Here is a 58519-nt window from a genome sequence, read left to right on the forward strand (position 1 = left end):
CAAATCACACACACACACACACACACACAGATGGGTAGACTCTGATGTGGCGGCTGAGTGCAATCAGCGGAGAGACGAAGAATCACAGCAGAGATGATGCGCTCGCCGTCCACCTGAAGGCTCTGACGCCTGCAGGTTAACATCCATCAAACCAACGCATCAGCCTGATATCACGCAATCCCATTTTAGCGAGTGATATTTCATCTGGACACACACACATTCACACACACAGAGGAGATACATCGACTCTGCCTGACAGATATGAAACTTTAGACGCAGCAGCATCAGTTTGTGATTTTCGTTTTCCAGGAGTGTGTGAGGAGTGTGTGTCTGAGTTCAGCTTCTCCGAGCAAAAAGCGAATGAAGAAGAAGAAGAAGAAGGAGCACAGTGGAGCTCATGCTGATGTTCACACACACACACATACACACTCCGGCCTGTGTGATGACTTATTCATCTCTGCACTATGACATCATTATTGTTGCTTGTCGCTGACTTAAAAATTCCACAAAGATGAAATAAAAGCTTATTCTAATAAAAGCAATGACATCATCTTTTCATGGACTTTGTGTTATTCAGGCATGGAATTATAAAAATTATCAAATGCTGTAAATGACGCATTCTACTGCAGTTTCACCACTATTTCCTGTCAAAAGCTCATTTCCAGTTGTAACTATCACACACGCACGCTCCTCTTCCTCACCTCGCTGACGTGCAAACCGGACGGCCGTGTTTGTAAAGCCTAACATCACATTTCTGTCCTGATTTGTTTGTACTTCTGTGTGCAGAGAGCCGGAGTCTGGGTTTTTCAAAGCGCCACATGTTCCTTGTGCTCTTCTGCCACCCGGTGGCCGCAGGGGAGAAGAGAACACAAAAATCCTCCAAAGAGGCCTTTTTCTTTTTTTTTTTATTCTTTTCCGCCTCAGAGAGGTTGATCACTTCTCATCCTGCATCAAAATACCCTGATTGCATCTTAGGAGATTCTTTGCCATCAGGCTTGGAAGGCAGAAAATAAACCTCTCTCGTCTTCTCATCCCTCTTCCTCCCCTCTCTCCTTTATGTCTTTGTCAGAGCCGTGACAGCTGATACCTCTTTAATGACTAAAACAATTAACTTTCTACGCCAGTGCAAAAGAAGGACCGGGTGGAGGAGGGGGAGGAGGAGGGTGAGGGGGGGGCGGTTAAAGACAGAAGAGGAAGAAGAGGAAGGTAAGTCTGTTTACACACGTCATCATTAAAGTGACGGCCAACACCAGCCAACGGCCTCATCTGCATAATTGAATAGAGTTAAGAGTTGTGGTGGTGTGTGTGTGTGTGTAGTGTGAGGACTCTGGAGACGCAGCTCCTTCCTCCCGCTACAAACGTCATCATTAGACCTCCTTAGCCTCGTGCATAACAAAGACGTAGGCTCATTACTGACAAAAATATCTTTAGCTAATGTCCCCTACGCCTCCTCCCCCCCCTGACGACGACGACGACTCCCCGACGACGACCGGCTTCTAATCTCTCTTGGCACAAATACCTTCAGAATTCGTGGCGATAAGAAGAAGAAGAAGAAGAAGAGGAGAGAGGGAGAAGCTGGAAGAGCAAAAGAGAAAGGAAGCAGCTCGGGTGACATGGCCACACGGTGAACACACACGCACGCACGCACGCACGCACGCACACACACACACACACACACACACACACACACACACAGTCACACAGACAGGCGTGCCAACATACAGGCGGAATAAAAAGGAATGGAAGCGCTTTCTTCCCGGCAATATCCCCGCCAACATCTGTCACAGCCGACGCTCCGTGTGTGTGTGTGTGTGTGTGTGTGTGTGTGTGTGTGTGTGTGAAGGTGCGCCTGTGTGTGCTATACACTCCGATGTATGAAGGGATACATATTCATGTTGTACGTCTGTGTACAAAACCCGGCATGTGTGTGTGTGTGTGTGTGTGTGTGTGAGTGTGTGGTTGGATGCCTCCATTTGTGTTAGAGTGTGAATTCACATGCATGAGTACTTATGTTTTTTATATGTGCATCCAAAGCCTCCTCTGCTCATTTCCTGCACATTTTGTGTATGTGTGAGTGTGTGTGTGTGTGTGTGTGTGTGTGTGTGCATGTATGAACTGGTGTGTGTGAAGGCAACCCAGGTGTTTTTATGCATACATCCAAAGCTTCCTCATTTACCCCCATATTTGTAGATTTGCGTGCATGCCTGTGTTTGTATGCATGCGTGTGTGTGTGTGTGTGTGTGTGTGTGTGTGTGTGTGTGTGTGTGTGTGTGTGTGTGTGTGCGTGCGTGTGTGTGTGTGTGTGTACTCCGGCGTGCCATTACGATGAGCAATGACAGCTGTAGCCTCTTCACCCTGCAGCCCTCCTTCCTCTCTGCCTGTAGAAATGAGCCTCTTGCTCGTCACAGAGACGCTCGGCCTCTCGCCGCCGCCGCCGCCATCGCTGAATAGACATGGAGGCAAGAAAATATTTGACTGGAGTACAATCGGCGAGAGCTCACTTTCCCAAACCGCGACGCCCAGCGAAAACATCAAGTCGGCGGCGGGAGGCAAAGGAGTTGAAGGAGGTTGGGGAGGGAAAAGTGCTTTGGAAATGAGTCAGGAAGGAGGTGCAGAGCTGCGTTACACTCCTGCTGCACAATAGCGCCAGAAGATGTAACTGCTTCATTTGCACCTTAGCTCTCTCTCTCTCTCTCTCTCTCTCTCTCTCTCTCTCTCTCTCTCTCTCTCGTGTGTGTTTCATTGGAGAGAGAAACAAACTCCCTCTCTTCTTCTTCTTCTCTCTGCAAAGGAAACGACGGTAACACCGCGGGAGGAAAGTAGGAAACATATGACAGAGAGAAACTAACATGTCGCAAATCTCCCCCGGATCTGCAGCGGGAGGAGCGGGAGCGAGCGTGGAAACGTAAACGTAAAGGTCAATTACAAAAAAAGGGACGCCAGACGCAGAAGCCATTAATAAAATAGCGCAAAAAAAAAATTCCTGCGCGGAGCTTTTAGGGGGAAGGAACGATGATTATCCGGCGAGGACGACGTCGTAAATCTGAGCGCAGTAAATCTCAGGCAGGGGAAATAAAAATCTTTATCGAAAAATGCGAGGGGAAGAGGAGGAGGAGGAAGAGGAGGAAAAGTAGCATAGCAGACGTCTGCAAAGGCCTCAAAACGAGAGACGGCGACGAGAGCAATCAAAGTGACAAGTTAATGATCCGGGATTGAATATTGATGGTAAAGTGGAGTCTTGTGATCGTCTGACACCGGAATGTCAAACTTCCTTGTTGGTTTTGCACGAATTGGACTCTACAGTACATCCACATCTTTACTGTCCACATGTAAACACTTCCATCGGCTCCTCCTCCTTCTCGCCCGCCGTGGTTTGATCCGACCCATCTCATACATCGCCTCCTCTTCCTCCCTGGCATTTCCTGGAGGACATTTCCGCGGCGCTCCTCCGTTCTCTCGCCTCCACGTGTCCCAGGTTTGCCTCTGCCGGGTTGATTGGTCCGGCTCAGGCCGAGGAACCCCGATAGGATCTTTCTATTTACCCAGCGGCGGGGGGGGGGGGGTTATCTATCCTGCTGATAACAATGTTTTCCTCCTCCTCTTCCTCTTCCTCCTCCTCCTCCTCCTCGGTTCGTCACGGCGAGGCTAGAAGCTATATTCGGTGAGCCTTATATCACAGGAGGAACATGACTCATTGGATGTGCGCATGTGTGTGTGTGTGTGTGTGTACAGCTTTAGGGAGCGTTTAACATGATATTTTATCGTCCCGTGCGGCATTCCGGCGAAGCTCCCTCCAGTGTTCCTGCTGCAGCGCTGCCAGTACATCTGCCACTGGAAAGTCGCCAGGATGAGAAATACGTGCCAGACAATGTGCATCCGAACGCAAGGAAGCAAAGTGTCTCTGTCAGATGAAACCCTGCGCCAGAGTGTGTGTGCGTGTGTGTGTGTGTGAGTGTGTGTGTCTGTGTGTGTGTGTGTGTAGGTAAGGAGTTGTAGATCATTCCGGAGCTTGGCTGGGGCCAAAGCGTCAGCGTGCTTTCCCATTCGTGTGGAGTTGGGAAAGGCCTCGGCGTTCTCGTCGTGGTTCGAAACATCTGTAAGCTGTTGCAGCGAGTGACTGAGCGGGCGAGCGAGTGAGCGAGCGAGCGAGTGAGCGAGGGAGTGAGCCCAGAGGAAAACATTTAGCAAACAGAATCCTAATTCTTTCAGGCCGGCATGTCAGCACCCAGTAAATAAGCTCACACATGTGGGATTGTTTTCTTAAGACGCCGTCTGACAGAACCATCCTGGCTGCTGAGGGAGGGGGGGGGGGGGGGGGGGGGGGTCGCCGCCACTCAAAATCTGGCTTTGGTTCTGTTTGCTTCACTGGCCACGCCCACTTTAGGCCTCTCATACCTGCTTATGTCTCTCGTCAACACAATATGAGGAAACAAACAAACAAACGTGACCCTCTCTCCTCACTCACTGTGTCCAGAATAAATGAGTTTGGCTGCTATAAAACAAACAAACACAGGAGGTGCAGCAGAAAGCTTCAGAGGCGACGCTGTAACCACTAATGGCCTCCATCTTTATCTCCATCTCCATCGCCCTCACAGCAGTTAAAACTCGGCTTTTATCTCCGCGCAATGAGTGTGTGCGTCCCTCTTTGGGATGCCTGTCCAAGATTTAAAGGCTTGTCAGACGCCACCAGGCCTTTATTTTCTGTAAACCCTTGTTTTTTTTTAATCTTTTGCGCGTTTTTCCATCAGGGAATTCTGGCTGCAGGAACGGCGCTGCAGTGGATGGTGTGTAAGATGTCCACAGCTGGGAGAAGAAATGGAAGAACAGACGCCTTTAGCTGGGAGTGGAGTCGTATTAAAAAGTGTTAAGATTCAGAGGATTACAGGTGTAATCTAAGATGTGAGCGTGGAGTCGCTTCAAGACAGGAAATGGAGATATTCGCCGCCGTGTCATCAGACGAGATGCATAATTCAGAGCTTTTAAACTGGACTCGTCTGCAGATGTTTGTTTCCTGTCGCGCATCTGTCTCCCCGTCACTCCGGCGGGGCTGACGTCTCTGTCGGCGCGGCGACACGCCGGTGCTCCTTCCCCGCGCCGTGTCGCCGCGGTAAACGCCACCGCCGAGACGCGAGGCCTCCCTCATGAATAAATGATGGCCACACGCGGCAATAATTTGCATCGGTGTAAAAAAAAGCGGCACATCAGCGCTTTTTCTTGTCTGGGGAGGGAGCGTAGAGGTGTGTTTTTATTTTATTATTTAACGGGAAGTGGCTTTCATTAAGAGCGGGCGAACCAAAAGGTGTCGGAAGCGGTGCAGCGGCTTGTCAAGCCGATCACAGCCGCGGCCTCCTGCGCTCTAATTAGGCCCGAGCCGCCGGCGTCAGAACAGAACAGCAGCTGAAGCCGCTCTGTCCTTGCCTAATCCGGGGGAGCTTCATTTTTGAGGTTATTATGCAAATCGATACTGTTTACAAGCATGAAAGCCAGAGTCCTATTTTTGATCAGCCGCATCGGTTTTCGATGGCTTAAAGCTCCCAGCTCGGCAGGCGTCGCGTCAATAACAAGCGCCGATCGATCGGGCGGGGCGGGGCCGTCCCTGAGGAGGGTCGGGACAGCGGGGGGCCTCGCTGCGTCAGGACCATCTGCAGCAGTCACATCGCAACACATCCTTCAGCTGAGCGAGCAGATACACACACACACACACACACACACACACACACACACACTCGTAGACACCCACGGCTACACTGAGACTAACTGGGTTCATCACACACACCGAGATGTGACATGCAGGGATGATTAGGATCAGATTGAATGTGTTTGGTTGATGATGAACTGCAGCTATTTGTGTGTTGCGCAACTGTATTCCTTCTTTAATATATAAGTTGTGAAATGGTTGAACTTGAGCAGCGACCTCATCATGATCACTAGATTTTGCTTCTAAATTGACTTTTGGACAGTTGCTACTTTTGTTCAACAACATTTTCCTTTGTTTGGCCTGCAGACGAGTGTATTCATTAAATCCATCGCAAAAAAAAAGCAAAAACAAACGCATTTTCTACTCTGAAATGTGAAACTTTGAGTTGCAGAGTTTCAGGTTCTTTTTTCTCTCTCTTTCTCCCCACAGCAGCAGAAACACGGCGGTCAAATTCAGATCTCCTTCTCCGTCTTCCCTCCTGTGATTTGAGCGGAGCCGTTCATCTATCAAGCTTTACTTATTCATACATTTATTTTGAAGCATCGATCAATAGCATCTGACCCCAGCCCCCCCCCTCTAACCCCCCTACTCCCACCATCCCAGCTCGCCCCCTTCGCGAGAAAAATCCTTCCAGAGCCGAGAGGATGAGGGTCAGAGGCAGAGTTTAGTCGGAGGAGGGGGGGGGGCGCAATTTTCCCAACGCGGCCCCCGGTCGGTGTTAAGCGGTTGACGGTTAGCGTGATCGGAGCTCAACTGCGCCGGGGTCACGCATGCTTATGAGTGTTTGGTAGGGCGGCGGTAGAATTAGCCCTGATAACAGACGATGACCTCGTGCTGAGCCTGGATCGCACTGCGCTGATTAGAATTACAATGTAGAGGAGCGTTTGCCAAATTCCACTTCTGGAACTCGACCGAAACTGAAACTGAAACTACGACGGCGTGAAACAGGAAACGTACGAAGTAAACGCGTTCCTACTCCTGTGAGCGATCGGGACTCTTTGCATCATAACGCCGACGTTAAAGAGTTAGAAGAACTTCAGTCTGTTACTGTCTGACACCTGGAATCAATAAAACTTCCCAATTATTCCCCGCGCATCTTTCAAGTCAACGCTCCACGGATGAACTTGGCATGTTTCCATGTTGCACTTGAAATTAACACACAAACAGACCTACAGATCTATTTATAATCTCCTTCTGCGTCAGTTTAGCTCTTCTTCTTTTCTTCAAAGGAAACTCGACTGGGGCTGGGAAGTTAGAGAACACCAGACTTCACCGGGCGGAAAAACTTTCCAGCTAACTGGAGGAGGCAAAAGATCCAAGAGGGCTCAGCTCTTATCAGAGAGGCAGATAATTGTTGAAACAGGTGTAACTACTGTCGGGAGCGTCGGAGCCTCGGCGCGCCTCCGTGTGTTCCGGTCCCCTCCCGATCCCAACCTCCCGCCTCTGACTCCGGCTCGGAAGTCTTTCAGACAACCTTGAGTGTGATTTCTTGACAAAAGCGCGTGTCGTCGGTTCGTTTCGCTCTCAAGGTGCACGCCGGCAAGAAACAGAGCCTGGGAGAAGATAGGACGAGACACGGATCCCTCCTCTAATTATGCAAGAAGAAGCGACTTTGTGAAGATAAAGTTGGGCGACACAAGGGCACGCTGAGGGACGCGCTCACTTTAGGAAGATGTTTCAAAGTGGGAGGCACAAATGGATGTTTGTGCTTTAAGCTATGGCTGCTAATTGGTACAAACTTAATGAATGCGGGGTTGCTGTGTGCAGACAGATGCTTTGTGCAATGTGGCAGATTTCAGTGGCTGCGTCTCTCTCTCTCTCTCTCTCTCTCTCTCTCTCTCTCTCTCCATCGCCGGGACATCAAGAGGAGGAAACATTTGGCAGGTCACGGAATTATGCCAGGAAAAGGGGGGAAGCCCGAGCGGGAAGAAGAATGTAAACAGTTGTTTGTCTATTTTTTTGCTCTCTCTCTCTCTCTCTCTCTCGCACTAATTTATGGGTGACTGTCTGTGTGTTTGTGTGTGTGTTTGTGTGTGTGTGTGTGTGTGTGCGGCGTGTGTGCGTGTGTGTGTGTGTGTTAGCAGCTCTCCAGCGCTCGTCTATTTGTCTGAGGCGTCTCTGTTGTTTGGGCTTTCTTGCCTCGCCAAAGCGCCGCAGCTCTCAATTAGCGCCCGAGCCTCAGGGACCTAATTAACCGCTTCAATTAATAAATAATTTTCTTAAACATCCCGTGCACGCCGTCCTGACATTTGTGTGTGTGTGTGTGTGTGTGTGTGACAGAGAGAGAGAAGGAGAGAGAGTGATTAGCCTGTTTGTGAGGGTTCTGCTTATCCCCAGGAGGCAGATGGAGGGGACACACACTCTCTCTGTGTGTGTGTGTGTGTGTGTGTGTGTGCTGGACCCCACAGCAGACGAGGGCCCCCGTGACCTTTTATTGAGTGTCCAATCAATAATGTGCGAGCGTCCGTCTCCTTTGAGTTGCAGCCCGAGCCGCAGCTTCTGAAGGCCCTCGATGGCCGGCAGCAAAGCGGGATGGGAACCGGCAACATGGTGGGGCGAACGAGTCCTCGGGGGAGGGGAGGGGGCGGAGGATGAGGGGAGGTGAGGGGGGGGAGGAGGAGGAGGAAGGTGGGGGGCGGGAGAGAGGAACACAAACCGACCGCCTCATGTCATTTACTCATAATGATGTCTTCCTTTAGTTTAAAGGGGAAGGGGGTGCAGGTCCCACCTCTCTCTCTCTCTCTGCCGGTGAGAGCTAAGTCTTTCTCACACACACACACACACACACACCACAAACATATTCCAATCCTCATTTTGTGTTGCTATCACATGTATCCGGTCTCATGATGGGACGGAGTGTGTTCCATTGTTGGTTGAACTGCAGCATATATGCAATGTATGTATGTGTGTGTGTGTGTGTGTGTGTGTGTGTGTGTGTGTGTGTGTGTGTGTGTGTGTGTGTGTGTGTGTGTGTGTGTGTGTTTGTGTGTGTGTGTATTCCCTGGTGGGCCCAATGGGACTTCTTGTTCCATTTGTTGTATTATCTGAAACATGGACGTTACAGACGTGCTTGTCAGCGGTAAAGCGTGGCCCTGATGGATCTGACTGTGGGCCGCCTTCATTAAACGCTCCCCAACCGCCTCCATTAGCGTCTGACGCTCCAACAAGAGGCGCCTCAACGCCGGTTTTGACCATGAAATGCTCTCTAAGCACATGAACGGGGACTTGAAACGAGTTGCCGTGTTTTTTCCTCTCTTTTCTCTCTGGAAAACGCCAGCGAGGAGTCAATCACTGCGAATCAAAGCGCTGAGGAAATCCAGCTATAAACACACACACACGCTCACACACGCTCACACACGTACGGCGAGATGGCCATCGCGAGTACGAGAGCAGACGTCGGGCCTTCTCGGGCGAGCGGCTAACTGTCGCTCTGCATTAGCTGGAGGCGTGCGGTGACAGCTCCGCTCGGAATTGAGATGTTGCTGCTCGAGCAGAAGGAGTCCAGGGGCCCAGCGGAGACACTTGGCTGACCCCCGCACTGCCTACAGGAGTCAACATATGGCTCCCTGGTCTGGATTCATTGTTTTCCTTCAGTACGAGCCGGCCCTGCTGAGAATACCCACACACACATGCACACACACACACACACACACAAGCACACACACAACGCAGCCGACTGAGGGTGAAATATGAAATGCATCCTGGCAGGAGGATTAAACGGGGCGGCGAGTTAAATTTACAAGTGTACGGCCGCATGTTTAAACGCTCTAAACGACTCTTTTGTCTGCCGTCTTCGTTTCGCATCAGGGGCGGCCGCGGCGGCTCCGATCGATCCGCGCCGGGGCGAGCGCAGTGAAAGCGAGAAAGAGAGGGAGCGCCGCCGCTGCTTTGAGGGCGGACAGACAGATGTGAGACGCAGGCACGACCCGGAGACGGAAGGGGTCGCGTTTGTTCCCTCGTCAGGTTGGACCGAGGCCTCAGAGGTGACTGTTGCTCTCTCTGGCGCCCTCTAACTCCCCCAGGGGACGACTACACTCTGCTCAAACGCCTCGGCTTTGAAGGCAACAACACAACAACAACACAAAAGGAAGGAGGAGGGGGAGGGGGGGGGGTTGATGCTGTTGTGTAAATATTTAGCTTGAGCATTTGAGCGTCTTAATCTTCCATAAGGTGATCTTTGGTGAGGAGCAACACGGGGCGCCGACGTTCAGAGGAGATCGGAAAGAGCGGCAAGAAAGAGGGAGCGGGAGAGGCAGAGAGAGAGAGAGAGAGAGGAGGGAGAGGGAGAGGGAGAGGAAGAAGAAGAGAGTGTGTGTGTGTGTGTGTGTGTGTGTGTGTGTGTGTGTGTGTGTGTACTTGTGTGGAGCGATGGGAGCTTAGAGTTCACTACGGGGGCGTAAGTGTGTCAAGAAGAGTGCTTTTCCCCCATCCGCAAGCCCCGGGCCCTCTACACAACATTAAAAAGCATAAACAGTCGATACCGAATGTAACTCGGAGAAAGAGCGAGAGAGAGAGAGAGAGAGAGAGAGAGAGAGAGAGAAAGGAACAAGTGCGAGAGAAACGCAAGGGGTGTTTCAAGCGTTACACAACACGGCTCAGATCAGAGGGATGGAGGCCGGGCGGCGTTGCACGGCTCGCCAAAGCTTTCCTGACGGAGGAAGGGAGCCGCTCGCCGGGTGAATCATTCATTGCGGGCGGCAGGGGTGTTAAAAAATGTGGAGGGAGAGAGGGCCGAGGGAGAGGAGGGATGAAGGAGAACGCACACCTGCTGCAAAGGCAGGGGTCAGATGGAAAGAAAGAAAGAAGGGAGGGAGGGGAGGAGGAGGAGGGAGGGAGGGGGGAGATGTGTGGCGTTGTTGTTGCCGCGTTTAGACGGCGGCCGGGCCTTCATCGCTCGCCGCGCGGGGCCGGGCCGGGGCGGGACGGAGGAGGGAGAGGAAGGTGCGTACGGTGGTAGGCTGAGGGATGAAGATGAGAGGGAGGTTTATTTCTATTAAAAAACCTTTTCAAAGGTTTCAGCAGCGTGGACTTCCAGTTAGAGATGTGAAGGCTTGTTTATCTGTGGCACATTGTTCTTTGTCATCATCGCTCAATGGCCCATCACTCATCTCTCTCTCTCTCTCCATCTCTCCCTCTCTCTCTCTCTCTCTCTCTCTCTCTCTCTCCGACTCCTTCTCAAGTCTTTCAAACAATCTCCCTCCCCAAACACTCGACACCTGGCTGGCTGACTTCAGAGCTGGAATCAGCGGCAAAGTCTGCTCGTCTCTCTTTTTTTTTAATCATCCGTTCAGGCGGCTCCTCACATGTCGCCGCTCTTCCTCCAGAGACGGATCAGAAAAATACGAAAGAAGAAGAAGAAGAAGAAGAAGAAGAAGAAGAAGAAGAAGAAGAAGAGCAGAGAGTCGCGTCGTCACGTGGAGCAGGTGTGGGACGGCTGTGTGACAACTTGATATTGGTTTTGTGAGGAAAGTGGCGTCGCCGCCGAGCGTTTAGTGATTAGAAACATCAGAGCTAATTCTTCATTTATGGGATGGAAATAGATGAATAAACGCTTTAAACCACGCAGGACGAATGCAAATCTGTACAAACAAGCATATGGTGCGTTTAAGGCTAGTCGTGATCCAGAGTTCTCTTCAACCGAGCAAGGCTGTCTGACCACACACACACAAACACACACTCACATCTCCACGACAGGATCCTCTGCTGACTGATGGCCAAACCAAAGTAACTGGAGTTTGAGAGCGGAGCTGCCGGAGCCAGACTCCATCTTTTAAACATTTGGAGGAGGGAACAATATCTGTGAAAAGTGTGAAATTTGATTTCCACCCTGTGGAATCGGCCGCTTCTTTCTGTTGTCAAACAGAATGACTAAACACGCTCATTCACACGCTCCCACGGTAGGATGTTATTAATTTATCAGTTATCCCTGCTTTCTATCACACACACACACACACACACACACACAGAGGCGTACTGTACATACATACACACGTTTGCTTGTAGATGACTGACAATGTGATAAATCTTATTTGAATATGGCTGACATGAATTATGTAACCCGAGTGTCTTTGTTGCGTCCCTGCAGCTCCTCACGTTTCCTCCAAGATAACACACACAGTTGATCATTTACAGTAGAACACATCCTGAAACTATAAAGGAGGAAACGGCGACGACGCGGCCCCTCGGAGGAGGAAACCAGTTCAGGCGGAGGAAAGCTGCAGGGACGAGTCACAGCGCCGCAGGGAGGGAAGGGCCGAGCGCCGCAGAGAGACCGGGTTAAGCCCGAATGAACGCCGTATCTGATGGCTGATAGCCGAGGACCGCCGCCACCGCCGCCGCCGTGTTTGTTTTGGGCGTTTGCCGAGGCGGCGGAGGTTGTGTCCGATTGGTCAGGAGGGACTGCCAAATGTCAAGCACTTATCAAACGGCAGACGTGTTTTCTTTTAACAAAACGCAGGGCGGGAGGGGGAGAGCGACCTTTCAGCGAGTCGGAGCGAGTCAGAGCGAGTCTCTCATCCCATCATGTGCACGACTCACACACAAGAAAGAGACCAGAAAGAAAGACAGAAGCCTTTTGCCCCTCGCCAGGCTCACACTTCCTCCCTCTGATTCCAGACTGCAGCTGCTGACTGGGGTTGCAGAGGTGGATGCTGGGAAAAAAAAATCCAAATGTGGCTACTGAGGCGAAACAAAACAGACGCTTAGATTCACTCAGAAACGTCTTAAAAGTGTTAAACCAACTCCACGCTTTCCTCGAATCAAAGGCCGCGACCGACCACGTCTGGAATCTACATATGCGCCCCCCCCACTCCACGCCGTGCTTCACGCCGCGTGTACAGTTGTATCCGGTTGTCATGACGCGTGTATCGGGCCGATGCCGTTTAATTTTCCATGCGCTGAGACTCTGCCTGTCCTCGTTTCAAATCTGTCACAACATCCACACGGATCTGCGTTTGTTATTCTCCACATTTTCAATTCCTTTAGATGGGGGAGGTCAGCAGTCTTTCCGCTGCTTTGCTCAGAGGCACGTCGGCAGGCCCCAGTCCTCAAGTCTCCTCATCAATGACACTTCATGAGTCAGAGAGTGATTTGTAGCATTAGGATGAACTGCTTTAGAATCATTCAATCAACCTGACGCAGCTTCAAACATGAGGATTTTGTTTTTATCTTTAGAGTCAAAGTGGTCAAACTGTATTTTTTTCCTCAAATCCCATCTGCACTTCCAAAGAAGATGAGAGCCGCAAAACACTCGGTATTTTGGAATTTCCGTGAATATAAGGAAGCCGATAATGAAGGTAACGAACTCTTTGTGCGACTCTCCGCCGCGTTCTCCGCCGCGCTCGCCTTTGGCACCGGCGACGGCGGCGACGCAAAGGCGGAGAACATATCAAGTCGGTTTCCACAACTGCCTGTCTGCCTCTCGCCTTAAGATTAATCTAATTTGGTCTTTATTGAGAAATGGGGTAAGAGCAGTTTTGTTTTATTTATGTATGTTTTTTTTTTTCCCTCCTCTGCTCCTTCTTCCCTTTGTTGCCTCGGCTCGGCTGCCGCTGACAAAAGACAGCCAAGCCTGCCAAGCCCGGTGTTGCTCTGGGACGGAGCTGTCAATCACTCCTGACGGCACCCTGACAACGTGTACGTTAAAATTTCAAACGGGACTCAAAGGCGGCGCGTGACAGCCGAGCCTTTGAAAGTGGCTGTAGCGCGGCGGCGGCGGCGGCGGCGGCAACGGCGGCGACAGCCAGAAGAGTGCGGCTGGAAAAACAAACTCGAAAACAACCGTGCGGAGGGAACAGAGAGGAAGAGAGAGAGAGAAAGAGAGAAAGAGAGAGAGAGAGAGAGAAAAACAAAAGTTAAAAGCAAAACTGTGAAGAATGTGGGGCTTGATGATGGGAACTGGCATTAGATTCTCCCTTGTTGTGTCATTGTTTTTTAATTTGGTTGAAACTCCCCCGAGTGGAGCTTTGGGTCTTCCAGGGGCCCCTCGCCTCTCTCTCTCTCTCTCCTCAGAGGCCTCGCTCGCGTCGCCTCTGAGGCCTCGCAAGCAGAACCGCGTGTGAATGTTAACGAAACTCTTAAATCCGTCTCAGCACAGCTTCGCGTGGACGCAGCGCAATTAATTCCCTGTAGAAATGGAAACCAGGCAGCAGCTCGGCACTCAGATGAAACTCTCTCTCTCTGTGGAATCCACGTACGCGTTTCCACACAGGCAGGGTAGCGGACGGCTCAATCTACCTCCCTGTGCTCTGCTGTCCTGAATGAGGCCGGAATTACTTTGAAAATGCAAACATTTGCCCGCACGGCGATGAAACAACATGGCATATGGCCTGTGTGTGTGTGTGTGTGTGTGTGTGTGTGTGTGTGTGTGTGTGTGTGTGTAGAGGCTGGAGGACGTACTTTCAAATGATAAGGCGACACGTCACCTCTCCACTAAATGACTGAATGGTGTAAACGGGGCGCAGCACAAAGGCCCTGACTGTGCCAGCGCCTATGGGACAAGTGCCATCTCTGCAGGCCCGCAGTGTGTGTGTGCGTGTGTGTGTGTGTGTGTGTGTGCGCACTGATCTCTTCACTCAGCATCCACATCTGCAGTTCAAACACACACACACAAGCTTGAAACTGCTACAAAGCTAACTGCTCGTTGTCAGCGCTAGACATTGTTTGTGTGTGTGTGTGTGTGTTTGTGTGCGTGAGTGTGAGTGTGTGTGCGTCGCGTCTAGTTTACTTGAAGCTCGTTTGAAACTAGTATTGTGAAAACCATTCCAGCGCTGGAATGCGTGTGTGTGTGAGGGGAATGTGGGTGTCAGCTGTAGTAGGAAGGGAACAAGCAGCGCGTGTGTGTGTGTGTGTGTCACTGTGTGTCACTGTGTGTGAGCGCAGCAGCCTCAAATACACAGGTCATGTCAGCCTGTTAGGTTTTCCACTTCTCCCTGTGGTGGAAGTGTCTGAGCACCGATAGGCTTCGGTACAGAGAGGAGCCGTGGCACTGACACACACACACACACACTCACACACACTGATCGTGGCGTGTGTCCCGTCTGGCCCGCATGAATTTGTGCCCGTGTCTGTCTCACGTCTGTACCAGTGTGCGTCCAATCTTATTTACAAATGCATACATGCGGCCAAACAAACACACACACACACACATATGCAAAAACATAGCTGGTGTGTGTGTGGGTGTGTGTGTGTACAAAGAGCATGGAGACAGCAATGCTTTGGCTTCTAGTGCCCTCTAGTGTTTGGTACCACTGAAGCTGGACAACTATGAAAACAAACTGCAATTTAAATGTGTGTGTGTGTGTGTGTGTGTGTTATTACCATCAAAATGTACTAAAGTATAGTTTCTTTAACTTGTAGGTCAAATTATGAGATGACCTTTGTTTACTTTAACATGCAGCTCTATAGATTTACATTTACATTTAACCTCCAGTATTGATCATGCAGAGAGCAAAATGTGTTCAAAATGTGTGTTTGCTTCATAAAGTCACATGAGGGATACACACACTTTAATATCCAACTAAATTATGTTTTCAGGGCTTTTTTACTGTATGGAGTTAAAGTGGATTTCTTTGATTTTTTTTGACATTTTAGACTTTTATCAAAACTAATTTTTCCTAAGATTTGATTTATAAATGCACTTTTTAAAAAGGAAGTATAACTAAAGTATTGTGTTTCTTTGACAGAGTGAGTTTGTCGGAGCAGAGGCTGATTTCAAAATATTATTTCCAGCCTGCGACTCCTTTACAATAAAGATCAGCCAACCTAATTTGCATAAACACAGAGCTGTTCTTCTTCCAGAGCGGGACCTCTTCTTCCTCGCTGGATAGACACAACCTTCTCTAAAATTCAGATTATTATGTAGTAAAGCTGCGAAACAAGAAACTTCTGTGGAATCAAACAAACATCATCACTGTCTGCATGCATCTAAATTATAAAATGTAGTTTGTTGTGCAGATTGAATCAGACTGTATGAACCTAATAAGCACTTTGAATCCATCTAAATTCTAAATATTAACAGTGAAATGTTTCCTGTTGTGTTTTAAATGGAGCCAAAGAATTAAAATAAAGACAAATAAAAGAAATAAAAGCTACATTCTTATAGGAAACACATCTACGACTACGGACCCGAGTGTGTCCCCAAGCAGCACCCCATGCAACTGGATGAAAACGTGCGTGCCATTTTTATGCTGCGTGCGTGTGTGTGTGTGTGTGTGTGTGTTGTGTCTTATTAATAAATGATGAATAAAACCTTGAAATTCAAAGCAGCATTATCAAGGCGGCGTGTAGTACAAACAAAGTTATGAGTGTGTGACTGCTTCATTCATGTTGCTGCTGCGTAACATCCCTGTATTATTCTACACTTTACACGTTTCTCCCTGCAAAGAACACAATTCCCTCTATTAATCACATATATGTTCAATCATTTCGCACAGGAAATGGCAAAATGGCTTCAGACTAACTTTGGGCTGAATACGAATAAAGAATAAAATAATAACATCAGCTTGTTGACCTGCGTTAGTAAAGATAAAGATAAAACACAAGCTGCTGTATTTACGGCTGCTGGTGGTGCTGATGGTTCTGGTGGTTCTGGTGGTTCTGGTGGTTCTGGGGGGCGAGGACCTGAATGTAATCACAGCTTCATTTAGAATAATAAGGCCCAGGCTTTTGGTAAAAAGAGGCGGCAGGAGAGGGATTTGAGACGCGGCTCAAAGGCCTGATTACCCTGAGTGTCTCTGCCCCGTAATGTTACCTGCTGGGACGGAGGCACAGCTCCTCTAAATAAATTGCGAGTGGCCTTGGGCTATGAGAGGAACCTCGCTTTGATCTGCCTGACTGCCAACCGGCAAAATGTGCAGTCAGTCAATCAAGCTCTTAAGGCCTGGCAACAATGGAGCCGACCCCCGCTTTATTATTTATTTTTTAAATTGATGTATTTCATTATCGCAAGGTGTCTGCTGCTTACACGGGGAGGGGAGGGGCGAGCGGGGGGAGGAGGGGGGGTGCATGATCAATAATTGATACGCGGTGTGAAGACGCTGATTTGCTGCCTCTTCCTCCTGGTGCACTTGTCACTGGCTGTTGTCAGAACACATTTGCTTTGATGACAAATTTGAGAAAGTGAATAACAGCATCACATCTGATTACAAATTGAGCGCGTGGTGAACGGCAGGAGCCCCCCGCCTCGCCCAGACGCTGTTTGTTCAGGGGGGCTGCTCAGGAGAGGAGGAAGCAGCAGGCTCCGAGGTGAGCCGGAGTCTGGTAAGCAGCCAGATGAGAGGAGGTGAACTTCTTTTTTTCCTTCCTCTCCCTCTTCTTCGTCATGTGTCAGTAAACAACGTGACTTGTTTGAAAGGCGCCTGGATTACAGGGGGAGAAGTTGCTCTTTAAACCTTTAAAGCTTTTGGGGGCATGAGAGACGCGCCACGTCAAAACACATCGCGGAGACGAGGAGTGAGAGCTACTAAAAGCCATCACACACACACACACACACCCCCCCCCCTCTCCAGAGCGTCTGAGGAGAGGAAGGAGCCGTCCTGCTTCCTCACACAGTTTAGGGTCACGCCAAATCAGATAGAAGACGATCACACAAACGCACAGCAGAGGCTCGGCTTTCTTTCTGTCTTTCTAGTCTAACAAACGATTTCATTTGTGACAAAACATGAAGAACCAGGATTTAAATGTGTGACATAGAGATATTTAGAGGCCATATTGCGACATACTGCACTGTTTAATGCATGTGAGAATGAAAGGGGGGGCCCCCATTTTGAAAACCTGCTCAGGGCCCCTAACAGGCCTGAGCCGCCTCTGGATATCAGCGCTGACTCTTGACTCTTGGATTTTTGATGAATTCTGAAGATTTAACTGCCAAACTTTACACACTGAATCCCCGACGGAGAGCGGTTAAAAAAAAAAAGAAAAGAAAAGGGAAAGGAGTAAACAAACTGCACATCAACAAACTGCACATAATTGACAGCTGCATCCATTTGCCGGGTCCAAGCCCCTTCCTCCTGTTTCTCCCCCACTCTGTTCTTCCAACACCATTTCCTCTTTTAATTATCCCCAGCAACAAAACAAAAAGAGAAAGATGGAGCACATCAGACGCATCGCGGTAAATCCCGGCCCTGGCACAGCCTCACAGCGGCGCCGGCGTCTGGCGTTCCCGATAGAGCCCGAGCGCTGGAAGTGACAAGAGAGGGAAGGACGCCTGGAGATTTTTTTTCTCCGACAGAGAGAATGGAGAGGATGATCTCGCGGTGAAAAGGAAGAGGTCCTCGTTCGCCGTTTTTCCCCCCTCGGCGCGGCGAGGCTGTTTTTTTTCTTGGCGCGGTGCTTTCTCGCCGGCCGCGCCACGTTTCCCCGGCGCCAGAACGTGCACGGGCCACCGTGTTTACACCTCAGCACCGCCGTGTGTTGGGTTGTTTTGTTGTTTTGTTTTTGTTTTTGTAGCGCTCTCCTATCTCTCCCTGCAACATTTTGCGGAGGTGAGAGTTAACGTATGTAACAAGGCCACGGGAAACACGGCTGGGATTGAAGTTAGCTTCGTTTCCAGTTCTGAATTGGAAGATTGGAAGAGTCTCCTCCTGACCTGAAACGTGTCCTACAGAACGAGAAGCGGCGTCTGAATTCTAATTAGATATCAACGACGGGGAATGGAGTTTCGCCTGTAAGGAAGCCTGGTTGATGAAAAAGGTTGGAAGTTAACTCGTGCTGCAGCTGCTATCTATGCAAGTTTCTCCTCGCTCGCTCTCTCTCTCTCTCTCTCTCTCTCTCTGTGGGGTTCACATCAATCACACTGAGGTCCCCAAACCGGCTGGCGTTCTGCGGGGCTAATAGTGTCGTCATTCTCCCGAGCGACTCACACACCAGATCGCACAATGAGGTTCTCGGACACAATGGAGCTGCAGATGTAGCCCCCCGCTCCGTTTTCCCTTCTCCTCTCCTTCTTCTCCCGTCATTCCGAGATGAAGGTTGAAATGCTCCACAGCGGGTAGCTTTCTTCTCCTCCAGGGGGAACGGAGCGAGCAGGCGAGGGCCTCTGTGATGTTACTTTCCCTTCAGGGTGGGGAGGAGATATCTTGTAGCACCGCTAAAGATGATCATTTGAGAGCCTGTGAAACAAGGTCCCCCCCCCCCCGCACACACACACACACACACCCCCACTGTGGAAAACCGCAGAGACACGGAGAAGGCTGAGGTCCCGACTAATGAGTTAGGGTGAGATGATGTTCCTCAGTGATGAAAAGGAGAATAACAGATGACGTGAGAAAGCGATCGCAATCTTTCTTTTTTTTTCTAAAAGCCTTCTGCGTGGTTGTGGTGTTGCGTGCTGAGGTCAGAGGTCAGGATGAGGCACAGAGAGGCAAACTCAACTCCAGCAGCACAACATCACACCAACAACCGTGGTTATCTGTGGCGTTCTCTCCTCGCTCTCTCGTGTCAAGGAATGAGAAAACAGATAAGCCAGATGAAAGGAATAATGAATGAATCTCTAAATGAACATATAAAGAGAATCCGATTATTTGTTTCCCCTCCTGGAGTTTAAGCATTCGTGCCGGAATCTTACAAAACAAAACAACATCCCACTGATAATCTACCGCAATTAAGATCGCGCAGCGTGATGAAAGGATATCGACGATCTACTTGTGTCACGGAGGAAGAAGAAGAAGAAGAAGAAGAAGAAGAAGAAGAAGAAGAAGAAGAGGAAGAAGAAGAAGAAGAGGAAGAAGCGGCTTCAAACGTTCTAAACCTACCGGAGCTTCAAGTCGCCCGACAATCACACAAAACAAAAGCTTATCAACGCCGCTTCTTCTTCTTCACACTGAAACAGGCCTGAACACACACGGCTCCGGCTGCGCTCACACACGGAGCCACGGCAGCGGCGGCGGCGGCATTTGCATGCCCGCGCAGGAACATAATGGCTATTGTGTTTGAGTGAAAACATTTGCCTTTTTTGCAGAGTTGAAGCTGTAAAAAAAACAAAACAACGAAAAAAAAAAAGCACAGAGGGCCGGAGAGGAGAGGAGAGGAGAGGAGAGGAGTGGAGAGGAGAGGAGAGGAGAGGAGAGGGGGCACCGGCTCTTTATCCTGATGAAAGGCTAAGGGATGAGACTGACCTTTCTGGCATCAGCTGAGCTTTTGGGAACACAAAACATGGAGGTGGAGGGGGGCAGGGGGGAGGGGGGGGCAACTGTTCCTGGCCTCTACCCCTTCCACTCTCCTCCCCCTCCCCCCCCCCCCTCCCTTCAGCTCTGGGCGATGCTCACAAGCCAAAGACTCAAGTCCAAACAACTACCACTTCATACAAAAGACTCAAACGCACCACATGCCCCCAACCCTTCACTTTCATATCACACACACACACACACACAGACAGAGCGCGAGAGAGAGCGAGAGAGCGAACGGCGCCGTGTGTACGTCTGCGCAACAGAACAATCCCGCCTGGCATCACAGCACAACTGCAGGCGATGGAAGCAAATGAGACAAGAGATCAGTGTAGATTACATCAACATTAAAGCTGGAGTCAGCTCGTGGTATCAGCATCACTTACCCCAGCAGGTCCTCACGCTGGAATTATACGGTGACCTGCCATGCACCGATACACACTCGCTCAGACGGAAACGCAGAGGAAAGAAGCCTCGTGTTGTCTAAGCACAAACAAACACACAAAACGCACAAAACACACAAACACTGGATAGAAAGTGAGAATTCCACACTTTTTTTCCATAAATGGCGAGCGGCCCTGACATTCCCTGGAATTCCCCGTGTTACGCGATGACCTTTGTCGACCTTTAGTGACGCGTGAGGAAGAAGAGAACATGAAAGGTTAACGGCAGAAAATGTAAAGAAAAGGGAGGAAACTGAAAGAGAGAAGAGAAGAATGAACATAAGATGCTCCGTCAGCCGATGGAGAAGCAAAGAGAAGAAGAAAGAAACATGAAACCAGGCGCAGACGTGGCAAAATGCTTCTTGAAACGTATATTTTGTTTAAGTTTATATTTATTTGATCATATTTAGACCCGGGCGAGTGATGAGTGACATCACCTTTCGCCTGGACTTGTGGGAATTGTTGTTGAACCTGCTATCGTTACCCCTGGCAACCTCTTGATGTCAGATACGAGAAACTGAGAAAAAAACGCTAAAGTAAGGAATATTACGCTTTAAGTGCTTGTTTAGCCCGTTGGGCCAAAATGACCAGAAGCAACACACAAGTACGCATCAGAGGCTTTGTTGTGGTTCCAAAGGGCCTTTGTGTGTTTTCAAAAGCATCACAAGGTCGCCGCTGAACAAGTGTCACCCAAACACACAGTAGCACTTACACAGGGGGGGGCGGGGGGCGTGCCAATTCTATAGGTAAACTCTAGCAGACAGGAGAAAAGTGAGCCATTGGCGTCCGGACAAAAGGGAACAACGGCGGAGAATTGAAAAGGTAAAGAGCGGCGCTCCCTGACGCATCAGAGGCCTCCTCATCTGTGGGTATAAAAGGCCCTGAGAGTGTGTGTAGCAGTACGGTGTGCAAGCATCCCCACAACTACAACCATGGGAAAGGTACGAGCACACACACACACACACACACACACACACACACACACCGCATCACAGCTACAGTTTGACGGCGGAGTTAAAGGAGGAAAATTGCACAATCGGCGCTGGGAATGTTCTTTTCTGTTGTTACATCATCAGAGAGATCATTTGAGAGATCCCATCGCTCTGCTGAGCACTGAGAGGTCCGATTCCTCTATGGGGGGAAATGGCGTCCAAACACCGATACAGAGAGTGTGACGGCAACAATTATCTGCCTGTTTCCATTTGAAAAGTTGAGGCGCTGCCAGACGCTGCAGATTGGATGAGCACTGGATGTTGTTGTGTCTGGAATTAAAGTCCGGCTCAAACACAACAGCTACGTCTCTGGACTGCTTAACTTCCTTCTGTCAGGTCGAGGCGATAATATAAGAATGAGCCGCCTCTCTAACGCACGGAGGGAACTCAAGCACAGGCAGCGTGGGCTTGTTTAAGGGGGAGCAGTGTCCCCTACAGCCCGTTCACCGGTACTGCAGCCAGCCGGGTGTCTAACAGCAAACCTGACCTGATCGACGCCTCTTCCTCTGTCTCTCTTCCTCTCTTAGATCATCTTCTACGAGGGCCGTAACTTCCAGGGTCGCCACTGGGAGTGCAGCAGCGACTGCATGGACACCTTCAGGCACTTCAACTGCTGCAACTCCATGCGTGTGAGCGGCGGCAACTGGGTGACCTACGAGAAGCCTCACTACATGGGCTACCAGTACATCCTGAGCCCCGGAGAGTACCCCGACTACCACAGCTGGATGGGCTACAACAACTGCATCCGCTCCTGCCAGATGTTCCCTCCTGTAAGTCAATCAAACAGGAGACAAAAGCAGCGGTTGTGCTACCCCCCCCCCCCCCCCCCTCCCCTCCCCTTACACACATACACACACACACACACACACACACACACACACACACTCCCAAGCACCTCAGCCCGCCTGCTGTAGATCAAATGCTGCTTCAGAGACGGATGTCAATCACTGTTCTTTTGATGTCATTTACAGATACCCAAGCAGGTCATAGCATAAAAGTCTCCTGGTCCATAAGGAGACCGTGCCCTCCTTTAAAGGGAATATCAGACCCCCCCCCCCTTAAGACTTGGTGTCTTCATCCTCATTCTGCTCGTCACACTGAGTGTTCCTGGCAGTTTGGGGAGCGTCTGCATGTTTGATATCTCTGTAGTTAAGAGTTGAACAGCGGTCCTGATCATGTTCCTCTCCCCGTTGCGCCCACAGTACAGAGGCGCCTACAAGATGAAGATCTTCAACAGGCCCGAGATGATGGGCAACATGATGGAGTTCATGGACGACTGCCCCAACGTGTACGACCGCTTCCACTACCGCGACATCTACTCCTGTAACGTGATGGAGGGCTTCTGGATCTTCTACGAGCATCCCAACTACAGGGGGCGCCAGTACTTCCTGCGCCCTGGACACTACAGGGCCTGCGGCGACTGGGGCTGCAACAACCCCATGGTGGGCTCCTTCAGGAGGATGAGGACCCCCATGTAAACCCAAACTGTTAACATTAAAGAGCTGTTTTTGAATTAATCCTGTGTTTTGTGGTCTCATTTGAGGAAAACGATGATTCCTTCACCTAAGATCTACAGTTGCTGATCAGTCATCCATCAAACCAAAACCCCGCCGCTCCTCTTTGCTGCCCTTTTCTGCCTGCATGTACACAACTGACATTCACGCCAATAAAAGGCAGATGCTGCAACTCTTATTGTGAACCCCTTTCAGAAAGTGCAGCTGTACAGTATTTTCCACAGGCAGCACTGACAGAGACAAAGCGGCTGCTGCTGCTCGCCATTCCTGTAGCGCTCCGCAGTCCATTGAGCGCATTGTGCTGACACCAGAAAGCTTTTGTTCGCCGCTCGCACAGTCCTGATCCCCGCAGGATCTATAAAGAGGCCCGGTGCAGCCTAGAGTCTGTCTGGTCTGAACTAAACACAGTAACGATGGCCAAGGTAAGGCATTAAAATTTAAAAATCTATACAGCCGCAGTGGAAGACTCAAATAGTTTAGGGTTGCTGTTGTGTGTATTTGCTGTGTAGACCCTGACTGAGCAATATAATGAGACCTTTGGTGAGGAAACGTGTTGTTTGTTTTTACGGCATTTCGACAGAACAAGGAAAGAAAAGAACTCGCAGTGAATCTGGTAATGATCGGGATAAATACGAGTAAACAATCTGTAAACTAAGAGCTGCTAAATAAGGAGTAATGAGATGTAAGCAGGAGTGTGTGTGCTGTTGAGAACAGTTAGAGAGTGGCGAGTTACGAGTCTTAATAGGTCAGGAAACTTTGACGAAGCCTCTACTTATTAACCCCGTCTGCTTCTCTGGCCCGTGCAGATTATCTTCTACGAGGACAGGAACTTCCAGGGGCGTCACTATGAGTGCAGCAGCGACTGCACCGAGATGCAAAAGTTCTTCAGCCGCTGCAACTCCATCAGAGTGGACGGCGGCTGCTGGGTGGTCTACGAGAAGCCCAACTACGGCGGCTACCAGTACATGCTGCACAAGGGCGAGTACCCCGACTACCAGCGCTGGGCCGGCTTCAACGACTGCGTTCGCTCTTGCCGCATGATTCCACCCGTGAGTGTCGTACTTCACTTTAAATGCCTCCTTGTAAAACATGTCACTCTAGCCTTTAACTGCCAAGCTGCCTCTGATCTATCCGCTCTGCTTCTGTTCTCCAGTACACCGGGAACTACAGGATGAAGCTTTTCGAGCGCCCCGACTTCGGCGGCCAGCACATGGACCTGTCGGATGACTGCACCGATTTCAACGAGCGCTTCCACACCCGTGACATCAACTCCCTCAACGTGATGGAGGGCTACTGGATGCTCCACGAACACCCCAACTACAGGGGCCGCCAGTACTTCCTGCGCCCCGGCGAGTACAGGAGGTACAGCGACTGGGGGAGCAACAGCCCCACCATCGGCTCCATGAGACGCATCACCGAGTTCAACTGATTCTCACTTTTTAACCCTTCATGAGCCCCCCCCCCGCCCCCCCCTACCTGTTTACCCTTTTGTCCCCTCCCTCGCTCCTCTTCCCCCCTCTTTCTCTCTGCGATGCTCATGGTAAATAGTGATATCGGTGGTCCCATATTCAGAATGCTGTGCCTCTCCTCAACCTCCTGTCCTATTGGAATCACAATAAACAAAAATTGGATGAAAGTCGACTAAAGGGAGCCTTTGTTCATCCTCCACTCACCACTCCAGCTGTCACTATCAAAAGACGAGGGGCGAAGTGGCTTGTCATAAATCTGAGGCGTATTCTGGCTTTAATAGCGTTTTGAACTTTGGTTTCATCAGCCCACAGACTCAGACGCAGCCGCCGAGGTCCTAGGAATACCAAAAGTATCTACAGGTTTCTGCGCTATTGTCATCCCGCGTAACACAAAGCGGAAAATTATCAAGGAAATAGAAGCGGTGTTCTTTGAAGTTTGATATTAAAAGACAACCCCAAAAAAAAAAGAAGGGTATCTAAGGATGGGCATGTAGGAGTCTTTATGAGATCACATGGTGCAGAGTGAGCGCTTTGGGTCCATGAAAGAAGCCTACATTAGATCCACATCACAGGGCCGGTGCCAACTCAAAGCGCCCGAGTCAAAGTGGCCTGATATTCGCCCCGAGCATCAAGCTCTCTCAGAACAAAAAAACAAAACCCAGTCCGCATCCCCGCTCATGCATGATTCATCAGCCCGAGATACTGAGCCCCTTTCAGAAATAAATATCAATTATTGAAATTGTTAATTAGACGCTGCGTAATTGGTGAAGATACACATGAATAAATAAACTCCCACCATTAATTATTGATTGGAAAATGTGAAGCCCAGTAGGGAGAGCATTTGAGAGTCTCTCAAGATCAAGCACAACAAGAAATATGAGTTTTGGCCTTCAGTAATGTCCAATTAAAGGATTGTCGGCTTTGCTGCGCGAGTCCAGTGATTCGCCCCGTATTCCTCTTATGTCTACGGACAACAATACCCAGCAGACGGCAGGCAGCATCAACAGGGTGCAACGTGGGATGTGATCTACGGAGGCCCGGAGGGGGGGTTGATGCCAGATACGAGATGAGAGGAGATTCACAGGCTGCCTGGGCTCAATCACAAGTGGAGGCTAATGTGGGGGTCATGGGGGCGAGTGATTAACATCTGAAACGCCACCGCAGGGACACACAAGAATAAGAACGCGTATGGGGAAAACAAGCCTATGGCCACTGTGTGTTCAAGTATAGACACACTGTATAGAAGTGGATGTGACATTGTTGGAAAAAGCAAATAACCAGAGCTTTGTGCAACGTGTACTTGAACATCCTGTTAGTTCATGTTGTTCTCTGCTCCAGACTCTATAGAAATCAGGATTCACAGCTGAGTTTGACCTTCAGAGGCCCTGAATCAGTTAGCACTTTATAATAGTTCTTACTCCTATGCATCATACTCATACCTGAATAAGTGAAAGTGCAGAAGAGCGCATCAGTGTGTGACATTACGGAGCAGGCGGTACTTAAGTGTCCCGGGGTTGTTCTCTCTCTACCTCCAGTCATTTAGACGATACTTTACTTCTCCTCTCACATAAGAAAAGGACAAAAGAGTGAGATGCCAGTTTTGTCTCCCGCTTCCCGTCTCTGAACCCTTTGGACTCGGCGATGGAGGAGCTGATTGAAGGGTAAGTAGTGCGTTTTGGAGGATGAATTCTTTAGAAGGCAGAAGAGAGAAGAAGAAGAAGAAGAAGAAGAGAAACAGAGGCACTCACAGAACACAAGGCTGCGATTCCATTATTAGTCTCAGTTCTCCCTTCTCCATCTTTTCATTTCTGATGGCTGGATAATTAAACCTCTATAGTATTGTCTTCCATCTTCCTCGCCCCACTTCCAGCGATGCGAATTCCCCCATGGGCAACTTTAAAAAGGCCCTTTTTTAAGACATCTGTTTTTCAGATCAGTACGACTCCTTTCTCCCATTAATTTGTGTTCTTTGTGGAAGTAGAAAGACTGGCGCCAGGACAGAGATGAACACACGCCTGAAAGAAATCCTTTACATTCCGACGGCACAAATCAAAGCAAGACAGAAAAAAATATCCAAATATTCTTTTTCATGATTTCTCTCTCTTTTTTTTATTCTACAACACAGCTATTAAGAAACCTGAGCCCATCCCTAAGTGTGCCTTGCGATACATCAGATAGGAGCTCAGAGGCTGGAATGGTGGAGCGCCAGGTTCTTAAAAGCACTTTTGTGTTTTCCCCTCCAGCTGGAAGGAGGCAGCTTGTCAATTACCGTTGCTCTTATTCTGACAGAGGCTCTGGGTGTCACAAAGGAACAAACAGGGGAGCGGCAAAGCGTGGAGACACGAGCGAAGCACCTTGCGTCACGGAAAAACAACGGATTAAATAAATTACAAAAACTGTAAATACAAGGGATGCGTACATACAAGTTGGGAGTGTGTTGAGTTACATTGCTATACAACAAATTCAAGTTCATTTCTGACACTTCTGCGTCGTCCTTTAGCTTTTGACAAACAGAAAGAAAGCGATTGAAAATGTCTCATATCAAATACGAGCTGCGGTGTCCATGTGTCATTTGTGGAGGTTTGGTTTCACGCGGTCGCCTATTCGTATGGAAACGCACGACAGAACAAACGCGGTTAAATTAGAGACAAAGCAGAAAGAAGGGTACTATAAAGAATAACAACAACGGGCCTGGAGATGAAATACATCAGGTGGAGCAGAATGTGATGTGGATAACAATAAGAAATACTTCAGATTCAAAGTTTCAGTAATACTCTTTCTGTTCCATGAAGGAGTCGCATTGTGTTTACTAGATTTGGTCAGTTGCGTTACGCTTTGCACAATATAATATAAGATGAAGTAAAGCTTTGGTGCTGCTGGTAAATGATATCCTTTGTTATGTACATTTTCTTACAAAGCATGGTAAAGAAATGTGTGAATTAGTGTGTGTTTTCATTATGAAATGCTTAGAAACTGAGATGATAAAAAGTCATATTCAAGATTCAACATCTTGGAGCCGTTTCATTGCTTTGATGCATTTGGAATCAACAAATGTATTTTTTTCCTCCTCTCTGCTATAAAAGTAAACAATCCTGGTTTCCTCTCCCTCTGTGCCTCACAGTGTCCCCAATCAATCTGTTATTGCCAGATTATGTGAGTGGCTTTAGTGGAAAATAAAAACACGCTGACGCCAACACGGAACCCTGCCAGTCAGCCGGCGGGCTTAGGAGAGCAGCACATTACTGAAATCATTTCAAATATCAGAAGATGAGGTAGAATTAAAACCATTGTAAACTCTGAGTCCCTGATTCACAGATTGACTGAATAATTTACAACTGAACAACTTGCTGGTGGTGCTGAGAGAGCGAAGCATCGGTGTGTTCATTGCTCTCTCTCTCTCTCTCCCCCTCTATTGTGGTTTAAAACAGTAACATCAGCCCTTTCCACCTGTGTGTGTGTGTGTCTTGTGTGTCTTGTGTGTGTCTGTATGTGCAGTCTAGTTGCTTTCCCTTTGCTCGGTTAAGGGCTGGCTGACGGGCAGATTCTCGTGAAGGTACTTCATGGTACCGTGTTCAGAGAAGTCGGCGGCTGTGTGTCCATCTCCTCTCAGGACCCACTTGGTGGTGAGAAGCCCCTCCAGGCCGACGGGGCCCCGGGCATGGATACGTGCCGTGCTGATGCCCACCTCCGCTCCTGGAGAGAGAGAGAGAGACAGAGAGAGAGGAAAGACGCAGAGAGAGAGAGAGAGAGGGGGGAAAGAAGAGAAGAGAGGATGACTCATAAACCTTATCTCAGGACGTGAGTGTGAAAACAACAGAATATTGGCAACAACACGCAGCCGTTTCCCCGGCACTGAGGCAGCGAGTGAAGACGTGAGACCGAAGCGTGTCCACACACCCAGTCCAAAGCGGTAACCATCAGCAAAACGCGAGCTGGCATTCCAGAACACACAGGCGCTGTCCACCTGCTGCAGGAACCGCTCCGCTGTTTCCTCTGAGACAAAGACAAAGACAAAGATGATTGGCACCTCCTATTGATTATTGGTGAAAGAATCCATTATCATTATAACCTTTACTTATGGAAGGTACTGCATTACAGCTATACCTTAATGTCTGAATCAGTCCATCTATCTATCTATCTATCTGCTGTATGTTAGTGATCAAGGTTGAAATAATACCCTTGAATAACTTGTTGTACCCGGTGTGGTCACTAGATGGCAGCAGAGCACCCTAGTCGTTCTTTCCTTATATTTTGGCCTCTTACTCTCTCTTTTTTTGTGCATTCAGCGCTGAAAAGCAGCCAGTCAATATGAGAAGAGCTAAAGAATGATCTGGTAGATGAGGTGATAATATTCCTACTACTTTCCCCCAATGAGGATCTCGTTAGTCTCGTTAGTGTTTGTCTTCAATCCAGGTGCGTTGTCCAGAAAGGTTTCTGTCAGCCTGAGTTTGAAAGTTGTCACGTTTCAGCATTTGCTTACTTGAAACTTTAAGGAGATGTGTTTGAACTAGGAAATGACATGCAATACTCCTTTAAACTATGTTCCAGCATCTGCTCTACATTTTAAATGGGTTCTGTCCCCTTCACTGGAGTCACAGGGGGAGGCTGTGCACTCATCTTGACAGCGCAGCGTCACAACTCGTTATTCACCGTGGCATAAAGCAAGAGGTAAAAGAAAGGAGAGGCGTGCAGAAAGCAGATGAGTGTCAGACTCACCTACGCCAGGAAGGTTAGAGAGAAACAAACAGGATTATGACTGACAGGTAGTGTGTGTAGATCAGCTTCTAATGGTGAGGTGAGATGGAACCAAAATTCCTGAGAAGTGCACGTTTTCATGCGTTTTGCCATTTGGAATACTCAACAATTGCACAAGACAAGTTTGCGTGTTCATGAGAGACTACGTCCTGCACGCTGGGCCGCTTACTATTTTCTGTGACCACAATGTCTGTGTGGGAGCTGCCGTATTTATGGATGTGCTCCACGGCCTCCTGCATGCTGTCCACCACCTCCATGCAGCACTCCAGGTCTCCGTACTCTATCCGTAGGGACTTGGCCTCCGACGGGCTGAATGTCAGGTAGGAGGCGAAGCGAGGACCTGCGTGGATCGTCACCCTCTCGGTGCGCAGCATGTCGATGATCTGGTCAAACATGGGGGTCCTGAGGAGGTCCCGGTGAATCAGCAGGGTCTCCATGGCGTTACAGGCAGCTGGGTAGTCACACTTGGAGTCTCTGACTGAAATGACACCATGGCTGGTAAGAAGAGCGCCGCCAGTATAGAAAAGCGCCTGTGCACATGAGTGTAAATGCATTTCACCACTGAATGAGTAGTCGTGAATCAGAGACATTTTTCAGTTACCATGCCAACAGCACTGTCAGGCAGAGAGGGCCAAAGAAGTGTATGTCAGCCAGGCAGCAGTGTTCATTTACCAACACAGCAGAAATGAAAACACAATTATAAATATCTATCTATTGTTTGCTGACCGATCTTGATGACTTTGTCCACGCTGGCGTCGGCGTCCACGTAGACGTGGCAGATTCCCTCGCTGTGGCCAAGCACCGGGATGCCCTTGGCCGCCCTCTGGATGCCTCGCACCAGCTGGGACGAGCCGCGGGGGATGATCAGGTCGATCAGCTTGTCCAGTCGGCACAGATCCTCCACCTCCTCTCGAGTGCTCACCTGGGGATGCGTACGTGTTTGTCCGTCGTATATCCTGCACTACAAAGCTGCCATATAAAGAAAAAAGCCGCTTTACCAGTTGTACAGCCTCGCTGACTCCGTGCAAGGACAGAGCTTCCTGGGTGAGCTGGTGGAGGATACGGTTGGTGTTGGCCGCCTCTTTGCCTCCCTTCAGCAGGAGTGCGTTGCCACTGGCTATAGCCAAGGCTGCCACCTGAGAGAAGAATGCATGTCTCAATTTCGCCATCACCACGTCCTGCGTCAATGCCGTGACCACAAATCTTTCATATTTACCTGTGGCAGGCAGTCGGGTCGGGCCTCAAAGATGACGAGAAGCACCCCGATGGGCACGGTGATTTGCTCCAGCTCCAGATTGTGAGCCACCCTGGTCCTGCGCAGCACCCGGCCCACGCTGTCCTGGGCCGCCACGGCGATCTGGCGCAGGCCTATGGCCAGGCTGTTGAGTTTGGCCGGTGACAAGCTCAGACGCTTCAGCATGGCCGCTGGCATCTGACCTGAGGGGGCGGAGCAGTGGTGGCTGTGGTCAGATATCATTAGATTCATATGTTGATTGATCATTTCTCCGACTCTAATCTAAAAATAATTCAGAAAAGTGATTGTGATGAGTTAAAATGCAGCCATGAAGAGATCCTTCTCCTTTGTGAGCACTAGAGGGCAGCGTTACAGAGCCCTCCTCAGTGAAGCATGCTGTGACAGCCTGGCTCTCACTACCTGCACTAACACACACGTCCATGTCCGTCTTGTTGGCAGCCAGGATCTCGTCTTTCTTCTCAGTCAGCAGCTCTGCGACGTGGCAGATGATCTCACTCCTCTGACAACACACACACACACACAGCCAAGACTGAGCACTTACAGCATTGATCCACAGGGGGTCAGTGTTGCTACACATTCTGAATTATAAAGTCTAACTGTTACTTCTGAAAGTGTGTGTGTGTGTTACTGACAGAGTTCCTACGAAGAAAATCAAACCCCTAAAAGCAGTGTGAAAAGAGTGTGTTGTTTTGTGTTTAAATTGTGTGACATGTCACCTGGTCTGGTTGCAGAGTTGCCAGGGTTCTCCCAGAGTTACGAGCCCATTCTGTCTGCTGCTCTACAGTGGGACCTGGTGGAGGAGGAGGGACAGGACACACACCTCAGTCTGACTGTGATGACATACAGAGACACCTCAGCCCGGACCAACTCACCAGCAGGTTTGATCTCAGAGAAGAAGGTTCCCACCTTCTTGCCTTCCACAATGTCAGTGATCACGTGGCCCGTTACCTTGGGGTGGGTGCCATTCGCAATGACAACAGAGGTGCCACCCTGCAGCGCCCAGAGAGCAGCCTTGACCTGTAACCACACACACACACACACACACACACACACACACACACACACACACACACATCTCTTCAAAGCAGCTATCTTTGCTTTCTAGTGGCCATGCATTATTTGATAACAGTCAAAATGTTAATTGCCACTTCCCTGGTTATCTGAAGTACTAATAACTTTCTTATTCATCGGATGACCGTGCCATCTTCACTTCTACGGCCTATATTACATGAGTATACATATACACACACACATGTATGACCTTTAACATACTTTAGCTTCCATGCCGCCCAGCCCGACCCTGGACTTTGTCCCGTAGGTGATGGACTGCTGGTCTCCAGGATAGAAGATGTCGATGAGCTTTGCATCATCGGTTCCAGGGGGGCTATTGTACAATCCTACGAGAACGCAACTTGAGTTAATACACACTATTCAACACACACACACACACACACCCCTGATGGATGTAGACACACACTGGAGGCAGAAGGTCTGTGTTTGTCCTTCACTTATGACTCCATTCGCCACCAGGTTTTCCAGTGAAGCATGCGGGCAGATGGTGCCGTTACCTAACTGCTGACCCGGACTGTTGTCGTGGTAACAAACGCACCTTCCACATCAGACAGCGCGACGAGGAGGTCGGCCTTCATCTCCACGGCGAGCCGCGCCGCCAAGCTGTCGTTGTCCTTAATGCTGATCACCTGCAGCACCGGAACATTGGTGATGTAAGCGTGAGCTGAGGTGAGGCATAAACACACACACACTCATATGCAAAGGAAAACTTCCCAAAAGGGCACTGAGTTATACCCCTCAAACTATACACACTAACACACACTAACTGTGCGATGGAGATATTTGTATGTGAAAGCTGATGGTCGTACTTAACTGTCTGTCATCCAGCAGCGAACCGTAAAAACAACAAATGACAGAGAGGATAAAGGGGAATGATCACAGGAAAACAATGTCTTAGTTCATTCTGCAGGACAAGAACACGTCTACCTCCAGAGTCCCAGGTCCTTTTTCCCAGACACCTCCTCCCCCGTAACCGCATGCACATGCCTTAACGGTCGGGGGGCGAAGCGGACAAGGGGTCGCAGGGGCGGCAAAGGTGCCTGGGTGTAAAGGTATCTACAAACACCGCCTCTGCCAACCTCATCAACACCTTTGCCACCGCCGCCCACCAGTGTCCCCACCCCACGCTCACTGTACCCACATTTACCCCCTGCAGGTCGCTGTTGGGCTCTGGCGGGGGCACCACGGCGTCGTTGGTGTTGATGATGGGCACGATGTTCATGCGCAGCAGCTCTTGCAGGGTGCTGTTCAGGTTCTGCCTCTTTTGGTCGTCATGGAAATCCAGGTTGGTCACCAAAACCTGAGAGTTGCAGGAGGGGGAGGGTGGAGATTTTAGAGGGTGGATAGCGGCTCTGAAGGAAGTATAGATAGATGGAGGAGGGGTGGTGTTGGTACCTGTGCAGTGCAGGTGCTGTACTGAGTGAACATGGCTTCATACAGAGCCATCAGGCCGCTCTGTCCGGCTGCAGCGCAAGCCCGGGCCTCCAGCAGCGGGAGGGACTGCGACACACACACGTCAAGAACAACCTCACTGGAAAATTGAGAACTTTTCCATACAGTCAAACAATCAAACAGAATAAGACCCAACCACTCGTGACAAACAGACAACAGAAAGGTCAAACCCTTTGCCACCTCACCATGTCTTTGAGCTGGTTGTGGCCGGAGTGCAGGGCTTGTCGGACGCTTTGGGACAGCAGGATCTCGTGTCGTAGTCTTTGCTTGCCAAAGGCCACCGCTCCGCTCGTCACAATCATCATCTGTCTACCTTGGTTTTGTAGCATGGCCACCTAGTTGAGAATGAGCAAATGTTTGACAATAAAGCCATTCGGAGAAAACCCGCAAATACTCATGGATGTATTTACGTCTCCAGATGTCAAGGTTTGGATTCCTGCTGTTCCACTTCCTCGTTCAACCATCAAAACTTAGTTTATGCTTCATACATGCACATGTTTTAGAGAGTAGTCAGTCTCTCACCTGCTCCACAATGGAGGCCAGCCTCCCCAAAGCCAGACCGCACTCATCGCCCCGGGTAACCACGGCACTGCCCAGTTTGACCACGATCCTCTTAGCCTGACGCAGTTCACTTCGATGAGCAAAGGAGGCGCTATGAATCCGACCCTGGGGTGCTGTGCGGAAGAAAGTGATGTTATGTTATTCAATGTCTCAATAAAAGCCCAATAAATACATCGGTTGACAATTTAGATATGGTTATTAAAATATATGTTGGATTGTTTCTGTTTTTACTTTGGATTTAAAGTGTTCAAAATGTACTGTTGTTTAATATTTACAATGTAGGTCACTGTAAAATACACTTTTAACTTTGACAGACCTTTAAAAAAGTTTAAAAAAAAACTCAACAGCCGCTAAATTCTAACAAGATTTTTTGGCATTTTGTGCACAAAAACATAAATGGTTCACAGTGCAAACATGCACCTTCTGCTGGATTTCTGTTTCACTGATTGAGGCAAACACAGCAAAAGCCATTCCCTACATCCACGTGTAACCTAGGGAACAGATAATCACAGCCCGCAAATTGCCACATCAGCAGTGCGAGCAGAAAAGTCTGTGCTGACAGTACACATCTCTCTGGAGCAATGAGGCGCATGAGAGAAAGAGAGAGACACACACACACACACACACAGAGAGAGAGGAGAGAAAGAGAGAGAGAGAGAGGGAGGGAGAGAGAGAGAGGGAGGGAGAGATAGAGAGGGGGTGATCAGAAAGCTCCCAACAGACACGTCTACCCAAAAGTGTGACTTGTCTGTATTGACTATGCTGACTTGTTCATTATTGTCCTTTTTTTTTAATGGAAGGTTTGAATATCTGAACATAGAGGACAACTCTTCCAAAAAACATCTGAAGTCACAGTTTGTTGTTGTACTTTTCTGGACTTTTTGCCTGCTTGTTGACTACGATGATGATGAACTGACTACAGAATCTATACACACAAACACACACCATCACCTTCTCTGTTGTGTTGTGTTATGACATCACTTGCCTTGACTGAATGACCTAGTAAGCGGCCGGCATGCTTGTCTCAGGGAATCCAGTTGGATCCTGGAGCACAGGGAGAGCCTCTGTAACAGCAGCATGGTCCTGTGAGGCAGAGAAACACAGTGATACAGACAAATGTGGACTTGCAAAATGTAAACATGTATTTCTTCACAATACACGGCCAAAACATGGTGAGGTAACTGAGAGGTAGCCTTTAAATGTTCTTACTTAAACTTCTGAAGTCCCTGTTAATTTCCTTTTGTGCCTGTGTATCGTCTTTTACACTGTCTGGTTCATCTTTCACCGGCTTTTCACTCTTATTCTATCCCAAACAGAGAGCACAGAGGCGGGCTCGGCCTCCGGCTCCTCCCCCCGAATTAACCACAGAACCGCTGATGAAACTGTGAGTGTAGTTTGCGAGCGGAAGCAAGTGGAAAAAGGTCCTAATATGACGTCAACTTCGGTATTTTAATGTTTATGTGTCTTTGGTTAACTCTCAGTCCCCTGTCGCCTTAAATGTTACTTTTCTGTTGAGTCATTTATTCGTTAGTCAGTATTTGTTTAGTCTGTATTTTGTTCTTCAACCTCAACGTTTTGCACCTCTGATTAACTGTAATATTTGTAATAATAATAAAAGTAAAATTGGCCAGATAAAAATAAGACAGAGACCGTATAAGATCTTTTATAACGTACTGTCATTTGTAGTGCTGTGAGTATTGTTTTATGGAATTATTGAAGAATCGTTCTGATATTCTTCTGTTGTGTTCGTTTGTGGTGAATCAAGAGGAAAAGATGAGGCAAAGATGAACTGGAATCTTCAGAAGAGCTTTACTGGAATAAGACCTTGGACAGCGCTGGTTCCAACTCTCGCATGCATCAAAGAAGGACAATCAAATATCTCCGTGCTTCCCTATTTATCCCGCATATACAGGGCATTTACATAATATTCTAATTCACTGATGACAATGTAGTTTAACTGTTATCTATTGGTCAGCTGTTATCTATTGGTTCACTGATGACAATGTAGTTTAACTGTTATCTATTGGTCAGCCAGCTTCAAGAGGGGCAGCGCTAAGATTCAAATCTGAGGGATGAGCAGATGTCTGTGGGGGAAAGTAGAATTCTCTTTGTGTAAATTAAAGAACAACAGTATAGTGTTATTTACCCTTTGATCTGAAGAAGCTCCCCCCTGACTGCCCGTCCTCTTCCCTCTTCCTGACCACAGATGTTTGAAGCTTTGATAAAGTAATACAGTGACCTCTTCACCTATTGGCAGATATGTGTTATCTAGCCCTCATGGAGAGAGACGCTGTAAATGCTCGTGTGTATTACTTCATCTCCAGACTTTCCCGGGGCCAGCCATTTGGTTACTTAACTTCAGTCACTGCATTTACTTATATGTGTGTTGACATTATTTGTTATATTCCAACAGAATCTTGGAATGAGGTGCTGTAACAGGTGGCTAAGTCCTCGGCCTCCTTGTCCCTGATTATTGCGGATGCTTGGATCAAAATATTGAGGGGAAGCAGTCACTAAATCTCTAAATCTCCTTCTCTTCCTCTTCCTCACCCTTGGCATACAAACTAAATAACTTATTCACTGTATGAAAAGCAACATTGGCTTGCTGTCCTTTAATGTACCCCACAATGACTTGCTTATGTTGAGAAATGCTGCCGATCTTGTTGCAACTGTCCCCAACCCTATCAGCCATGACAGAACATCATGTGATTTAAAGGTTTGATTTATTCATACAAAAGGTCAAGACAGTATAACAAAAATGAAGTTCGTGAAAAAAAAACCTTTAATACCTCCAAAAGGAGACATATTTTGGATGAATACAGCAGCGGATGTTGAATGGGTCTGCTGTGTTCCGTCTTAGTGGTGCATCAGCGCCACCAACTGGACGGAGTATGGAACAGGAGATTACTGCAGAAAAGAAAGAGGAAATAACCACAAACAAAACAAAACAAACAAAAGCTACTCTAGATTATTTAATCTAACCCAGTCTCTTTTAAAAACATACAGATGTGTCACTGTTGTAATCAGCTGCTCTCTGGGTCTCAGCATGGATCCCGTGTCTTGACTCTACACCTCAGCACCTGTCCAGACCAAACCCACAACAGTTACTTGCCATCTCTTCCATCTCTCAAACGCACAAACAAACCTGGTCTGTTGTTTTTGTGTAATAAGAGCCTTTGACTGATCGTGGAGATATGGAGAACCTGAGCGAGGTAGATAAAAGGCCTGAAAGCCATTATGTGGAGACCATTAGTGGATCTAGATTTGGGGGAAGCTTTTCTCTGCCTTTCTATGATGGAATCAGCGCCCCGGGCAGAGAATGTGAACAGACCAAGTCCCATCAAATCCTATTGGCACAGGTAAGGATCACTATCTTGGTCCATGAGGCTCAAACTAGCCTAAAGCATGGGTATACACCCACGTTTATACAATGACTCACACGCACGCATGCACACACACACACATACACACAGTCTGTTATAAGAGGCAACAGAACAGTGAACTGAAGGCAGATCATCAACAGGGGAGACAACATGGACAATGGAACAGAGGACGCAGTGGCAGCCGTGGCAGCCAGCTACAAGGGATTCGACCCAGCAGCATATCTGCAGTACAACTACACTCCACCCCGTGCTGACTTTGAGAGAAAGGACAGCATTGTGCCATGGAAACTGGGGTGTCTGCACAGAGCTTTGGCAGAGGGTAAGAAAGTAGAAGTGTAGATGGTGTTAAATCTCCTCCTATGAGGTTTGATGCTCCATTTAACCATTTAGAAATAGAACCAAAGTGTTGACCAGGATAGGAAACAGCACCAAGGTATTTGACTTTAGAGATTTGTCTTCATGTCACAGGCGATGTGAGCGGGGAGGTGCTGGTGGACATCGGATCAGGTCCCACCCTGTGGCAGACGATGAGCGGCTGTGAGGTTTTCAACAAGGTGCTCCTCACCGAATACCTGGAGGTCAACCGGCAGGAGCTCAGGCGTTGGCTCCAGGACACTGGAGACTGCAGCCTGGACTGGTCACCCTACCTGCAGCACGTCTGCAAGCTGGAGGGACGAGAGTAAGAAACAGATCCATATAAACTGTTCCACATGTTGCAAAAGCTCATTGATTCTCTCTCAGTCTCTCAGAATGGACAGAGAAAGCTGCCAGGATGCGTCGTGTCATCACAGACGTCCTTCACGTTGATGTCCACAACCCTCAACCTGTGGCTGCAGACGCCCTGCCCAAGGACGGAGCTGACTGCTTGGTGTCCTCCTTTTGCCTGGAGAGCGTCAGCCCCACCCTGGCCACCTTCACAAGGGCCCTTGGCCACATCCGAAAACTCCTGCGGCCCAAAGGCCACCTCCTCCTCATCGGAGCGCTGGGGGAGAGTTATTACCTCGCCGGGCCCGGGGCCAAGATCCCTGTGGTCCCCCTGACTGAGGCTGAAGTCTGCACCAGTCTGAAGGAGAGCGGCTTCACTCTGATCAGGCTGGAGGTCTATGTGCTGCCATCGGACATGAGGGTGGGGGTCGATGACGTGACCGGGGTGTTTTTTGCCAAAGCGCAGAATGAGTAAAGACGTGAGAAAGAAGAGGAGGAAAAGAAGAGAGACAAAAGGTAGAAAGTGGAGGTTAAGAGTAACAGAAACAGAGTCACGACAAAATTACAGCCTATTTATCCCAATTTACTGTAAAATCTGTGAAAGGTCGATGAGTCGCTTTATATGTTGAGTGATTTGTGTTGATGTGAATAAAGAATCAAAGCTGTCAACACTTCTGTTACATTTTGTCCTTTTTTCCATTTGACACCAGCTCATATGATGATAAGAAATGATAAAGCATTTAATTGAATGCTGTACATTATTGATACAGAAGCCGATGGGAGAAGGATGATGTAATAATAAGTTGTAACCACTAGGTGTCAGTGCTTGGCTATTCGTGGAGTCCAAACAGATCCAAAGTCCAGGTTCTGTTATCAGGAAATTGCAGCGTTGCATCATCAGTCTGTGTGTTTACAGTATGTATGCATCAGGATGTGTAATGGTCCCCGAGGTGTAACAGTTAAACATGGTGACTATTTACTTTTTAGATAACAGTCCCTCGGCTAACTTTTCATACACAGCTGGTGAACACATGCCCCAAAGGGAAAAAAACGTTCAAACTCTAGACACCGGTAAAACAGGATTCCTATCTCATTACACACACACACACACACACACACACACACACACACACACACACACACACACACACACACACACATACCCACGGTCTGTTATAAAAGGCAACAGAACAGTGAACTGAAGGCAGATCATCAACAGGGGAGACAACATGGACAATGGAACAGAGGACGCAGTGGCAGCCGTGGCAGCCAGCTACAAGGGATTCGACCCAGCAGCATATCTGCAGTACAACTACACTCCACCCCGTGCTGACTTTGAGAGAAAGGACAGCATTGTGCCATGGAAACTGGGGTGTCTGCACAGAGCTTTGGCAGAGGGTAAGAAAGTAGAAGTGTAGATGGTGTTAAATCTCCTCCTATGAGGTTTGATGCTCCATTTAACCATTTAGAAATAGAACCAAAGTGTTGACCAGGATAGGAAACAGCACCAAGGTATTTGACTTTAGAGATTTGTCTTCATGTCACAGGCGATGTGAGAGGGGAGGTGCTGGTGGACATCGGATCAGGTCCCACCCTGTGGCAGACGATGAGCGGCTGTGAGGTTTTCAACAAGGTGCTCCTCACCGAATACCTGGAGGTCAACCGGCAGGAGCTCAGGCATTGGCTCCAGGACACTGGAGACTGCAGCCTGGACTGGTCACCCTACCTGCAGCACGTCTGCAAGCTGGAGGGACGAGAGTAAGAAACAGATCCATATAAACTGTTCCACATGTTGCAAAAGCTCATTGATTCTCTCTCAGTCTCTCAGAATGGACAGAGAAAGCTGCCAGGATGCGTCGTGTCATCACAGACGTCCTTCACGTTGATGTCCACAACCCTCAACCTGTGGCTGCAGACGCCCTGCCCAAGGACGGAGCTGACTGCTTGGTGTCCTCCTTCTGCCTGGAGAGTGTCAGCCCCAACCTGGCCACCTTCACAAGGGCCCTTGGCCACATCCGAAAACTCCTGCGGCCCAAAGGCCACCTCCTCCTCATCGGAGCGCTGGGGGAGAGTTATTACCTCGCCGGGCCCGGGGCCAAGATCCCTGTGGTCCCCCTGACTGAGGCTGAAGTCTGCACCAGTCTGAAGGAGAGCGGCTTCACTCTGATCAGGCTGGAGGTCTATGTGCTGCCATCGGACATGAGGGTGGGGGTCGACGACGTGACCGGGGTGTTTTTTGCCAAAGCGCAGAATGAGTAAAGACGTGAGAAAGAAGAGGAGGAAAAGAAGAGAGACAAAAGGTAGAAAGTGGAGGTTAAGAGTAACAGAAACAGAGTCACGACAAAATTACAGCCTATTTATCCCAATTTACTGTAAAATCTGTGAAAGGTCGATGAGACGCTTTATATGTTGAGTGATTTGTGTTGATGTGAATAAAGAATCAAAGCTGTCAACACTTATGTTACATTTTGTCCTTTTTTCCATTTGACACCAGCTCATATGATGATAAGAAATGATAAAGCATTTAATTGAATGCTGTACATTATTGATACAGAAGCCGATGGGAGAAGGATGATGTAATAATAAGTTGTAACCACTAGGTGTCAGTGCTTGGCTATTCGTGGAGTCCAAACAGATCCAAAGTCCAGGTTCTGTTATCAGGAAATTGCAGCGTTGCATCATCAGTCTGTGTGTTTACAGTATGTATGCATCAGGATGTGTAATGGTCCCCGAGGTGTAACAGTTAAACATGGTGACTATTTACTTTTTAGATAACAGTCCCTCGGCTAACTTTTCATACACAGCTGGTGAACACATGCCCCAAAGGTAAAAAAACGTTCAAACTCTAGACACCGGTAGAACAGGATTCCTATCTCATTACACACACACACACACACAGACACACACACACACATACCCACAGTCTGTTATAAAAGGCGACAGAACAGTGAACTTGAAGGCAGATCATCAACAGGGGAGACAACATGGACAATGGAACAGAGGACGCAGTGGCAGCCGTGGCAGCCAGCTACAAGGGATTCGACCCGGCAGCATTTCTGCAGTACTTCTACACTCCACCAGCTGACTTTGAGAGAAAGGACAACATTATACCATGGGAACTGGGGTGTCTACACAGAGCTTTAACAGAGGGTAAGAAAGTAGAAGTGTAGATGGTGTTAAATCTCCTCTTATGATGTTTGATGCTTCATTTAACCATTTAGAAATAGAACCAAAGTGTTGACCAGGATAGGAAACAGCACCAAGGTATTTGATAGATTTTTTAGATTTGTCTTTATAGATTTGTCTTCATGTCACAGGCGATGTGAGCGGGGAGGTGCTGGTGGACATCGGATCAGGTCCCACCCTGTGGCAGACGATGAGCGGCTGTGAGGTTTTCAACAAGGTGCTCCTCACCGAATACCTGGAGGTCAACCGGCAGGAGCTCAGGCGTTGGCTCCAGGACACTGGAGACTGCAGCCTGGACTGGTCACCCTACCTGCAGCACGTCTGCAAGCTGGAGGGACGAGAGTAAGAACAGATCCATATAAACTGTTCCACGTGTTGCAAAAGCTCATTGATTCTCTCTCAGTCTCTCAGAATGGACAGAGAAAGCTGCCAGGATGCGTCGTGTCATCACAGACGTCCTTCACGTTGATGTCCACAACCCTCAACCTGTGGCTGCAGACGCCCTGCCCAAGGACGGAGCTGACTGCTTGGTGTCCTCCTTCTGCCTGGAGAGTGTCAGCCCCAACCTGGCCACCTTTACAAGGGCCCTTGGCCACATCCGAAGTCTCCTGCGGCCCAAAGGCCACCTCCTCCTCATTGGAGCGCTGGGGGAGAGTTATTACCTCGCTGGGCCCGGGGCCAAGATCCCTGTGGTCCCCCTAACTGAGGCTGAAGTCTGCACCAGTCTGAAGGAGAGCGGCTTCACTCTGATCAGGCTGGAGATACTTCTGTTTCCGCAGGAAATGAAGAAGGAGACAGACAATTCGACTGGAGTGTTTTTTGCTAAGGCGAGGAAAGAGTAAAGCCGTGAGGAAGAAGAGGAGGAAAAGAAGAGAGATATAAGGTCGAAGTTGAGCGTAAATATTCAGGCCAAACAGAGTCACGAGGGTCGATGAGACGCTTTATATGTTGAGTGATTTGTGTTGATGTGAATAAAGAAGCAAAGCTGTCAACACTTATGTTACATTTTGTCCTTTTTTCCATTTGACACCAGATCATATGATGATAATGAAATGATAAAGCCTTTAATTGAACTCTGTACATTATTGATACAGAAGCAGATGGGAGGATGATGTCATAATAAGTAGTAACCACTAGGTGTCAGTGCTTGGCTATCCGTGGAGTCCAAACAGATCCAGGTTTTGTTAACAAGAATACATTTGTCTCTGAACAGGTAAAAGAGGTCAGATGAAGAGTTCATAGCAATAATAAAGAGCAAATAAATATGAAAATAATCATGTTGTCTCTTTAGCAAACCATACACTCCTCCCAAAATAACTGCAGAAGGTGTAGAACAAATCAATATATATGATAATAAAGTGCATACATTAAATAAGTCACACAAATAGCAGCAGAGATGTAGCACTTTTATTGGCCAACAGAAAATGTCATTGATACTTAAGAGATAAAACGTTTTCTTTCCTTCTTTAGTCCCTATCTATCCAACTATCCAACACCCACACACATGCAGACCACCATCACCATATCAGAACAAGATAAAAGCCAAAATAAATGAATAAACAAACTGCAGAATCATGATTAATCTGATTGGCCTGATAAAGTTTAATCTGGCCGTGGCTCAGTTCCATCAATAATCCATCCAAATTTGATTTTGTGTGCACGCAAGCAACTGCCAGGAAAACACAACTGAACTGTGAATCAATCTCTGGCCCCACAGCATGGGGCTGAGGCACACACACACACACACACACACACACACACACGCACGCATGCACGCAGACACAAACACATCCCTCCAAAAATACTCTTCCAGGTTGAGTTAGAGTAGTATGTACATATCAACCCAGCCCTGTAATGTGTATATTTTAAGTCTTAGCAGCGATCTGACTTATAAAATGCTTTGTGTTGTTTGTATTTGGTGAATGAAGCTGATTATGAATCTGATTTTCCAGCCCGCACAGCAAAAACGCTGGATCCCTCATTGTACTTCCATCCTTGGCAGATTGGACTTCAACCCCCCCCCCCTTTCTATCTCTGTTTTCAGACATTCAACGCACATCACATCCATGCACACACACTGTTGTGGCTCTCCCTCTGTTATTCTCCTTTGCTCTCCTCTCTCTCTTTGGGCTCCTCTTCATCCCGGTGACGTCTGCTTAGGTCGGCACTTCCTGTGAAACGGACCGCTCGGGTCGGTTGATGTGGTCTGCGTTCTTCTGGCGGAACAGACAGCACAGTGGTTAACATACTGTATGATGTCATGCTTATGGTATCGAGATCATGACGTAAGAGCGTATAATGTTCTGTGTTCACCTGAGGATGTCCAGGTGCTCTCCTCTTCCTCATTCTCCACAGACCCCACGCCTGAGTAGGGCAGGTGGGCCTGAGCCATCCTCTGTACCACTGGGGGGCAATAACACAATAATCAATCAAATTACACACACACACACACACACACACACACACACACACAATAACGTTGAAGAAGCATGTTTACCTTTGAGTGAGGGAGGCTGGTACACTGACATGTTAACCAGTTTGGCCTTCAGGGCTCCATTGTCGCCTAGAACCCACTGGAAACGCAAACACTCAATTATGCTTTAAACCTAAAATAAACATATATTTTTGTTTTCTTTAATGATTTCAAATGATCTCTACAGTAAATCACCTCCTTGAAAAACCCTGCGGGGTCTCGAATGAATTTTAGAGTGAAGATAATTGATGCAACATGGGAGAAAGCTGAGATACCAACAATAATATTCATGTTCCGTATTTGAACAATATAAAAATACAAAATACCTTAAACTACTCACACTTGTACTTTAGTTCTTTCTATTTTGTCCTCATTCTGTTTTGTATTCCCACACTAATTGCGGCGTTGCATCAACCCGTCCCTGAATTGGCTCGGGCAGTAGTCTAACGTCTCACGTGTTCTCTTCTCTCTCCCACATTGTGCATCTCTGTTGCCGCCACAATTCTCCAATGATTTCTTAGAATGCCTTTCCACAAACCCCCACACTACAATTGTGTGTGTATGTGTGGGAGTTTGAAGCAAAAAAGTGAAAATCACAGCCTACCCATCGACAGTGGACAACTCTTGGAACGCTGATGTTCTGTTTGGAGGGGCGTGTTTAGGGCGAATGTTTCTACCTGCGGATTGCTGCTGTCCTCATCTGGGGACGGCAGGTCGGTCGTTCTGAAGAGTGTGGCCGGCGTTGGCCTCCGCCGTCGAATCTGAGAAAGGAGCACAAAGAGGAAAACACACACGTTTCAGAAAGTCACAACCTCCCCTCTTCATCCCCGATTGATGACGGTTTCAAACTGAAACGGTGCTAAAAAAAATATAGCTGATATTTCAATTTTTGAAGTTTTCTGAAGTATGCGACCGAGTCCATCTTGGCGTCTTCTGCATCATGGTATGGAGATGATGCTGCGAGATAGAGAGAGTGCGTGGGCGTGAAGCGTGTGGGCGGCTTCCTCGCTCTTCACTCGGGTACATTCATACATATTCATCGCAGTGGACTTCAATTGTGTGGGAGGAAAATGTCAATTTGGATTTAAATGACTCAGCTTTAAATGAGTTGTTATGAAATTCACCCGTGTAATCGTCATCGTAGACATGGTGATACATTTCTGCTCCTTTTCTGGGACAAAGTGACCTTTTATGAGAGTTTTGTTGACACGGTTGCCAGGAGGTCAAGCACCTACGAGGCCTGGAATGTTATGATTAGGTCCTAAAAGTGTGTGACATATTATTATCCAGCCTTTTTTTAGCATAATACGACGTCCTTGTCCTTCATTTAGGCCTGAGTCATCCTCAGTCACCGTCTTTTGTCTCCTCGTCCTCTTCTCTCTGCCTCTGCTCATCTTTCCACATCTCTCTCTTCCTTATGGCGGCCCTCTGGCAACGTAAACAAGCACACGGCTGACCCTGCCGTGCAAAACATACACATACTGTACGTTAGCCTGCTGGCGCGTCTCCTTAAGATTCTCGTTCACTCTCAGCGGGACCATCTGGCACCACGACACCCTTGACCTCTATTCTTCTAAGCTCCTGATGTGACAAGAAGACCAAACTCTCTCAGGTATTACAGAATGAATCATCTATTCAGAGCAGATCCACTTTGTGCCCAGGCTGCGCTCACTTTAACTGTATATTACTGTAATACGCTGCGGATAAATAATGAGGCCACAGAAGAAGAGAGTTCTGGATTCTTACCCAGGCTGCATGACCTATTGATTCTACAAACCTACGACTCGGTGAGTGAGTGAGTGAGTAAGCATTGCAGAGATCCCCTGAAATAGCCAGATGATTTCACACTAGAGCTATTGGTAAACTCTCTGAGGTCCCAGAGGTTCCATCTTGTAAGGAAACTCGACTTGAGCTCCTGTTCCAACATGATTCTGAGCATTCAAGGGTTCAACAGAAGAAGAATATGGCAGAGATGAGCCGCTTTTCATCAGAAAGGTTCATGTGAACTTTCCCTGCATGGATTATCTGTTTCCGTCATGCCAAGTTGATAAAAAATGGCGCTTGGGAACAGATGTACTCGGAGAATTCCGTGGAAATAGACTGGTTTAACAGTGCCAAGCCTGGCAAATTTAACCATGAGGAAAGGCAAATGGATGTGATTTTATACTCCAGGAATGGAAACAAAAATGTAATCCAAGGCATCGCAGGCGGCAGCTGTAAACAACAGATGTGTAAGAGTGTGTAGATATTATTTATTTATTCATTTATTTTATATTCAGGACTGATTAAGCTGCCCGAGCAGATGTCCCCCGTGATCCTCAGCTGGGGAGAAATAAGGATTTCTGACACCGCACCTGGTGAGTTCCTCTCCTCCTGTCACAGACGGGATAAGAAAGAAGCTCTTTGTTTTTGATGGCTTGTCTTTAATACAGCAGAGGGGGAGGAGGAGGATGGTACGTCTTCATCATCACTCACAGTAGTTGGCATTTGCTGGGAAGGGAGTTGACCAAAAGTTGTCTGGGTAGTTTTCTTGACGTTGATATCGCTGTCAGTCAGATTAAATGGGTCGACACAACTCCTGTTCCCGCCGCCGCTGAGTCGTTCATTATAATCTACATCCCGACACGTCAGCGCGTTTCACCTGAATATGGCATTTGTCACACTTACAGAAAATGTAAGTGACTCGTGCTGCTGCTTTTTACTGCTTTGCACCTTTAGTGTATTTCTTGGGTTGCGATGATGTGAAGATGAAGGAAGGAAGGATCTCCGCTGACACTGTCTTTGCTTGTATAATGGGGTTTTATTATACAAAGTACAGCATCATAACAAGCACCATGGAACGCTTGTGAGGGACTCTGCAGCCGGAATGAGTCGCCTCCCGAACTCCGACTTTCAGACGTATTTATACAGTTGATTGTCACTCAGAAAAGACCCGTTTCAGTGGATATTGACAAACCGCCTGAGACCACTGTAAACACTACGTGGCCATCCTGGGGGAGCAACAGTTCATTTTATAATGGCCTTTATTTGGCATGTAAACTTTTATCTTTACTCTTAACATGACTATATGTATTTAGACTGTTGTCTATAGGCCAGCCGTTTAAGCCCAAGGCTTAAACTGCTGACCTCAGGTGCTATTTACATTCCTTGTCCGGTTCAGTTCACTTTTCCTTTGTCCATTGTCAGCTGTAAGGCCTTCCCTAGTAGAATGAATATATGTTCTTATTGAGATACTAGATATACAAGCAAAATATACCACACACCTCTGCCAAGGAGATCTGTCTGTTGGCAGAGGAACCACCCCCCCCCCCAATTATTTAATGGGGCCAAGAACCACCTGGACACTTTTCAGCACTTTGTGTTTCAAGCCCATAACTCCTGAACCTGATGAGTGTGAGCAATACTCAGATAATACAAGCTGAACATTTACTGTCCACTTACTTTTGACCAATACATGCATTTCCCTTTCCCTGCCAAAGTCTCGTCCCTGTCAGACGCACAAGATGAACACACTGCACCATTACCACCATATTTACAACGTGTGACGGACATTTAGGTATGGTAGTGTCACGTATCAGCTTATATCAACTAGTCAACATGCATGGTTGCCTAGGTGATCTGTACATGCTGAATGATGTGATGAAGCCTCCCTATGATTGAAGAACGACACGTGTAGAGGGTTTTGCGTCACACAGGCTGATGCACTCTATCAGCACTTTATCATCTATCATCATCTTTAATGTAATACACTCTCCTCCTCTCTCCCCCTCTCCCTCGCTCCCTCCCTCCCCCTCTCTGTCCAATCTACTACTGCAGTCTTTACTTTGTTTCACACCTGATTACTGCGATGCTCTGCTCTGCTTTTATTCATTGTTAACGTACACACTCCTCCTCCTCCTCCTCCCCTCCACCCCCCCCCCCCCCCCCCCCCCCCCCCCACCCCCCTCCCCTCCTCATCCACTCCTTTTTTGAAGGGCAGTGGTGGCTCATCACATTTAAGTGCTGCAAAAAAAAGAAGAAGAGGAAACTGAAGGCTGCACAGCTCAGCTTAATCCCAAAGCTGCCCACAGAGTAATAGCCAACATTAAAAACTCTGCAAAGTCGTGACAGGCTGCTTATGTAAGTGTCTGCCAACCTGACTGGCTGACTGGCTGACTGACTGACTGCTCTTAATGCCACGCACATGGCAACAACAACTTCTATCATCTATCCATCATCTTCAGCAGCGCCATGTCTCAGATTCACAAATACAGCTGGAAATGTTGAAAGCTCCATCAGCAGTAAGCATATGCATCTACACACACACACACACACACACACCCACACACGCACACACACACACACACACACACACACACACACACACACACACACACACACACACACACACACACAGAGCCTCACCATCTCCACCTGTCGCGGGTCCAGCTGGATGGGGGCGGAGGGCGGCGGCACGGAGAACTGGATCCTCCTGCTCTCCTCCTTGGCCGTCTCCCGCTCCGTCACCTCCGTCTCGGCGGGCAGCAGCGGGTCCATGGCATCCAGCCTGTCAGAGCCGCAGCCAGGCGCACAGATGTCCGCGGCCAACAGGTTCAGGCGGGGACGATTGGGGATTCAAACGTGTGTGTGTGCGCGTGTGAGTGTGTGTGTGTGTGTGTGTAAGCCGTAAAAGCCTGGATGACAAAAGTGCTGCACGTCTTTTTTTCTAACGGTTTAGCTGCGTGGCCACGGGATTCCTCTGGTGTCTGTCTTTGGATACTCTGAGTTGTGTCTGTCAGCTTTGCGCGTCTCTCTCTCTCTCTCTCTCTCTCTCTCTCTCTCTCTCTCTAGAGGGAGGGAGGGAGGAGAGGCGCTGTTGTCGAGGAGAGTAGGTGGGAAGAGCACGATTAAGCTTCGTGATGCGTTTAAAGTATTGGTTGCTGCAGCTGAAATTCCCTTAAAACGTGTTTTGAAATGATGCATTCAATGCCTCGTGTGTTCATTAAAAACGAGCATCTAACAAACAACAAAACAAAGCAACAACTACAATAACCTGTTGAAAGAGAACGTGATGAAAGAGACGTCACAGATATTCTGACTCGGTGGGGCGTTCAAGTGCAACTAGAAATGTGCTCAGAGACACCAATGCTGCACCTGTGCCACAAGTTTGACAACTTTGCTATGACAGTTGGCTCACAAACATTTACTATTTCAGTTATTGCTATCAGCTTTGTGTTCAGAGTTTGCCCCTTGCCTGTTGTTAAGCAATCAGAATGGAAGCCAACTAATGGAGAACAAACTGATTGATTGAAAGTAAATGTGTTTATGTTTGTCACTGAAATCTGTTTCCTCTGTTCCTATGACTATTAATATGCTGCATTTATAGATAGGCCAGGGTTTCAGCCAAAGAGTGTATTGGGAAATGCATTACCATGGCAACAGGTTTTCTTCACAGTACAGAGTGTAGTAACACAATGTGTGTCTGTGCTAGAGCGAGAGTGAGAGTGAGAGTGAGAGAGAGAGAGAGAGAGAGAGAGAGAGAGAGAGATTCTTATTATAAGGGTAATTGTTTGCTGCAGCATGATTTCCTGAGAACATCCTTTAATCAGAAGGTCCCATGTTTGATCCCCCACCCTGCACTTTATTGAAGTCACCTTGAGCAAGGCATTGGACCTTAGAGTGAACTCATATCCCTGTGGTGGAGGGCCTCACATTGCTGTAAAGTCTGTTTCTATTTCAGTTTCTGCTGCAAACGCTGCCTGTCTGTCGTCCCTTCTATCTCCTTCCTCCATGTCGATAACCGGGTCAACTACAACATCTGGTTTGCTGATAAACTATCAGCTGTCCCACCCATGTGTCCCTTATCACCTCTGTCCTCTGCACTGTCAGGGGTTCAGTATCCCTGCCTCCCCTAAGGTGATCTGCAGCTGAACTCCTTTTGTCACACACTTACACACCCCCTTGTTTCTATATTCAATAGGAGAAACCCCTCCAGCTCAGAGTCCCTTATCGGTCAAACACGACCAAAGCTACTTTACATTCCTGTTTGTGTGTACGAGCGGACATGAGTCACACCTGAAAATGCAGCCAACAGTAACGCGTTCTAGTCCCTAATGTCTGCTGACTGATATAGCAGCAGAAATACCAAGGCTGAATCACAAAAGGTACACAAAGGAGTATCTACTTACTCACAATCACAGATAAACACACACAGAACTTACTCATTTATTTCAATTGCGACAATTTTGTAAATTATGACGATGAAGATATTGTGACTCATTTTACTGTTTCAGCTTTGAAATCCACACTGGAATCAATAACAGGAAGTGGCTCCACTAATCCTTCCACAGATCCACATGTTCCCACCTGATCATGATCACACGCTCATCGATAAACGCCACTCAGCTGTCACGCCTCTTATGCACGACTCAGTTTGCAAAGTTGTCCCACATACATGCACCAGCTTTCTATTTCCAGTAGATGGCGTCAAACTATAGTTTAAGAAAGCACTCTGCCTTTACTGAGAATCTGTGTTCGTTCACCCACGAACTTGAGTGACAATGAATAGACAACAGTGCTCTTTCAGTTGAAACCCAAATGGCGATGTTATTGGTTTATTGATCATTATTTATTGTTATTATGCTTCATTTCGTCAGTCACAGGTGGGAGTGTTGTTTGTTGCTCGCATTGGTTGCAAATCTGTCCATGTTTTCCTGTGATTGATCATATTGTGAGGCGGTACGGTAGACTTAGACCTAGATTGTCTAAACATGATGATTGAGTCTTTGAAACGCTCCTTTTCATTACAGCGTTGCAACCCTTCTGGGTATAAACCCCAAATCAGTCGTATAAATCAATCAATACAAACATTCAGTTTGATGATTCTTTATGTCGTGCTCCCTCAGGATGAGAACACAGAGGCTCCATGTTGTGGTTGTGACCCGGCTGGACAGCAGAACATGGAAATGGAACAACCGTGACCACACACACACACAGGGACACACACACACACACACACACACACACACAGTGAGAAGGGCAGTGACCAGTGCTGTATCATCCATCCCCATGATGCTCATCATCATCATGGGGATGGAGGAGACAACTCTCTCCCTTCTATCTTAACAATCTAATTCCCTCATTTCCTTCTCTCTCTCTTTCTCTCTCTCCCCCTCGCTCCCTCTCTCTTCCCCTCCTTGCCCCGTCTTCTGTCCCCCCTCTCTGCAATCTGTGTGTCTGTGCCACCTTTGGCACCAGCACGCCCACGAGCACCTGTGCCAAGCCTGGCAAACCAAACCAAGATGCTCTGTTTAGCTCAGTTCAATTGACTCGTTTAGGCAATTGCACCCTGACTCTGATCTTTATGGCGGCTCCCTTTTTTTTCTCCCCTTCTTCCATTCTTCATCTTCTTCTTCCTTTTCTTTGTTTGTGTAAATGCAAACAATGCCACTGAAAATGCTGAAACTTGGATGAACCCAGCAGCAGCAGCAGCAGCAGCATGTGAAGCATCTAACACAGTCACATGGAGCTTTGACTGCATCTATAGTCTCAGCCGCCATTGTAGAGATGCAGGCTTATCATATTTGCTTCAGTTCATTTGATATGTGTGTGTTATGATTCTTCCAAATTGTGCTCTTTAGCTGTAATCCCATCCTGTTTATGATTTTGCTGAATAATATTTGAACAGCAGCTATTTTTTTAAATTTTATTACAGGATTACAACATTGATTTCCTCATCAGGATTAATTTCCTCCACATTCAGTGAGAGATTAACCCCGTTTTCTTCCGCAGAAACCGTTTGTCTCTTCGGCGTTTTTTTGTGCCATTCACTCCTTATTCCATTTTCTCTTTCAGCTCGGTGACAGATGGCGCGTCCCTCTCCCTCAGGGGAAGCCAGTCTCTGTGAATGCGGCCGCATGTCAATCACCGGGCTCTCATGTGATGGCTCTTGCCAATGACGTGCCAGCCATATGGGCCTGGCATCGGAGCTGGTATGTAACACGCCCAGCCCCTGCCTGCGAGGTGCAACACGGCTCCCTCCTCGGGTTGGAGAGAGAGAGAGAGGGAGAGGGAGAGAGAGAGAGAGAGAGAGAGAGAGAGAGAGAGAGAGAGAGAGAGAGAGAGAGAGAGAGAGAGAGAGAGAGAGAGAGAGTGGCAGGAGAGGAGAGGAGCACCAGAGCTTCTCCCGCGCACAAGCATCCGTGCGGGGCGTGTGTGGACGTGATGCCCACCCGGACGGAGATGGTGTAAACAAACCCCGCTTCTGCCCCCCGTCACTGAGCTCCACCGCGGAGGTAAGAAGGCTGCCTGCACGTTTAACGAGCCCAGACGTATAGATTTAGATGGTCTTTTGTTTTAACGCCTTGGTGGCAAGTGTGGCTTCTTAAAAAAACTAAAAAACTAAAAAAAGAAGAAAAAGAAGACACGTTGATCGTTGCTGTAATTGTCTTGTCTTCGTTGTCGTGGTGTCTTTAATCCCTCAGCTCTTTATCCTGCAGATCGCACCGAGCGTGAATAACTATACGTTTAATTGGGATGGAGCCGATTTAACACGCGGATGAATTCATATTTACCCACAACACGTGAATGGAGTCTAATTGTGTTTAACCGACGAACGTGTTTGTTTATGGAAACGGGGATTATAACGCGACGTGGTAGAATTATATACAGTGTCACTTTAATGATGCTCGTGTCGTGTGCGTGTGTGTGTGTATGTGTGTGTGTGTGCGTGTGAGTGTGTGTGTGTCAGAGCACAGAGGGGGTTGAATCCTCCACAGATTTACATAGGCTAATTGTCAAGGTATTGGCTGGAATTAATTACATCGTTCGAACACGATTATAAGAAATCAGCACCGCAGGCAAACATGTGGCAGGTTTGTTTGTCTGGAATGTAGAGTTTGGATTCACATTTGGATTCAGTTTGGATTTCACTTTTGTTCCTAAATGTATTTATTGGTGAATGTCACGTGATTGTCCTATATGTGGAAACAAAACAAAAAAACAGCCAATAAGAACAGAATTCATCTTAAATATGCATTTTCAACGAATATGAAGATGAGATTTTCTATTGTTGTAAAGTCTCGTGGCCGTTTTCATCAGACCAGAACCCGGAAAAGAGGGGGAGTGGAATTTTATTTCGAAAAGACGTGAGGAAAATTCGAGAAACAAAAGTCAAGAACTAAATTGTGACGAAGGTGATGCGATGTAGTCTGCAGTGGTTTCCAAAATAGGGTTCGAGGACCCGCAGAGGGGTCATTGATATGTCTCTAAATGTCGTTGTTGTCTCTTTAAAAAAAAACACCAAAGAACTGCGCATTAAAAAAAAAAGAATCTCGATGAAGTGGAATTCTTTCAATCGATTGATTTATAATAAACACTCAGTGACGTGACAAAATGTTTATGAACCTCTGACCCGAAGCTCCTGAGCGGCCTGCGTGTGCTGGAATTCCTCCAGCTTGTCTAATTTATAGGGGAGAGAGAGAGAGAGAGAGAGAGAGAGAGAGAGAGAGAGAGAGAGAGAGAGAGAGAGAGAGAGAGCGAGAGAGAGAGAGAGAGAGAGAGAGGCTGCACCCCGGACCCCTAATGCGTCCCTGGGGACCCTGCAGCACCTCTCCCATCACTGCCGGACTGCTGGAGGACACACGTGGTGACCAAATCTGTTGCCTTTTGCCATTTAAACATTTTTCATTTTGTGGAAAGTCTGAGAAAACGATCCCCGTTGGAGAACGCTAAGGGGTAATTAAGGCGAAATAACGGGACAGAAAAACACCTTAAATCAACATAAAGATGATTATGTCAGAATATTGTCGATGCTTTCAGGATTCGAGGCTCGATTCTGTTTTCATTATGGCTAAATTTGCAATTATCTCCCTTTATCATGTCTCAGACTAAACTTCATAATCCTTATATGGGCGCTTCCTAAATCTGTGATAATTTATGGTTTAGAGGTTTAATTATAACAGAGCTAAATTGTGACGCAACAGGGGCTCAAACAGGCCCTGGATCCGCTCCATGCACCTGTGCTCGCATGGTGGTCTTCGCTCTGACACCCTGCCGTCCATCTCAAGCGTCTCCGTGTCTCTTGCAGGTCTCGCCCGCCACATAATGTTGAGCCGTCTGTTCAGCGAGGTGCTGCCGGACGTCCAGAGGCTCGCCGCGGACTGGGTGGAGGACAGCGAGAACGAGGAATGCAAGGCCAAGGACGGAGAGCACGAGTCCTGCCTGGAGGACGACGAGATGGACGACAACGAGCCCCTGGAGGGCAGCAGCCGCGCCGAGTCTGAGATGGCGGGGGACGACGACGACGACGACGACGACGATGCCGAGGAGGACGAGTGCGGGGACGAGAACGGCGAGGACAAGCCCAAGAAGCGCGGGCCGAAGAAGCGCAAGATGACGCCGGCGCGCGCGGAGCGCTCCAAGGTGCGCCGGATGAAGGCGAACGCGCGTGAACGCACGCGCATGCACGACTTGAACTCCGCGCTGGACAACTTGCGCAAAGTGGTTCCGTGTTACTCCAAAACCCAGAAACTGTCCAAGATCGAGACGCTGAGACTGGCCAAGAACTACATCCTGGCCCTTGGGGAGATTTTACGCAACGGGAAACGTCCAGATGTGGTGACCTACGTGCAGATGTTGTGTAAAGGTTTGTCCCAGCCCACCACGAACCTGGTGGCGGGCTGCCTGCAGCTCAACACCCGGAACTTCCTGACGGAGCAGGGCCCGGACGGAGCCCGCTTCCATGTGCCCAGCTCTCCCTTCTCCGTCAACCCGTACTCCTACCGCTGCTCCCGCCTCGCCAGCCCACACTACCAGCCCGGTAGCGGTGCGCTCGGTGTGCGGAGCCACTCGTACGGCCCCGGGTACGAGGGTGTGTACCAACCGGGCGGGACCTCCCCTGACTACAACAGCCCAGACTACGAGGGCCAGCACAGCCCGGCCGTGTGCCTGAACAACGGGCTGTCCGGGCGGCAGCAGGAGTCTCCGGAGACGGACAGAAACTATCACTACTCTATGCATTACTCCGGACTCAGCACCGCCGCGCCTCGGCCCGGACACAGCCTGACTTTTGGCCCCACGGCGGCGCGCAGCGGCGGCGCGCACTCGGAGAACATTCCACCTTTCCACGACGTGCACTTGCATCACGACAGGGCCCCCGCGTACGAGGACCTCAACGCGTTTTTCCACACCTGAGCCACTCACACGGTCCGAAACGAGGAGGGGTGCTGATGACGTCACACTGACAATCCTATAAATGTATTATTACCCTGGTTGGTTTGAGGGGAACGAGGGAGAAGACGGGACGAGCCTCTGATCACCTTCTGTGTATGATGTCACCCTATGCTGTTGTATATTCTATGTGCCACTCCAGTATTTCGCATCATATCCTGTATGCAGAATGAGTGCAATTGACATAAACGATGTATAGGCCTAAAAGAAACATGTTATGACACAACAACAAAATAAAACGTATTTTATAATTGTCTGATATGATCGAACCACTCTTCTTGCTGAGGGGGAGCAGCACCTGACACTCTATGGGCCTCATGATGAAGAGCAACCGGACAGCTACATGCAGGCCACACATTTTCCTTTATAAATGTATCATCAAATTGTTGCAGGATGGAGGATTCAGATTTAACTTTGGGGGGATTTTATGAACATTTCTGTCTTTTTTTTTATATTAAACGTTGTCGTGCATTTAAAGAAAAACGAAGAGTTACATCTTATTATAATAATGCAAATAGAGTGCATGGAGAAAAGAGATTCAAGAGATCAATTCAAAACGATTAGATTAACTGAAATTCCACGATGTGAAATCCAACATCGTGCCTAAAGCTGAGAAATAATGAGCTGCATTTATATTGCAAATAAATACTTAGACGTACTTAAAGAAACAAACATTAATAGGTCGACGACTAAAAATGAAAATGAGAAAGTTCACAATTATCACGTCACTGACCTGTAGGATGAAGAAAAAAATCATTAAAATGTAATATTGCTGACACTCCTCATATAAATAAGAAGAAATATAGACAAAGTGCTTTTCAAATTATACTTTAAATATGAATTAATACAATTATAACACCAAAACAAAAATGCCAGCCATTTTGAAATACCAGTGAAGATCAAAAACGTTTTTCTTTAGCAGTTATTTATTAATCTAGCATATGAGCCTTAGAAGTCCAATGGAAACTTTAAAAACATCTAATGTTGTTTCCTATAGGTGCGTTTTAGATGAAAGAGATGAATTTGTTTGGAGGTGATTGAGATTAGATACGAACACGTGACATTACGAGCGTTTGCTTTGTGTTTGTCTTATTTCAATATAAAGCAAAGAAGGACAGAATTAGACATGGATACCTTACTATGTTTAATTTGTGTTATTTGCACTTTACACTCTGTATCCAATAGCAACAATGCAAAGGGCCACGAGGTTGAATCTTCACAGGTGTCAGGCAGTCAAAGCAGAGGAGCTCAAACACACACATCATGCTATATCTGCAGGTGTGTGTGTGCAGAATATTCACAGTTTTAATCTCACTTCAGGCTTTGCAGGTGAGTGTGTTTGTCCTGGATTTGGTTAAAAAATACACACATTTCCCCCACAATGCACGATAAAAGAGTATTGGCATTAACTTCAACGTCACGTATTAAAACTCGTTTTTTGTTGAAGATTTTATCAGATGATTTTTCCAACACTGCTTCGAAAAAAAATAAAATGTGGAACTGAATCTGACAGTTATGGGAATATGAATTAAATGTTTCTCCACTCAAATCTATTTTGTAATGTAATCTACAGAGGAGCGTCCCTGGGATTTTAATCAACTCCTCTCATATTCATCTCAGCATTTTCCAATCTTAGTTTACGTAGGCGAAATTACATTATTGGTCATCAATAATGGGAGCAGGCCCCGTATCTTGGACCGGTGCCCTGGGTCCCATATGTTGGTGCGGGCATCCAGGGGAAATCAGCACTGCGTGGGCACCGCAGGGAGGAATCTGGCCCCACCAAAACACTGACCGAGGCAAAAAAAAAAAAACAGAAAAGAAAAGAAATAGAATACATGTAAGCAAATTCTATATGACGAGGATGCAGAATAATAACATTTTTGACATAAGACAGGAAAAATCTAATCATTTCATCTGGTCACTTTTGGCTTCCATAGGCCCATAAGAGAGTCACTGCATCAGAGGAGGAGCTGGGCAGGTGCAGAATCAGGTGAATCAATGACCCGTTGGCCATTGGCAAACACACACACACACACACACACACACACACACACACACACACACATCAAGATGGAGGAAATAAATTACCCTAAAATCAAATCACTTTATTTTTTTTAACTAAAAAGCCCAAATCCCCAAACATCAACATTGATTTCCCTTCAACATTACAGCTCATAGAACTGATATTAGTTCATCCTCCTATACAGATTTAAAGCCTGCATGAATTAATGAAAGAGGCATTTAGAACAGAAAAAAACTTACAGAAGTGATCGGAGCACCACAACATTTATATCGGCAAATATTACAAAAAATCATAAATGAAAGACAATTATGACATTGCGTTACGTTTAATCCAAAATCGACCTAGATAAGACTTTAAACTGTAATTCAATTTAATCCGTTTCCTGTTATGATTTCTTTATAAATAGCTTTTTAAATCTGACGTGAATATATTTTGCTTTGTGAAGTTACAAACAATTTTATAATCTTTGTTCAGCAGCTCTCTCACACACACACACTGGCTGCACAGTTTGAGATGCAACACTGATTCTGTCATGTGGGATTTGACGGGATTTCCACTGTGATCTCTGCCGGTGTCCCTCTGCTTGTCCCGGGCCACGGGTGACGCAGAGGGCCGGAGAGGACGGAAGTCTCCCGGAGCTTTGGGTATGTGTCCGTATGTGTGCGTGTGTATGTATGTATGTCTGTGTGTGTGTGTTTTAACTCGGGACAGGGATCTGATCGCGGACGTTACGGTGCCAATTCGCTAAATGTCTGAGCAGCCCAGTAAAGACCCGGGGACCAGCGTCGCCGCCATCACCCGGAGCCTCCCGTGCCAGCTGCGCCGCGTGTCAGCCAGGCGGCCCCTGCCAAAGTGGCCCTTGTGGGAGGGACCCAGTATTTCTTTCCTAATTCACCCAGCATCTGTTCATTACTCGCCGCCGTTAGAGGAGGCTCGGTGTCCGGACAGAGAGAGAGAGAGAAAAAGCGACCTCTTTCACGGTCACGCACTTTTTTTGTTGTTGCAGGTGAGTAGGGGGAAGGAAGTCTGCGGAGAAACGGAAATAAAGTGACCGGACGCTTGTGGATGTTTCCGGTTAGCTCAGCTCACCTGTAGGGCCCAGTCTCAACCAGGAAATATCATAATTTGATTTACATATTAAATTGAGTTTTGAATCATATTAATACCATCTGAATTATTGTTTCATGATTTTATTTATTTTTAAAGATAATTTCCCTGTCTTGCAGTGACCGTCAATAACACTAATACGGATAACCTCGGTTGACGCAAATTAAAGTCACTTACTCGATTAATTTGGAGTCCATTCAAGTGTAATTGTTCAAATAAATGTTTATGAAAAACAGCACAATTACCGTAATGAAATAATCCAGGACGGAGCCCAATTGAGCTGCTTAGCAAACGGTCAAGCGATGGCCCGGAAATCCGGCCCGGGATTACGTAAATCTCCATCTGGACTCTTTTATTCCCGTTTATCAGATTAGGTAAACATTTATCGGATTAATTGTTTTGGAATGAATCTGTCCAATAACATTTCACGGGAATAATCACTGCCACGTTTCAATATTTGTCTTTTGAATGCAGGGAAATAAGAATGAAATCAACCTAAAGCTAAACAAACCAACCTGAAGCTCTGCTGCTCCTCAACAGGTCTAATGTTTAAAACATAAACATTTAAATATTAAAAGGTGAGTAACAAAAAGACCCATGTCAGGCCAAGATCACTCAGCCAATATGTCCTGTGGGGCCTCTGTGTGTGTGTGTGTGTGTGTGTGTTGAGAGGGAAAGAGAGAGAGAAGCAGAACATGTGCATCAAAAGGAATTACATACATCATGCTTGTAAGTACAATATGTGTGTTTTCATTGTGTGTGTTTTGCACGTGTGTTTCATGTAAACCTATATTTCTTTTGTGTATGTGTGTGTGTGTGTGTGTGTGTGTGTGCGTGTGTGTTTGTTTGTGTGACAGAAAGAGAGATTTAGAGAGAGAGTGAGAGGCAGAACAAGTTGTGCATCAAAAGCAAAGTAACACTTGTGCATGTTTCCATTGTGTGTCTGTCTGTGTGTGTATGTGTTAGAGAGAGAGAGAGAGAGAGAGAGAGAGAGAGAGCAGCTCGATGATGTATATGCAACATGTATATTTTTGTCACTCGCTCTCCTTTCCCGTGCAC

At 47.8% G+C, this 58519-nt stretch overlaps 8 protein-coding genes across 10 annotated transcripts; 6 read left to right on the forward strand and 2 right to left on the reverse strand.

Moving 5' to 3' along the window:
- The first annotated feature begins 21235 nt into the window (after window positions 1-21235).
- crygmxl2 (crystallin, gamma MX, like 2) lies at window positions 21236-22773 on the forward strand. The gene is made up of 3 exons (XM_076151941.1): window positions 21236-21244; window positions 21823-22065; window positions 22498-22773. Exons 1-3 carry the CDS (start codon window positions 21236-21238, stop codon window positions 22771-22773), a joined length of 528 nt encoding a protein of 175 aa, XP_076008056.1.
- Window positions 22774-23222: 449 nt separating this feature from the next.
- Window positions 23223-24238, forward strand: crygmx (crystallin, gamma MX). The gene is made up of 3 exons (XM_076151719.1): window positions 23223-23231; window positions 23598-23858; window positions 23963-24238. Exons 1-3 carry the CDS (start codon window positions 23223-23225, stop codon window positions 24236-24238), a joined length of 546 nt encoding a protein of 181 aa, XP_076007834.1.
- Window positions 24239-26822: 2584 nt separating this feature from the next.
- On the reverse strand, window positions 26823-34896 carry aldh18a1 (aldehyde dehydrogenase 18 family, member A1). Of its 2 annotated transcripts, none has more exons than XM_076152103.1 (17): window positions 34582-34896; window positions 34358-34455; window positions 33334-33485; window positions 32997-33146; window positions 32755-32859; window positions 32507-32659; window positions 31898-31988; window positions 31561-31685; window positions 31161-31305; window positions 31005-31078; window positions 30688-30787; window positions 30250-30470; window positions 30032-30169; window positions 29760-29955; window positions 29203-29511; window positions 28176-28271; window positions 26823-27971 (listed from the first exon to the last, which is right to left on the reverse strand). In XM_076152103.1, the coding sequence occupies exons 2-17, from the start codon at window positions 34449-34451 to the stop codon at window positions 27775-27777; spliced, it is 2346 nt and encodes a 781-aa protein (XP_076008218.1). In that variant the 5' UTR covers window positions 34452-34455; window positions 34582-34896; the 3' UTR covers window positions 26823-27774. The 2 variants fall into 2 exon arrangements, with proteins under 2 accessions (XP_076008218.1, XP_076008217.1); XM_076152102.1 differs by having other exon boundaries at window positions 32501-32659.
- A 1954-nt stretch (window positions 34897-36850) lies between these two features.
- Window positions 36851-38131, forward strand: LOC143002145 (phenylethanolamine N-methyltransferase-like). The gene is made up of 3 exons (XM_076152104.1): window positions 36851-37074; window positions 37224-37434; window positions 37497-38131. The coding sequence occupies exons 1-3, from the start codon at window positions 36906-36908 to the stop codon at window positions 37933-37935; spliced, it is 819 nt and encodes a 272-aa protein (XP_076008219.1). The 5' UTR covers window positions 36851-36905; the 3' UTR covers window positions 37936-38131.
- A 238-nt stretch (window positions 38132-38369) lies between these two features.
- On the forward strand, window positions 38370-39915 carry LOC143001703 (phenylethanolamine N-methyltransferase-like). Its single transcript, XM_076151434.1, has 3 exons — window positions 38370-38858; window positions 39008-39218; window positions 39281-39915. The coding sequence occupies exons 1-3, from the start codon at window positions 38690-38692 to the stop codon at window positions 39717-39719; spliced, it is 819 nt and encodes a 272-aa protein (XP_076007549.1). The 5' UTR covers window positions 38370-38689; the 3' UTR covers window positions 39720-39915.
- Window positions 39916-40153: 238 nt separating this feature from the next.
- On the forward strand, window positions 40154-41644 carry LOC143002302 (phenylethanolamine N-methyltransferase-like). The gene is made up of 3 exons (XM_076152340.1): window positions 40154-40610; window positions 40778-40988; window positions 41050-41644. The coding sequence occupies exons 1-3, from the start codon at window positions 40445-40447 to the stop codon at window positions 41486-41488; spliced, it is 816 nt and encodes a 271-aa protein (XP_076008455.1). The 5' UTR covers window positions 40154-40444; the 3' UTR covers window positions 41489-41644.
- Window positions 41645-42029: 385 nt separating this feature from the next.
- Window positions 42030-47769, reverse strand: LOC143001733 (protein phosphatase 1 regulatory subunit 1B-like). 2 transcript variants are annotated; one of them, XM_076151485.1, is made up of 5 exons: window positions 47524-47769; window positions 43797-43880; window positions 43144-43219; window positions 42960-43049; window positions 42030-42859 (listed from the first exon to the last, which is right to left on the reverse strand). In XM_076151485.1, the coding sequence occupies exons 1-5, from the start codon at window positions 47653-47655 to the stop codon at window positions 42744-42746; spliced, it is 498 nt and encodes a 165-aa protein (XP_076007600.1). In that variant the 5' UTR covers window positions 47656-47769; the 3' UTR covers window positions 42030-42743. The 2 variants fall into 2 exon arrangements, with proteins under 2 accessions (XP_076007600.1, XP_076007599.1); XM_076151484.1 differs by having other exon boundaries at window positions 42030-42862.
- A 2716-nt stretch (window positions 47770-50485) lies between these two features.
- LOC143002113 (neurogenic differentiation factor 2-like) lies at window positions 50486-54713 on the forward strand. The gene is made up of 2 exons (XM_076152061.1): window positions 50486-51392; window positions 53186-54713. The coding sequence occupies exon 2, from the start codon at window positions 53203-53205 to the stop codon at window positions 54289-54291; it is 1089 nt and encodes a 362-aa protein (XP_076008176.1). The 5' UTR covers window positions 50486-51392; window positions 53186-53202; the 3' UTR covers window positions 54292-54713.
- Window positions 54714-58519: the final 3806 nt, after the last annotated feature.

This window comes from Genypterus blacodes, unplaced genomic scaffold (assembly GCF_046128005.1).
Source record: "Genypterus blacodes isolate CSIRO-AG114 ecotype Tasmania unplaced genomic scaffold, CSIRO-AGI_Gbla_v1 ptg000055l_1, whole genome shotgun sequence".
NCBI lineage: Eukaryota > Metazoa > Chordata > Actinopteri > Ophidiiformes > Ophidiidae > Genypterus > Genypterus blacodes.

What these genes read in the sequence shown, in the direction of transcription:
- aldh18a1 (XM_076152102.1), bottom strand. Translation starts at nt 34,451, where the DNA reads ATGCTGCTGTTACAGAGGCTCTCCCTGTGCTCCAGGATCCAACTGGAT. An exon ending in ACAGCACCTGCACTGCACAG is followed by an intron (nt 32,660 to 32,754) that starts GTACCAACACCA and finishes TGCAACTCTCAG; the next exon opens with GTTTTGGTGACCAACCTGGA. An exon ending in CTCTGAGATCAAACCTGCTG is followed by an intron (nt 31,079 to 31,160) that starts GTGAGTTGGTCC and finishes CTCCTCCACCAG; the next exon opens with GTCCCACTGTAGAGCAGCAG.
- LOC143002302 (XM_076152340.1), top strand. Translation starts at nt 40,445, where the DNA reads ATGGACAATGGAACAGAGGACGCAGTGGCAGCCGTGGCAGCCAGCTAC. An exon ending in ACACAGAGCTTTAACAGAGG is followed by an intron (nt 40,611 to 40,777) that starts GTAAGAAAGTAG and finishes TTCATGTCACAG; the next exon opens with GCGATGTGAGCGGGGAGGTG. An exon ending in TGCAAGCTGGAGGGACGAGA is followed by an intron (nt 40,989 to 41,049) that starts GTAAGAACAGAT and finishes ATTCTCTCTCAG; the next exon opens with TCTCTCAGAATGGACAGAGA.
- crygmx (XM_076151719.1), top strand. An exon ending in CTTGCCGCATGATTCCACCC is followed by an intron (nt 23,859 to 23,962) that starts GTGAGTGTCGTA and finishes TCTGTTCTCCAG; the next exon opens with TACACCGGGAACTACAGGAT.
- LOC143002113 (XM_076152061.1), top strand. Translation starts at nt 53,203, where the DNA reads ATGTTGAGCCGTCTGTTCAGCGAGGTGCTGCCGGACGTCCAGAGGCTC.
- LOC143001733 (XM_076151484.1), bottom strand. Translation starts at nt 47,655, where the DNA reads ATGGACCCGCTGCTGCCCGCCGAGACGGAGGTGACGGAGCGGGAGACG. An exon ending in AGGACAGCAGCAATCCGCAG is followed by an intron (nt 43,220 to 43,796) that starts GTAGAAACATTC and finishes TTGCGTTTCCAG; the next exon opens with TGGGTTCTAGGCGACAATGG. An exon ending in GAGCACCTGGACATCCTCAG is followed by an intron (nt 42,863 to 42,959) that starts GTGAACACAGAA and finishes CTGTTCCGCCAG; the next exon opens with AAGAACGCAGACCACATCAA.
- LOC143001703 (XM_076151434.1), top strand. Translation starts at nt 38,690, where the DNA reads ATGGACAATGGAACAGAGGACGCAGTGGCAGCCGTGGCAGCCAGCTAC. An exon ending in GCACAGAGCTTTGGCAGAGG is followed by an intron (nt 38,859 to 39,007) that starts GTAAGAAAGTAG and finishes TTCATGTCACAG; the next exon opens with GCGATGTGAGAGGGGAGGTG. An exon ending in TGCAAGCTGGAGGGACGAGA is followed by an intron (nt 39,219 to 39,280) that starts GTAAGAAACAGA and finishes ATTCTCTCTCAG; the next exon opens with TCTCTCAGAATGGACAGAGA.
- LOC143002145 (XM_076152104.1), top strand. Translation starts at nt 36,906, where the DNA reads ATGGACAATGGAACAGAGGACGCAGTGGCAGCCGTGGCAGCCAGCTAC. An exon ending in GCACAGAGCTTTGGCAGAGG is followed by an intron (nt 37,075 to 37,223) that starts GTAAGAAAGTAG and finishes TTCATGTCACAG; the next exon opens with GCGATGTGAGCGGGGAGGTG. An exon ending in TGCAAGCTGGAGGGACGAGA is followed by an intron (nt 37,435 to 37,496) that starts GTAAGAAACAGA and finishes ATTCTCTCTCAG; the next exon opens with TCTCTCAGAATGGACAGAGA.
- crygmxl2 (XM_076151941.1), top strand. An exon ending in CCTGCCAGATGTTCCCTCCT is followed by an intron (nt 22,066 to 22,497) that starts GTAAGTCAATCA and finishes TTGCGCCCACAG; the next exon opens with TACAGAGGCGCCTACAAGAT.